At 48.2% G+C, this 72089-nt stretch overlaps 1 long non-coding RNA gene across 1 annotated transcript; it reads right to left on the reverse strand.

Moving 5' to 3' along the window:
• Positions 1–1582: 1582 nt before the first annotated feature.
• On the reverse strand, positions 1583–54499 carry LOC101678958. The gene is made up of 4 exons (XR_199459.3): positions 53378–54499; positions 29926–30103; positions 29705–29841; positions 1583–2448 (listed from the first exon to the last, which is right to left on the reverse strand). It is a non-coding gene; the product is annotated as an uncharacterized LOC101678958 (long non-coding RNA).
• Between the last annotated feature and the right edge of the window lie 17590 nt (positions 54500–72089).

Raw genomic sequence — 72089 nt, forward strand, 5'->3', positions numbered from 1 at the left:
CTATGGGCCGTTTGAAAAGTGCTTTGGCTCCTTCTGGGGCCCCTGGGGGGTTCAGTTGGTGAAGGGTCTGCCTTCCGCTCAGGTCATGATCCCAGCGTCCTGGGATCGAGCCCCACATCGGGCTCCCTGTTGGGCAGGAAGCCTGCTTCTCCCTCTGCCGCTCCCCCTGCTTGTGTTCCCTCTTCCGCTGTGTCTCTCTCTCCGTCAAACAAATAAAATCTTTAAATAAACAAATAAATAAAATCTTAGACGGAAAAAAGGAAAAGTGCTTTGCATTCTCCCCTTTCTGTCCGCCGGAGGAGGCAGCAGGTCGTGCTGAGAGTCTCCAGAAGTGTCCCCGCTGGGGCTCGGGTCCCTGCACACGGGAGGGCAGCCCAGAGCCCAGAGCTACTGTGCGGGGAAGAGTCTCTCCTGCTGTGTCTGAACCACGGCTCCCCCCGGGAGGATTTAACGAGTACAGTAAAATACACTGTCCTAACTGATGCAGTAAAAACGTGTAACATTCCTCAGACGCCTCCCACGTGCCAGGCGTCCCTCTAAGGATGCTTTTCACGTTATTACAGTAACACTTCAGAACGACTTCACGGGGAGTCACCCTCCCGGACTTTGGGCACGGGGGGGGGGGGACTGAGGAACAGGGGGGTTACGTAACTCGTCCCGGGTCACAGGCTCGACGTGACCAGAATGACTCGATAGCCACACCGACAAAAGTAGGCCCGACACAGCGCTCTGTAAAGTCAGTGATACATCTGTGGGTTTAATAGGCGAACATAACACCAAAGTGATCCATTCAGCTCCTGGTGCTACGCTCCTGGCTCTGGTCAGCCTGTTTTGTGATCTCGTCCCCCTGCGCCCGGGGCAGCAGAGCAGACACCAGCGAAGGCTGCGTCCGGCTCTCCTCCTTCAGGCGTTGGTGATAAAGAGGCTTGAAGAACCGGCGAACAAGATGGGGCGGTCAGTTCCTACCATCGCAGGAGTAGTTCAAGCACTACGGTCTACGCTATTTAGTACTAAAATCCATCAAAACTGTCTGAAGCGGCTTGAGATTTCAAAACGATCCAGTTTCTACTGGAGAGATAGACAATGGCATTGAAGAAATTCCCCCAAACAAAAGAATTCACATGAAGATCGGAAGGGCCTTGTCGGTGAAGTGCAGTCCTGCACCGCCCCTGAGGCGATCAGCGATCGAGTCAGGAGGCTCTAACATTCTGGAAGTGCCCACATCCCAGCAAAGGCTCACGGCAGCTACAAAGGAGAGGATGGAGGACTCTCTTGAGCATCCCCCGCGTTTATGGCATAGGATGGGGTGATAGCTTCAGGGTGCGTCCTTTCTTTGCAAACTCCTCCGGCTGTATACACGCCACACGTACAGCTTACTGCATGCTCATGGTATCTCTACAAAGTGGGCTGAAAAAAACTAATGACTTGGTGGTCACGTGGGTGGCTCAGTCGATTAAGTGTCTGTCTTAGACTCGGGTCATGATCCCAGGGTCATGAGATCGAGCCCCGCATGGAGCCCCGCATTGGGTTCCCTGCTCAGCGGAGAGCCCGATTGTTTCTTTCCCTCTGCCGCCCTCTCATGCTCTCTCTCAAATAAATACATAAAATATTTTAAAAAATAAATAAATAAAAATTTAAAAACCCAGTGACTTGGACATTCATTGGCTCCAAAGTATATTATCAAAGGCTCTCCAAGAGAGAGAATGCCATTCCTCCCTAGAGAAAGGGGGGTATCCGGTGACAACCTCCAAGGTCACCGGTAGGTGGTAGGTGACAGCAGGGGAGGTGAGGTCCTCCTAGATTTGTAGCTACACAGGTTTCCAGGGAACAGCCTGAAGCCCCATAAAACCCCGTCAGGCCTTTGAAATGCCAAAGGCTGTCGGGTGATAGTGGAAGAGCATTCGTAACCCTTCTGTGTCCCCACCAGAACGGGCTCTCAACTTCCCACCCCTTCCTTTGGTTGCTGTTATTTAAAAAAGAGGAAGACAAATGGCCAACCACGTAAGTCACGGGGCGCTGCAAAGGTCACACTAACAGAGCTGGGAGCTGCCTTTTAGAACACGTTTGAGGGATTTAAAACCTCCTTACTGTGTCCAGGATTGTAAAAAGCAAATGATAACAGGACTTGCAAGGAGCACAGAAAGCAGGAGGAGCTGACCATGTTCCCGATATCTGAAAAGCATCGGATGCTGACAGCGTGGAGACCAAACGACGCAGCTTTGGGCGGGGGACTGTGGGCACCCCCAGAGAGGAGCCCCTCGTCCCCCACCCTGAGCACAGCTCTGGGAGCAGCCAGGGGTCATGGGAACCTGTCCCGGATGTCAGGACTCAGAGTTTCATCTTGCTAGTGTGCCCACCGACAAGCGAGAAGGGTTTTGTGTTGAAGAAAACACCGAAGTGCATTATATCCCCAGGTTCTCAGGAGCTATTTCTAGAACGTTCTTCTTCCTGCCGCAGACACGAATAAATTCAAATTACTTCATTTGAAGAGATTTCCAATTCTCATTCACCCCCACCTGTTCCATGTCTGCTCGCTCCCCAACCTACCTCCCCGATTTCTGATTCAAGACATTTCTCCTGGCTGCACCAAGGTAGAATTGACGAGTAAGGAGTGTGAAAGTTTAAGGTCTGTGGTGCAATGATTTGACACATATTACATACATGCATACATTACGTACATTGTGAAATGATTACAAGTTTACACATCCAAGACCTCATATAGTTAGTGTGTGTGTGTGTGTGTGTGTGTGTGTTTGCACGCATTCACATGTGGTGAGAAGACTTCAGATCTACTCTCCTGACCAAAAGCAAACACACAAGGCAGTATCAAGTATAGCCATCACATGCACATCCAGTTCCTAGAACTTACTCATCTCATAACTGAAAATTTGCACCTTTGCCAACATTTCAAGGCATTGTCATTACATCCTATTTTTTCTTTTTTTTAAAAAAGTAATCTCTACCCACAATGTGGGCCTTGAACTCAAACGCTGAGATCAAGAGTCGGATGTCTCTACTGACTGAGACAGACATGGAATCCCAAACACAGTCCGTTTTAACCACAGGATAAGAACTAGCTTTGGAAATCTTTTTTTTTTTTTCTTTTATAAGATTTTTTTAAAATTTAATTTAATTTTTGTGTGTCAGTGTTCTGAAAGTCATTGTTTATGCGCCACACCCAGTGCTCGATGCACTACGAGTCCTCCTTCATACCCACCACCAACCCCCCAACCCCCTTCCTTCCAAAACCCTCAGTTTGTTTCTCAGAGTCCACAGTCTCTCACGGTTCATCCACCCCCAAGATTCCCCCATCGCACTTCTCTCCATCTCCCAGTGTCCTCTGTGTTATTCCTTCTGCTCCACAAGTAAGTGAAACCACATGATAATTGACTCTCTCTGCTTGACTTATTTCCCTCAGCTTTATCTCCTCCAGTCCCGTCCATGTTGCTACAAAAGTTGGGTATTCATCCTTTCTGAAGGAGGCATCATACTCCATAGTGCATATGGACCACATCTTCTTTATCCATTTGTCCGTTGAAGTGCATCTTGGTTCTTTCCACAGTTTGGCGACTGTGGCCATTGCTGCTATGAACATTCTTTTCACTACATCTGTATCTTTGGGGTAGATTTTATTTACTTATTTGAGAGAGTAAGTGCGCGAGAGCGTGAGAGTATGCACAAGAGCATGAGCAGGGGAGAAGGGCAGAGAGAGAGGGAGAAGCAGACCCCCACTGAGGAGGGACCCCGATGCAGGGCTTGATCCCAGGACCCTGAGATGATCCCAGGACCCTGAGATCATGACCTGAGCCGAAGGCAGATGCTTAACCAACTGAGCCACGCAAGTGCCCCAGCTTTGAAAATCTTAAGCCTCTTTTCATGCAAAAGAAATGAAAGCCTTATTATAAGTTGCTGTGTTCAATTGTGTTTGCTATTAAAAGGGCTGGTAAGAATCCACGGCTGTCTTCTTGTACACAGCCTGAGAATTTATCCTCTCAGAACAAAACTGAAGAATCCCTTCATTTGAAAGGCTAAGATATGGGAAAACCTGAATTTGCATGAGCAAAAACCACACAAACAAAAAACAAAACCTCAAATTCATCTAACTGTAACAGAATTCAAAATCCGATTTACAAAATGTCATTTATCCATAATTTTTCCAGCATCACTATCTAGGAATAGTTCATGAGATACTGTTGGACACATAAGCAGGAGCTAAAATTAAAAAAAAAAAAAAAATCCGTATATGGTCCAGGCAAATAACAGGAATCCGTGAAGCAGGCTTGGGATCAGTGTGAGAGGACGCCATCCACTGCGGCCAGCGGGAGTGAGTCTGCTTCCACCAGGAGGACAGCCCTGATCAGATGGGCCTAATTGTCGCCAGATGGGAATGCTGACACAGTGCCTGCGAATTTTCAAATTTTTCAAGAAAAACAAGAAATTGAGAATCTTTTTATTTTTCACTATTGGTTAAAAAAAAATCTAATGTTTTCAAGAAATTGAGACTCTCCTATTGAGACTCTCCCAGTTTTTCATTATCGGTAAGAAAAAAAAAAAAATCATCAAATGTTTTCTAAAGCAAACAATGCAGATCTGAAGCTATCTTTGCCTCAAGAATCATCATTTTGTAACCCCTGATTGGGCCATTTTGATTCCACCAGAAAGGCACTGATGCGGCGATTTCATTTTTTCCTATTAGTTTGTTCACTTGCTTAAGTGTAAAAACTTCGGAGCACCCATCTTGGCCTCATTTGCATTACACTCCAGTCCTTATTACAAGTTCCTTCCAGCTCCACGCTCTGCCAGAAACAGGAGGTGGGTTTCACCCCACTTGCATGTCAAAGCGATCTCCACTGGCAGCTGGAGAGAGCTCTCTCTTGAGAAGGAATGCGCGCTCACGGGAAGCAGCACTGGGACTGGTCAGCTACGTCTGCCACGAGCACACGCTAGCGAGGATGGCCACACGCGTGTCTCATCTCTGCCATTCTGGGCTCGCAAATAGAGTCCAAATTCCAACACACATTTCAAAGTTTCTGAAGACCTCACCCATATGTATAGCCTCATATGCTGCCGATACCTTTCTCCCAATGTGTACCTCATACAACCTCCCTCCCTTGCACTCAAGTACAAAAAGATGGATCACATACCACATTCCTACATGCCCCAACTTTTGATACGAGCTTCACTGTCCAAAATGCCATCCTTGCTTAACCTTGTTTGCCTGCTCAGCTCCCACGCAAATTCACCACTGGAGTCAAAGGCACTTCCTTTGTGTATTTTCCCTAGCTCTCTGGTTTTGATTCTTCTATGTCCCACTATGCTTTGTGCCCATGTTTACAGGGAATTTTTTTAAATGGTCTTATGTCTCTCTTAATACAGTGTGAACTATTCAGGGTCACAAATCATGTCTTAATCACCTGTGTATCCTTAGGATCTAGGCAGAAACAGATCCTGTGCTTTTGGATGGACGGGTGGGTGGGTGGGTAGATGGATAGATGGATGGATTGATGAAAGGTGGATGGATGGATGGTTGGATGGATGGTTGGACAGACAGGTGGGTGGGTGGATGGTTGGTTGGATGGATGGATGGATGGATGGATGGATGGTTGGACAGACAGGTGGGTGGATGGATGGATGGATGGATGGTTGGACAGATAAGTGGATGGATGGATGGATGGTTGGATGGATGGATGGTTGGATGGTTGGATGGACAGGTGGATGGATGGATGATTGGATGGATGGATGGACAGGTGGATGGATGGATGATTGGATGGATGGATGGATGGATGGTTGGACAGACAGGTGGGTGGGTGGATGGTTGGTTGGATGGATGGATGGATGGATGGATGGATGGATGGATGGTTGGACAGACAGGTGGGTGGATGGATGGATGGATGGATGGACAAGTGGATGGATGGATGGATGGATGGTTGGACAGATAGATGGGAGGATGGGCGGATGAGTTGATGGGTAGATGGGTGGCTGGACGGATAAAGTGATTACTCCATACCACACAGAAATGCAAGTCAATGACCTCTCTTAATTGGTTATTCGTGTGATTCTGTCACAATTTCGGCCATGTCCACATATTAGAAATCACTCACAATTTTTATGTGACACTGCAAAGAACACAGCCTAGTATGGTGCTCTAAATTTAGAAAGTGAGGAACTCGGCTGCTGCTTCGTGACCCGATCTCTCTCCTTCCATCTGCTGAGATGAAAGGCAATGTTTACGTGCCAAAGTTTGACATCCATGGACACACCTGCCCACATACCTATAATCCCAGCACTCATTTCCCTTAGCCATTGATTTCATGTTGTACTTACACTAATTTCTGACACATATTCAAATACATATTAAATAAAAACACAAGCGTGTCCCTATACCAACAAAATCCACATTACAGACCTCCAGTGGCATATGCACCAGGCTTGGGGAAACAATGATTTAAGTGAGTTGTTCTTGAAAGCACACCATTTGACACATTGCACGGACGAGCCATCCATCATGCTGAAGATGCCGTTGACTTGAGGATATCTTCTTTATGGACAATTAAGCAGAATCCCCAGGAATACAGCACTTCCTCCTTGGAGGAAGATCATGAAGATCGCTCAAACAGATGGTGTGACACACAGTCCTTATATCCTAAATAACAGCCTCTCGCAGCCGATGCAGAGCAGTTTTATTGGAACAAGACTGCAGCCTGCATAATGCTCTTTTATTCCTTTACAAATGGAATTAGTTATCGATTCTCCCTTTTATCACAGAGAAGTACAATTCACAATCACAGTAATCATTTTTAATATATGGACACCCATGCCTAATGGCCCCTGGGCATCCTTGTCGAAGGAGGTCACCAGCACCGCCTACCACAAAGAAGCCGGTTGCCCCACTAAATGCTAGAGTAGGCAAGCAGGCTGGGTGACGTCAAGGCCCAGAATAGCCTGCAGAACACACAGAGATAGAGCCTTCTCCAGGAAAGAGGTTCGGGTGCTTTGTCTGATCTTGTGCACTGAAATCCTGTGTGCCCATCCGAGCGCCGCTTCCTTTGTCCACCAAGAATACATGTCCCTGTTCCAAAAGGAGGCAAAGGAAGCACAGAGCTCCAATTCTGTAGTGTCTCCCTCACTCCACACCTAAATCCCAAGTTGGCTGCCCGACGCTACAATCTCAGCTACTTCGTGTCTTTTTAGCATCCTTTATCTTAGTAATAATTATAATGAAAATAAAAGCAAAATAGCCCCATTGATTAAAACTGAGTTCCTTTCAAGGTGAGTTCATTCAACCATTGTGGTTATTCCTAAACCTCGGCCATTTGTATGCCGTATTCCTGACCATCTCCATATCTGGCACCACCTTTAATACCAGTTTAATGCTTCTTAAGAATTCCCTTTAAATCGACTTGGTTCTCTTTTCTTGAATCAAAGGCTAAAGCCTTATCCGTGAAGGTATATACTGAAAAACCCCACCCAAGTATTATTTTTAAAAAGGATATCGGTTTCTTCCAAACCATTTGACTTCACTTTAGAGAATTACCTCGTTCGACTACCAGTCTTTTGAGGAGTGTGTTAGCTATTAAATTATTTCCCTTCATTGCCAAGCCCCCCCCATATCCTCCGCATTGCAAAAGTGGGTATGGGTCCTTTAGACATGTTTCCACTGCTAGCACGTACAACCATAAGCTTTGTCTAGTGTGACAGGAGGAGCATCGTAGGGGGAATGAGCTCCGCTCCTTGATGGAAACAGAGGCCCTTCTGCATCCCGCCTATGGGGGTCACGGGGCACAGGGAGAAATGAGGCAGACGTGCAGCGTGTTGGGACTCAGAGTCGTTTGTCTCTGGCCCTGGAGTCTCGTGTCTTCTGTAAGCAGTCCTGGAAAACGTGGAAGATAGATTGCTGCAATCTCAGCCCCTCTGTGATTCTGGACGGTGGCATGGAGAGACCCTCCCCAAGGAAATGTGTACAGAGGAAGGTCTTTTGGGGCCTTGTTGGCCTAGAGGGGGAGCTCTGGGCCAACAAGGCACTTGTTTACATTTAAACAAGTAAAGGCCCCAGAACCTGTGGCGACCACATCATTCCCGTCCTGCTGGGTCATTAACCTTTCAACCGGATTATCCCATAATTACTTTTTCTTCCCCCCCCCCCACTTGAGTGTTCCAGTGGATTTTTCTTCCTCAGAAAGAAGAAAGAAACCTCTCAAGGATTTCTTGTCCTCTCCAATCCACATCCTGCCAACTTTCATTTATTTCCAGGACTTTCTTAAGATCTTCTCCCAATTAACATTCCCTAGTGCTTCTCCAGTGGTGACAGGATACAGTCCACCCTTGACTGATGTGACTGTCCCAGTCTGGCCCCTATGCCCTCCCCACCTCACCCCCTGACCTGCCCCCTGTAATCTGTGCACTCCTGCCACGGAGGCAAGATTTTATTAAAGCTATTCCTTGGGGACCCTGGGGATCTCAGTCAGTGAAGCAGCTGCCTTCAGCTCAGGTGAATCTCAGGATCCTGGGATCAAGCCCAGGATCAGGTTCCCTGCTCAGAGGGGACCCCGCTTCTCCTTCGCCCTCTGTCCGCTCCCCACCACCACCACCACTCATGCCCTGTGCTCTCTCAATCTCTCTCTCTCTCAAATAAATAAATCTGTTCCTTCGAGAGGAGACTCTTTTTTCTCTACCTACTTCACGCTCATATAACCATTAAGACCAAATTCAGACTTTGCCCTAAGTCATCAACATAGAGTTTAGTAACAACCAATTCTACGTTTATGCTTCTTCCACTTCCGAATTCTCAAAAAAGTTTCCAGTAACTTAGAGTCAATGCCTTTGTGTCTTAATTTCCCACATCGGTGGCTAAGCTTGGAAACCGCTTCACGTCTGCAACTTGTTTTTCTGGAGCAAAAACCCTTGCAGAAGGGCTCTCATTTTCTGTGACTGCCTGCCAGTGCCTCCACTCTCTGCAGGCCAGGCATGGATCCCCGTGCAGAGCAGCGGGTGCTCGAGCCAGCCCTCGACAGTTCTCCCTGCCAGCAACCGGCCTGGGCTGTAGGCTCGGAGCCCAAGCAGGGTGAGAGCTCTTCCCCAGGAAGCTCAAACTGGAACTGGTACTAAAATGCCTTACTTCATCCTATTCTAAGTCTGCACAAATAAGAACCTCATTGTGCATTTGGCCTCAATATCTTCCTTGTGGAAGAGTTAGTTCGTCTGGGGAAATAAAACTGCTGCATAGAAAAGAAAGAGGAAGAACCCCGACGTGGGTCATCTTCTTCTAACTGTCACCACGAGGACCCCCATGTCTGTTGGCGGATAAATTCTTCCTTACCCAACTGTTCTGGGAGGCTAGGAACCTGGATTCGTTCACTTTTCCTGCTAATCCTGAAGGCTGTTCCGGTGCCCTGCTCTCCCTATCGAGGAGAATCTACATTGTGGGGAATCGGTGTTGGCCCTACAAAGAGGGGAGATTTTGCTTCCGGTCAATGGATTTCCATGTGCACATTGCCCGCACCAGAACCAACGGTGAATGCATTTCATTCATCCCGTCTGTCCCTGTTCTTATGATCATTACAGCCGATCTTTACAGTTAAATCTGGGAACTACAGGGCCCATTAGACTTGACTTTCTGAAATAACTCTGTTAGGGTTTCATGTTTTATTCAGACTAGAAATGGGGTCCTATCGATTGAGCTCCAAATATCGCACTCTTCGATTAGAGTGGCTGTTTACTTTCCTGCGAGCTTTGGGGCTTTGTGAGACAGGCCGCCGTCACTAACGTTCTATAGATTAGTGCAAATTGCTGATTTTTCTTCAGTGGACCAGTGAACAATGCACACAAGTAGATTCCCATTGATCCAAACAAAAAGGATGTCTTCTTTAGCAAGGAGAGGTCCCGGTAGTCTCTGGCCATCTGTTTCCTTTCGGCCAACAGTAAGATGCGATTGCTGTGTGAAGAGAATGACTCTGGTGTACTGGGTGGTCCAAGAAGAAAGTGTTTGCTCTTGCCCAGTCTTTTCCAGGGAGTCAAATTGTCATTTTAAAGCCTGATTAACCACAGCATGCATGGGTACCATATCCTGATTAACCACAGCATGCATGGGTACCATATCCTGATTAACCACAGCATCCGTGGGTACCATATCCTGATTAACCACAGCATCCATGGGTACTATATCCTGATTAACCACAGCATCCGTGGGTACCATATCCTGATTAACCACAGCATGCATGGGTACCATATCCTGATTAACCACAGCATGCATGGGTACCATATCCTGATTAACCACAGCATCCGTGGGTACCATATCCTGATTAACCACAGCATCCATGGGTACTATATCCTGATTAACCACAGCATCCGTGGGTACCATATCCTGATTAACCACAGCATCCATGGGTACCATATCCTGATTAACCACAGCATCCGTGGGTACCATACCCTGATTAACCACAGCATCCATGGGTACCATATCCTGATTAACCACAGCATCCATGGGTACCATATCTTGATTAACCACAGCATCCATGGGTACCATATCCTTCAGCCTTCTGTGGAAAGATGCTGGGTACCTGCCATCATCTCCAAAGCACAAAGAACACAGCCTAACTCCAATGAGAAATCCTTGAAATCCACTAAGTCTTTTATAAATGTTATGGAATGGATCATGGCCTCCACCACACACCCAACAGAGCACATATCCCAGAGTAAGGTAAATCCAAAATCAAGATCCATTTCCATTAGACACGAAGCCGTTCTGAGCCTTCATCTCCTTGTCCAGAAAATCAAGGCAATATTACTCATTATAAATAATTAGTATGACTTTCCCATGAAGCAACCCACCCAGAGTGTCAAGCCCCTGGAAGATATGTGGTAAATCTGAGTCTCTGATCTGTCCTGCTTCAGAATTGGGGGGTGGGGGGTGAGGAAGAGCCGTCTGAAAGAAGGGGGGGGGATTGGAAAATTTTAAACCAATAATTCTTAGTAAGAAGACTGACAGATTCTCATTTAGATTTACCAGCTCTCTGAATATATGATGTGGACCTAGATCTTGGCCACAGGGGAGAGGCAAGGTGTTGGGGGAGGCCCTGCTGTCCAACCGCGGGAAGACACAGTGGCACACAGTTGTAACGGTCGCTCGTTACAAGCCCTGGATGGCACATATTTACTTATACGGGGAGATAAAGCCCCCTTGCATTCCATAGATGGTTAGGGGCCATAAGAATTTTTTCTGCGTGAGGTGGCCGGGCGAGATACTGCCACCACTTTTTGGCAGAAGAGTAAAATGAAGGCAGAGATGCTCGGTGGTTGGCTAACGGCAGGTGGGCGGCACCAATAGAGCAAAGCAGGAGGTGACGCCCTGATCTATCGGGTTTTTCCTATTATCCATCTTTTTATAAAAAAAAAAAGAAAGAAAGAAAGAAATCTGTATGAAAAGAATGTGCAATCATAGGGACGATTATTAACGGTTATTGGTGGCTTACCATTTGGCAGACTCTGTAATAGGTTATTTTTAATACACTTTTGCCATGGTTAATTTCATGTGTCAGCCTGACTGGGCTGAGGGGCGCCCCGACAGCTGGTCAGACATTATTTATGGGTGTGTCTGTGAGGGTGATTCTGGACAAGATTAGCCTTTGAATCCGCAGCATTTCCTGGGCCTCTGGCTTGCACAGGACAGATCGCGGAACTTCTCAGCCTGCATAATTTGATGAATCCATCTCTCATAACAAACCTCTTTCTATCTGTCTGCATATAGTGTATGAGTTCTGTTTGTCCAGAGAAGCTTAATGTAACTGTTTTGTTTAAGGCATCACAAATTTCTGGTGGGGACCCGATACTCCAGGCCGCAGTTCCTTCTGCCCCGGGAAAGGCTGCAGTATTGGGAAGGAGAACTGTAGCCAGCAAATCTGCAATTTCCCATAAGTCCTGTGATCACCAGCACGCGGGGCTGTGGATGGGGGGTACGGGACACGCAAGCCCCACAGTGGGTTCTCAGATAATGGATGTCTAGGATGTTTGTGCACATCAAGAGTGTAACCCACGTGTTCACTGAACGATACACTCAAAGGATGTTAGGCCCTATTTGATTTACTCGCCTCCCCGCGCTGGGTGACATGTCTCCTGGGCCGTGGCAAGGCTGAAACCCCTGGTTAACAAGCAGAGCTGCTGGCCAGAGGAAGTGTTCGAAGTTGACTTTATTCAGAATGTGGGCCAGTGCTTTAAATTGGGGGGGGGGGGAATCACGTAAGGTCGGGACAACAGGGCTTTAGCAAAGGTCCGTAACACAGAGACACCTGATTTGTCACCGCGCTGACTGATCTGGGAGAGGTGACCTTCCAGAAGGCAGACGCACGCCGTGAGCGTGAAGAGGAGTTACGGACGAAGGTGCGTGGTGCCCCCACCAGTGTGGCCCAGCCCCAGCGGCCCAGCTACTTCCATGGTAAATCCAAACAGCAGTTTAGGAGACGTAATTAGAACAGAAGGAATAAAGAAGACGGATGGAAACGATCGTCTTTGCCGGCTGCTTTTCCCACTTGACGATAACTAGAAGAGAAAATCTCTTCCCTGCTTAATGGCTGAGCTGCGTAAATCCAAAATCTCCTCTTGCTGTATCATTTCATGGGGTTCTCAGCTCAGCTATGATTTATGTTTCCTCCGGCTCCTAAAGCCAGAGCTACCTTCTCAGCATCCACATGATCTAAGTGATATGCATCAATAAAAAGCCACTAAGTCACTAAACTCCCTGTATATTCGAGGAGCAATAAGAGAGAGGCGTCCTCTCTCCTCTCTGCCGCAGGCGGTGCAAATGCTTTTTGACAAGGGAAGATTTCAGGATCTTCTCTGCCGGATCTTGTGTGTTCCTTAATTCCGCATCTAAGCCAATATAAACTCAGCTGTTTGCAATGCTTTAGAAAGAAGAGGAGACGTGTCCAGCTCTGACAAACAGTTAACTCAAAACTGTCAGATCGTACTTAAAACAAGTTATTTGGTGGAGAATTCCAGAGCAAGAAAATAAAACAGAAGTGCCCGCGAAAGAAGTGACACCACTCTTCACTCTGGGCTGTACTCTGTGGAAGGCCAGGGTGCCCGCTCACGGGACTGGCGAAACGAACTCGGCAGGCACCAGAGCTCACAGCCGACCTCAGTCCCTTGCCATCTGGGTCCCCTGGGGCACACCATCCACCTTCCTATGCACCGGTTTCCCGAGCCAGGAAAACAGGATTCCCAATAGTATTCTCCCCACAGTGTCGTTGGAAGGCCACATGACTTAGAACACAAGCAGCACGGAGAACAGCACTGGGACATTAGCACACAGGAAGGGTCTGATCAGCACACACCCTCGCGGACACTCTTACGTACACAGGCGGTCCCTGTGGCTGCCTGTGCCCGGCCCGTCACACGATCACAGTCCCCTGCAGTGAGAACCGAGCCAAGAACAGAACTGAAGTCAGTCTAACTCCAAATCCCTGGTCTCCCTCAGGACACGGGGTATCCTTTGGTGGGACAAATATGATTCCCTAATGGGTCACGCTGGACCCCTCGTCTGGTATGGATTCTACTGTCCTGGATTTTGAGCCGGTGCTCTGGAAGGGTGAGTTTCTGGGTCTTGGGAAGGGGTAAGCGTATTTTGCATAGAGGAGGAATATACATCATCTGGGGCCAGAAGGTAGACTGTGGTGAGCTCTTTAAGGTGTGTCCACAAGTCTTCAACACTTCTCCCTCTAACAGGTGGAGAATGACCCCCTCTCACTGAAGGTGGGCTGGATTGAGTAGCTTCTCTTGAATACAGTATGTCAGAAGTCACAGTGTGTGTCCTTGAAATTAAGGCACTGAAGTCTCTGTGAATTCTCACTCCCTCCCTCTCTATGTCTGTCTCTGTCTCTCTCAAATCGCTCACTCTGGGGAATCCAGCTGTCGTGTCTTAAGAACACCTAAGTTGTCCATTTGAAGAGATTCACGGGACGGAGTAACTCCCCAGAGCAGCTAAGCCATTCCCAGATTCCTAACCCACTCGAAGTCTGTGTTAATACATGCATATTTTCCTGAGTAGCTAAGTTGTGGGTGATGTGTTATGTAGTGAGACCTTCCGTCAGTCTTGGGCGGTGTAGAGCATTTCTCCAGTCGTTAGCAGATGGAGATCTGGAGACCCGCCACGGTGCCTGTCCATAGTGGGCTTTCTAGCAGCCCCTGCTGGCTGTGTTCTTCCTAGAGGAAAGGGAACATTCACAGGCACTCTTCCTGGGGAGCTCAATCCATGTCCGTCATTCTCGGCCTGCCCAGAGCGCGTGCCCCTAGTGGCTGTGTTCTGCTGAGCTCTCCTCGTAGTCCCACGTCTGGATACGCAAGCTCAGTCTGGCCGGCTAGCACATTCCAGCTCGTGGCCACGGTGCGGCTGTTTCACACCGAGCCCAAGAGCAAGGGCTTCATGCTGAAATGGCTGGGAACCAAGGCTCTCCTCCCTCTGGACTCAAAGATAACATGACGTAAGCCCTAATACTGTGGGGGTCCCGGCTCAAGTGGAGCCCGACAGCGAATGAGGACAGCGCCGAGGAATCAGGAGGAGGAAACAGAGAGAAAGCAAGCCCTAAGCAAGCCCTGAATCCAGCTTCGCCATAAACCTCACCAGCCCACATCAGCTCCATGATCCAACCAATGTCCTTTTTAAGCGTAACAAAATGCGATTTGAGTTTTCCTCATTTGTACAAAAATAGTCTAGTTAATGTTGGGACCTGTGTGAGAGCTGCCGGATCCTGCCTCCCACACCTGTCTGTGACTTCTCCACCTAAATCTTTAGCAAGGCTTTTGTCTGGGTTCCTGGGGTTCAAAGTGTCCTCTCTAGGGGATCCCATTCAGAAAACACACTCCTGTCATCTTACGCTCTGTCCACCCAGCCTCCAGGAGCTCATTCCTCAGTGTGGGGCCTTAACCCATGGGATGCAGATGCTCTTTCAAAGCCAAAATCTTTCTCCCTTAGAAGCCAGCTTTCTGCACATTGCTGAGCAAAGAGCAGGGACATTTTAATTTTCCATACAACAGCTCATCCATCAGAAGACACTGCTTTAAGCGCTCACAAACCAGACTCAAAAACAAAGGGCTTCCCTGGAGCAGGAAGTCTTAAACACATTAACATCTTCTTATTAGGTCTTTAGCAGCTCATTATTGTCTAGTCCAGCAGAAACCAGAGGCCTGGATGCAACTATGGCCAAGATAAGTTGGTGGGCACTGTCTCTGGGCCAGCACAGAATTTTCTATATTTCTTTTTCAAAAAGGAAATGAGTGAAGGGCCTGCTAATGATGAGTGGTAGGCTTTGGGAGTCCAAGGAGCTCTAATTTAGGCACAGTGTCATTTACTAGCCCATAAAAGCAAAAACCCCTCCCTTCACCAGAAAAAGAGGTGTGAAAAGATCACCACTTTGGAAATGCATGTGTCATCCTTCCTGGGAAGATCTTCAAGGAAACTTGGCAACGAAAAGAAAATGTGTCTTTAAGGTGGTGTGCCTGAAAACCAGAGCATGTTAGAAATGCAGCAAAGCTCACTTTCGGCCCACTGACCCCTCTGATGGGGGAGCGGTGGGGCCGGGTCTCTCACCTTGTCCTCCACAGTCCCAAAGGATGATGGAGGAATCACGCACAGGTTCGGGGTGAGCTTCCTGCTGGGAACTCTGACTCCAGAAGACCTGGGAGAAGTCATTTATCTCCTGAGAGCCTTGGATTCCTCGTCTGTAAAACTGAGCTAGTAGCATTCCTTACCTTAAAGTCCTGCTGGAGGCATAAATGAGCGGACTCGGCTGACGTGCATCTAACGGGGCTTGGCCAACAAGAAAGTCTCACTACTAATACCCTTGTCTACGTCCTGCTACCAAGAGCAGAAAGCATTACACTATGCAGTAGAGGTTCTGTGAAGACGGAGGTTCCGTATTCTCTGGATTACAGGCGCTCCGTGGGGACCAGAGAGAACCTGGATCACGGTATCTAACTACCGAGGTCCAAGCCCCCACCCACCGAAAACCCACTTGACCATCGAGGCTCCATGTTTCTAGGATCACCTCCAGTGAGAAGGAATTCTCAGATGCTCCAGGAAACATCTAGCATGGGACAACTCATGTAGGTGCTCATGTCATCATCGGATCTTTCCGCTTTTCCTTTCCCCTTCCCTTCCTCTTTCCTCCCTCCCCTGTGACCCAATCCTAGAGCCCATGAAGCTTCCATTCGGGTGAGGTAAAAACCTAAGCACATACAAATACCTAGAAGTCCATAGGGCAAGTCAAACATTTGTGAGGTCTTTTTTTACAAACGCAGCCTTCCCTGGTCCTCCCCCAGAAGGGAGCGAATGACTTACACATTTAACACGTGGCCATTCAATTACATGTGCTAAGAATTAAAGAGAGAGAAAAACAAAATCTATCTGGGACTCCTCCTATACCCCCGTAAACTTCCTCGACCCCGTCTGGCCCCTAAGGACCCAAGGAAATAAGCAACAACCAAATGCAAGGAGAATAAAGGGGAATTAACTCTTGCATCTGGAGTCTCAAAGAGCCCAAATCCTTGGGAGTGAAATTTAATTTAAGGAATTTCAGAGCTTCGTTTGATGCTTGGTGGGTCTGCCTTGCATACTCTGATGCAGGGCGAACCTGTGCGTAGGTGGATTCAGCTAGACCACTGTCATGTCCAGGCCACACAAAGGATGTTAAGGCATCAAGATTTAGTGGAACCTGCCAAAGTCTGAAGAGCCACAAAGCCGTGAAGTCACATTTGAAATCACGCCTAAAACTCTGGCCAAAGACTCCATGCCGGGGATGGCTAAACACCTTACATTCCTCACCTGTTTCTCCAGTCATCCTATTCCCTGAGCCCTCAGCACCCCCAAATGCTCTCTGGAAGAGTGTGTTCCCATCGCCCAGTGTCACTTTCATGAGCTGGAATGAGACAGAATCCTGGCGCAGAGGGACAGAGTGAGGTCTGTCATTTTTGCCCACTTTTTAATAGAGACCAGCGTATAAGAATTTTCCACTATTCAGCGATCTGTCCTATTAGAAGTGCGGTGAGAAACGCCCCATGGAGAGGACCCCATGCGGCGGGGGGACACTCAGGTGGGCTGGAGGGTACAGGTGTTGTGTGACGGGGTCAGGTGCTAGGCAGTGATGTTGCCCACCAGGGAGGTGACCCTCGCTTAAGCTTGTCAGAAGCAGAAATCGAGTTTTCTGAAATTGTCCATTTGGGTATGTGGGCTACCAAAGCTTTCTCCAGTGGGAGGCATGGCTGCCTTCGAAGGCCTCCACTGAAGGGTGCCTCAAATAAGGAGGAGATGTCTCCTCCCAGACCTGCTCGAGCCTGGGGAAGCATCCTCAACTGGGCTTCCATGCTCTCCTCACGAGTTGGTGACTGAGCCAAGTACAATGCATCACACAGATGGATTTACCTTTGGTTTTGGCTTGTCGTTTTATTTCTTTAATTAATTAATTTGTTGGTTTATTTTTTTTACTTTTTACATAGCGGAAATCAAGAGTCTGATGCTTAACCAACAGAGCCACCCGGGCGCCCCTACATTTTCACATGTATTACGAAATGTAACGTACACAAAAGTCATGTTTCTGGACTGGCAACTTGCAGTGTCACTAAATTAAGGTGTTTTGGTGGCGGGGGAGGTTGTTTTTGTTTTTGTTTTAAGTCTAAAAGGTGAATTCATTTAAAGAAAAACAAGAAACTATATAAAGGCACAGCATTGTGTGCCATTGGCCCAACCGTGAAGGTGGCATGAACACACACCAGGGAAAACCGTCTCTGGGGACGCTATTTCTGCTCACAAGCAAGGTATTTCTATCACAGGGGAGGGAAGGCTCCCTCCAGAACCCGGGAGCATCCCTGCTGTCAGTCACCCACTCCTCCGCGGGCTCATCCCGGGACGGAAGGAGGAACAATGAAAGGGGGTGAAGGTTAGACGCGTAGATAAGCGGAGACGGACAGCCGCGGACGGATGTGCGGACGGATGTGCGGGGAGGAGGCTCAGGTTTGGAGACCCAGAGGGAGGACAAGGCAGAGACGGGAGCTGGAGGGGCAGTGGGGCCACGGCAGAGAACAGGCCAGTGTAACCTTTGGTCTCCAGCCTCTGCCCTGTCCACCCCCCCCCCCCGGAACTCACCCACACGCGCCCCTGCTTCCTGATAATTCCTTCCCAGCTTATCTCCAGTTCCTCCGCTGCCCCTGCCCTGCACTCCTGCCGGCTCTGCTCTTCTCTAGCACACCCTGTTAATGGCATGCCTTTGTTGTCTGAAGAAATCTCCCCCAGCTTGAGCTGGATTAAAATTTAATAAAACATCGGGTTGCCACAGGACTACCAAGCAAATGACAGCTGTTTAATTAAAGCTTAAAACTTGATTAGATGGCACCACGGAGGGAAAACACTCCAGAGGGAAGGCGTAAAACTGTTAAAAATCGAGCCTGGAGTAAAGACGTTATTTAAATACATCGTGGAAACTGTAAGTCGGCTGGTGCCCAGCGGGGTCCGATGGCTGCTCTGGGGTTGACGTCCGGCCCCCATAAAGGCCTCCTGCCCCCCGGGGCTGCCCTGGGAGCTGTCAAGGTAAAGCAGGTGTCGACGCTAATTCTGTGTGCCAACGTGCAGGGGAGGGCCCGAAACCCAGGGGGCGCCTCAGGACAGAACACAGAACAGCACAGGTCGTCTTCTGTGGACTCATGTCTGAGGTTGAGGGTCCGAACCGGGGGTGTTGGGGGGGGGGGGCAGGGCAAAGCACACTGTCCCCTTCCCCAGCCCACGACCTTCCACAGTGACTCAAGAGCCAGCATCGCAGCAGAGTAGAAACAGTTAAGACCCACCTGGGGAATATCCTGCTGTTTAAAAAAAAAGAGAGAAAAACACTCTGCTCAAGGGAAAATATAAGAGAGAATGTTGATCCGTTCCCTTCATCAAAATCAACTCAACCTGTCTCTTCTGGAGCAGAACAGGGCAAGGAACAAGGTTCTTAGAAACTTAAACTGATGTGAATTGCACGTCACTGGAGGTTATGTTACAAGACTGCTCCTGCCACGTCCTACTCCCCAGAGGGGAGCCTGCGGTGGTTGGTGGAGCCGGAGAGCATGCATGTCCGAAGAACATGAAGGAATTGTTCTATTGCCTCATTTACAAAATAAAAACTTACGAGGACAATTAGGACAAGTATTTTCTTTTTCTGTTTGATCCACAATTAGCGGACTCAGAGGCTCTGCTCAGTTATTGTAATCCCAAGAAATCCCGCCGCGCCCTCTGGCCGCACTCACGTCCTGCTTCGGGACGGGGGGCAGAGGTATGGAAGTGCTTCCCGCAAAAGGCCGTGCTCGGCTTCCCGCATCCCGTCCCATCCAACGGCATCGTGTCTTCGCCTTGCAGCAGACCTTTGTGCAGTGAGACGGCAGTGCTCTATCCTCGGGGCCTAACAGGCAGCGTCGAGCTACTGAGCACTGGCCATGTGGCCAGTGTGACCAAGAAACTGAGTTTTGAAGTGATTTGAATTCAGACCGCCATGCGTGGCCATGATCCTGCCCCACACAGTTGAATATCCATCGATATTTTTCTTAAGACCCCCGTAAAATAACACGGAAAGTATACAGTCCGGTTCCTCTTTAGAAAAACACGAAGATGGTATTTACTGCTTATTGAAAGAAAAACCCAGTCTCTCTCAGCCTTTAACAAGACAGGAGGAAACTGCTCATTTTGGCTTTTTATTGGCCTTTCTGATTTTACAAAGGACTCTTAAAATCCAGAAGGATGGACTGTCCGAGGCAGGCGGCTCGGTTTCTGTTACAGAATCACAGTATTTGGCCCCCTACCAACCGGCAGCAATCTTAAAGGCAGCCCCACTGCTTCCAAGGATCGCCCCTCGATGAGGACGTGTGTCTACTTTTATAAGAGCCCCGGACCATTAATTGAGCAGTGTCCGCTACTACCACTGTCCTAGTCAAAGCTGACAATCACACACTCTTCCCTGAAAGATGCCACCCGCTGGTTGCAGAAGTCAACAGGAACTGAAGGTTTGAAATGCGTTTGCTTCATAACAACCTTGCTCCTTGCTGTGCTCAAGGGGTCCCTCCCTACAGACTTATGCTGGGGCGGATGCCAGCTGTGCCATCCTGGGAATGGAAATGAGAGATGGACAATGAGGGGACCCAGTTAAATGGGCCCAGCTGGAGATTTCCGCTAAGCACGTAGCCCACGGACACCAATTCTTGTAGGTTCCGTCTGAAAGGAGGGCCCCCCGAAGACCATGTCAGTCATTCTCGCTGGAAGCTGGTGCCGTTCCTGGAAGGAAATATCATGCGCATTCCCACTTGACACTGTAGTGTAAGGGCTCGCGTCCGACGCTGGGTGGCCAGGGAAGCACGCGGGAAGGGCAGAGGCCGTTGCCAGATCGGGTGACTCAGAGCGTATGGTGCCCCCGTGCCTCGTTTTCACGCTGCCGCCACTCATGTGGGAGCTGACTGCCCTTAAACAAATGAAACCATCTAGAGGAAGAACAAAGCTGGAGGCTTCCCCTTCCCTGGCCTCCAGCTGTATCACAGTAATAATAACCGAAATGGCATGGCGCGGGCACAAAGCGGACACAGAGCAACAGAAGACAGAAGACAGGCCCCTGAATGAATGGACACACGGTCAACGGATCTTCCCACAAGGCGGCACAAGGTCAGAGGGCTGGGTGGCCTGCGCGTCCAAAGAGCAAAAACAAGCAAACCACCACAACCACCAGCATCGCCCTGGGGAGCCTCTGGACCAGGAGGAAGCAGCCCGGGAAGTGCGGACTCCAAACACAGGACGGAATGGACGTGAGGAAAAGCGGAGGACGCGGCACCCCGTCCCCCAGTCCTCAGGGCCTGAGAGCCATGAGGGTCAAGTGTCGCGGGTCGCTGTGAGGGATTTTGCCATCAGGAAACCCCTCCACACCTGCTCCCCACAGTCTTCACCAATGCTGAGCTGGGCTGCCAGAGTCCCCTGCTGCCCGCCCTCCCCACCTGGAGCTGCTGCCACAATGACACCTGCCCCCCAGGGCCCCAGTGGTTGCTGTACCCTGAGATCTTCAGGCTCAGAACGCCCCAGCCCAGGGCCCTCCGCCAGACCTGAGCCCTCATTGCTCTGCATGTTCCCACCAGGTCCCCATGTCACGGCTCTGTGCATGGCACAAGCTGGGCTGCTAGGTGCCCCACCATCTGGGTCTCAAGTTGGGGCTTCTCTGCACCCCGAACCATGGTCCCCATGAGTGGCTTTAATGGGCTGAGCTGCTGCTGTTGTGTGACCTTGATCTTCACATGTGGTTTGTTTGTTTGTTTGTTTAAGGCCCTTGGCATGCGGGGCCTGTCAGATGGAACTCTGGGCTCTAACCACTCCCCAAGTTGGCAAGATTTTCAAAGAGTGACAGCTCACAGCCAAGGATGGGGAGGAATCTGCATCCTCCATGCTGCTCGCAAGAAAACGAACCTGGCAGAAATTAACAGGAGCCAGGATGCAAACGTTGTGATCCTGCTGCCTGATCTCCAGGTGTGAAAAAATTATCAGCACGAGTAACAGGAAGTTGTGTGAAATACGTGGGTTGTGGCGTCCCTGTTTGGGGAGAACCAAAACCAGACAAAATAGGGGCACCCGGGTGGCTCAGTCGGGTGGGCATCTGCCTTCAGCTCAGGCCATGATCCCGGGGTGCTGGGATCGAGACTCGCATCGGGCTCCCTGCTCCGTGGGGAGCCTGCTTCTCCCTCTGCCTCTGCCTGCTGCTTCCCCTGCTTGTGCTCTCGCTCGCTCGCTCGCTCTGACAAATAAATAAGTAAAATCTTTTTTAAAAAGACAGACAAAATAAAACCCAAACCTGAGAATAGTGTGAGCCTTTGAATAAAATGGAAGGAGGAATAAATTACGTATCCTGGAATGATGACCTATGACAGACAGAAGGCTTCAGGTCCCCTCTGCTGACCTCTAGTGGGAAGTGTTGAGCTGTAAAGACGTGCGTGGAGAATGCACGCCTTGTTGTCAACATATAAAATGAGCCATCGGAAGCAAACAGGGAAGCCCTGTAAATGCGTGTGTGCAGCCTGAAGGCAACTACAGTCAGAGGCTCATAATGCAAGATATGCTGATATAAAACGCTGCAGATATAAAACGCTGGGAGAATAAAAACAAGAAGTGAAAAGAAACAAACCATCTGGTCCACACTCATATTTCAGAGTGGAAACTGAGGCCCAGAGAGAGGGAGGGCTTCTCCTGAGGTCACACAGCAAGTAAGGCCTGAGTCCAGGGCTCAGGGAGCCACGTGGAAGAATACGGCTGGTCGTGCTGGTTGAAAGAGAAGGACGTCCTCCCCCCGCACAGATCGGGAGCGACCCCCCCTTGGGCAGCACACTGGTCCTCAGACCTTCGGAATGCCTCTGCTAGGCCACCTGCCCCTTCCCGAGACAAGAGCTCTCACCTCCAGCAGGGGTCCACCACGGTGCTGGAGCAGCTGAACTTTTTTTTTTTTAAGATTTTATTTATTTGAGAGAGAGCAAGGGAGGGAGCGGAGAAGCAGACCCCCCACGGAGCAGGGAGCCCCCACTGCGGGACTCCGTCCCAGGACTCTGGGATCATGACTTGAGCTAAAGGCAGATGCTTCACTGACTGAGCCCCCCAGGCTCCCTAAATAAAAGTATTCTAACGTTTCCTGTTACCTAGCTGGAAAATGCCAGCATCCCTTGTCACCCACAGACTGAAACTTGAAAATGACACGGCGAGAGAAACCCAGTCTATCACCTGCAGGTGGGGCCTGCGGCTGCGAGACGCTGAGGCTGAAAGGCATGGCCGGGTTTAGAAAGAAGGATCGTCAGGAAGCCGCGCCTCCTGGGTTGGACTGACCGCCGAGGAAGGCTGGGCAACAGGGCGGTGAGGGAACTCCGCACTGTCCACCCGGTTTTTCCACTACCCTAAAATTGGTCTCTGAGTCGAAATCTATTTGCGGGGGAGAGGGACTGAGCAATGACCACCTCCCAGTGATCTTACTTATGACGCCACCCATCACCCTGTCACAGTGCTTTCGGTCCCCACAGAAACCTCAAAGCTCCTGCAGACGCAGCATACTCGGTTCCGCCCGCAGCACACTGGCGGCGGCACAAGTGCCCCCCGTTTGTAAGCCCGCCCTGTGCGCCGCCCCCCCCCCCGTGTGAACTGTCCAGACCCAGCCCCCATCGCTGCCACTTGCTCCACCGTGAATATAAACACTTTCCAGTTTCCCAAATGCAGCAGACACGCCCCCACCTCAGGGCCTTTGCACTTCTCTTCCCTGTCCTGGGAAGGGGTCTGTTCCGGATGAAGACCTCCTCCTTCCTTCATTGCCTCCAGCTCTCTGCTTGGACACCACTCGCCCGCCAGGCTCTCCGTGACCATACCCCAGAGCAGCCCCCTCAGCCCGACCCACTCGCCCTTGCCCCCTGCTTGATCTTGACTTAAAACAAACACATCCTGTCATTGCGTGTTTTTCCTTCTGGGTCTTTCTAGTTTTCATCTCCCCACTTGAAGGACTATTGATCTGAAGACACTGGGGAATCCAGAGATGGATTTCATGATCTTGGGTCCAATAAGAATGGGGTTTTTATGTTCACAAACTTCTAATGTAAATTTTAACATTTCCCTTGCAGGATTCTATTAAAAATATAAGCAACAAACCATAGTGGTAGTTTTAGCAGTATCGGCGACTTCATCACCAGTGGGAAGTACAGATATTTTCCTATCATCTTATAGTCACAGCAGATGTTTCAAAACGTCAATCACACCCAGCACTACTGCAAAATTACAGGAGCCGTTGGACCTGCCACTCGATCTTGTTACTAATTCAGTAATAGAGAAGTGCCTGTGCTCCTATTTCACGGAGTTTGGTAACTACATCTCCGCGTCATCCATGGCCTTCACAATGCTATGTATTTTCAGTACGCATTTAAGCACACGAACGTGAGCCAAGTCGACAGGATGGCCCCTCCCCCACTGCCAACAGGAGCTGCAGATGAAGGGGCAACCTCACTGGGTCTTTACCCCAAAGATACAGAAGGGGCCAAAAGAAGGGGCACCTGCGCCCCAATGTTCCTAGCAGCAGTGTCCACAGTCGCCAAACTGTGGGTAGAGCTGGGATGCCCTTCAACGGACGAATGGATACGGAAGATGTGGTCCATATGTACACTATGGAGTATTACTCAGATAACCAGAAACCTACACTCAACTTCTGCATCGACACGGGTGGAACCGGAGGGGATGCTGCTGAGTGGAACAAGCCACGCAGAGAAAGACAATCATCGTATGGTTTCATTCGTGGGTGGAAGATAAGGAAGAGTACGGAGGACATTCGGAGAAGGAAGGGGGACATGGACAGGGGGACACTGGAAGGAGAGACAGGTCATGAGACACTGTGGACTCTGAGAAACACACTGAGGTTTTCAGAGGGGATGGGGGTGGGGGATGGGCCGCCCGGGGACGGGTACCAAGAACGGCACGGATGGCATGGAGCCCTGGGTGTTATACGCGAGCAATGAGTCACCGATACTGCATCAAAAACTGATGATGTGCTGTATGACGTACTGTACGAACATAACAGAATAAAAAATAAATAAAAAGAACTAAAAGTACGACCGCACTCACGATGCTATAAATTCCACGTGGTGTTTGCTGCCTACTCCTCTGCCTAGAACCGTGCCTGGCATAGCCTCAGAATCTACAATGATTTCACTGCGCCAAGTTCCCAAGTGACTTGGTGCACGAGGAAATGGAAGTTAGCTTGAAGAATGTGGACAAGCTCACCAGGGTCCCAGAGCTGGCAGGAGGGGAGAGCCAGGATTCTCTCGGCCCCACAGTGCAGGGTCCCCCAGCCCAGATGGCTCCTCCGGCAACAGGATGGGTCCTCCTTGTAATCTGCAGGGGTGGGAAAAACTTCCCTTCTTCTCTCCTAGGTTCTCTGGCCAGATAATCCTCTAGCTTATCTATCTCTAGATGAGATCATTCTCTTCTAGGTTCTCTGGTCTAATAACCACATTGACATGAGGAAGACTAACACAAGGAAAACAGATTTCATTTTGTAAGTATGGGAGCTCCCCCAAGATAGGAGACTCAGGGCCAGTGGGGCGGCTGGGGCTTATGTGCCGTCCTGAGCAGAGGAAGGGGAGAGGGCATGGGGCTGCAGAGGCGAGGAGACTGGCTCCCGGGACCAGGGGCTGGGGAAGTGTCAGGTGATTAGGAGTCGGCCACGCGGATCAGTCTTTCAGAGAAAAAGCTGTCTCTGGGACTAACTCTTGATCTAAATTCTTATAGGTAGTCAAGGCGGAGGTAAAAGTTGTTCTTGAGTCTGCTAGGTCTTAATCGCTTCAGCTCAGAAGTAATCCACGTGGCAAAGTGGCACATTTGGGGGTCCTTTACTCTGCTCCCCTCAGATGGAACAGAAACTTCCACAGAACCACACTCTGAAACAGCAGGACAGAGAAGCTACTCTGTGTGTGCCCGAAGACCCCAGTTTAGAAGTCACTGGGCTGAGATGAGATGAGACCCCACCCCCTCCAGCCCCTCCTGCCACAGCTCTGGACGACCAAACAGATCTCAAGATCCACAGAGAGATCTCAAGATCCGCAGAGTGACCTACAGAGAGATCTCAAGGGGTCTCCCTGGCCGTGGGCTTGGCCTCCTGCCCCCCCGTCCAGGGCTCTCCGCAGCAGATCACGGTGCCAACAACATCTCCAGCATCTAGTGTGGACTGGGCTCGCTGCCTCTTGTGAAGAGGTCACCCACTCTCACTGCGTCCCCTCCAGCTGTGACAGGCTGGCCAGTCAGAGCACCGAGCTCCAGCAGACCCGCCACGCACAGTCAAGGGGCTGTGTTTTCCAGTCACTCCCACATGGGAGGCCCCCCTCTGGCCCTCCATGCTTCTGACTGATTTGTGCTGGAGACACCCCTACGAGACGGTGAATCCAACAGGGCAGAGGAGACACCCTGCTGTAAAAAAAATAAAATAAAATAATTAATTAAAAAAATAAAAATCCCTTGCATAGCAGGGCTTCAAACAGCAAAGGCTGATTTCCCCCTCACGTATGTGTCCATCGCAGGTTAGCTAAAGGCTGTCTTACACGGACACGCAGACACACTGGGTCCATGTGCCGGGCCGCAGGCTGACAGAAGCCCCTCCATGGGACAGTGACATGCCCATGCAAGGATCTCTCGGGGCTTTCTCGTGATGGCAATAACGCATCCAGCCCACAAGCCACATGGTTGATTTCTGGTCACACATCAACCTTCAGTTGCACTGCCCTACGTCATAGGACCCCTGTGCCCTAAACCTGGAAAGATCTGTGAACAGCACTAAGGACTACGTAGGGGAGGGAAAACAACTTCCCCTCTGCCCTTCCACGTTCTCGGCTGAGATCCCTGGGCACTAACAGGTTAACAGGAGAAAAACAAACAGGTTTAAGAACATGCTACCTCCTGTACTGGGAGAGACCCAGGAAAACAGCACTCCCCAAAATGGCCCAAGCCATCCCTTTAAACACCATCTCAGGCTAAAGACGAAAGAAGTTGGGCTCAGGGGAGGAGCCAGGGTTGGGGAGTTAGTGGGAGAGCCCACTGAGCGAGGTTAGGGGCTGCTGTCCACTCTGCACTGACAGGCGTTTCTAGAGACTCGGCGTCCTCCCCCTCGTCCTGGCATAGACAGGAGCACGCCCATACAGAGATCTGTCTTATAAACATCTCCCCAGAAAGGGTACTGGTGCTGGGGAGAGGTAAGCCCAGACTAGGACAGTGTCGCACCCCACACAGAACTTATAAGGCAAAATTCCACACCTACTTGTGTTTTGTCATTAATAAGGGGATTCCAGGGGACGGCCTCAGGTAAGCCCCCAACACACAGCACACAGCGTGGGTGAGACCCATTTTGAAAGGAAAATGCTGCAAAGCAGCCACACAAAGTTCTCATCAGGCATCCCCACAGTCCCTGGACCACAAGCTTTCCTGGTCGATCTCTGGCCCGTGAGACCGGTCCTGGGGAATACAAATCGATCTAAACATACTCATTGGCTGACTTGGGTCTAGAGAAGGCACTCATCCCCCCACTTGAAGAACAAATAAGCAAACACATATGAAATCATTAAAGACAGCTTCACATTGATCCCAAAGGCATTGTGAGGTGAAAGCACAGACACAGAGCATCATGACTGTCCACTAAAGACTTCCCTCCCTTGGCAGGGGTTCAGACTGACCGAGTTGTAACTCGGCGCTACTCGATGGGCTGATATGAGTTGGCTCAGAGCGTTGGCTCTATGGCCCCTTGAGTTCCTTCCTCTTCCAACCTGTCACAGGGGGAAGGGCACTCGAGAAGGAACCACTGTAGCCTCTCTGGGAAGATGACAGCTGAGCTGAGACCTGAATGAGACATGGGCTTACTAGGAAAACGCCTTAGGGAGCAGGCTCTCCCGGGAACCCTAGTGCAACAGCCGAAGTGAGTCAAGCCGGGTGCTCACCACAGAAGAGCAGAAAGCCCTCAGCAGGGGACAAGGAGGTTGTCTCAATGTAACACTGAAGTGGGAGGCAGGGGACCACTCCCAATGGGCTGTGCGGACTAGGGAAAGTGGGCTGCGCTCCGAGCATGATGGAACACAAGACGGCACTGTAAGTGGGACAGTGCGTGAGGCCCATGACCGTGGGGACACTAACCACTCCTCCCTTTGTGGATTAGCACACGCCTTTTGTCTATTAAAGGCTCTGAGTAGTTCATCAGTAACGAACCTGTTTAAGTGCATGCAATAAACACAATAATGTTCCCCAGGATGCCCGCATCCGAGTCCTCAGAACCTGTGACTATGTCGCCCAATGTAATCATGAGGGTCCTTATAAGTGAAAGAGGGGAACAGGAATGTCAGCGTCATAAGTAGCTTGAGAAGGCCTTGACCAGTCCGGCCAGTTCAAAGATGGAAGGCGCCCCCGGCCAAGGGATGCGGGCAGCCTCTGGACACTGGGAAAGGTCTGCCCTACAGACCCCAGGGGGAACACAGCCTTGCCCACACCTTCACTAGAGCCCCAGGGGGCCCATGTAAGACTTCGGATACACTGAGCTGTAAGATAATAAATTTGCTTTAAGCCACTGCCTGTAGTTAATTGGTTATAGCAGCAAGAGGAGGTAGATATGGCTCGTCCCTTCAGGAGTCGTCCAGCTTTGCTGGACCCCAGGACACCTTCTAAAAAGCTGAGAGGAACAGCACAGTCCTAAAATGTCTGAATGAGGATCCAGCTATCAGCTTCGTCAGGTGCTGGGAAGAAGTGTCGCCATTTCTTCCCCTAGGCACCTCACAGGTGAGAATCACATCAGAGGGTGTGTAACAGAGCACTTGGGAAGGAGGGACCCCTGTAATAACGCAGACGGTCATTGTCACCTGGCCGCCTGTACCGCTTTGCCTGAGGTCAAAAGCTTCCTCTTCAGCTCTGCCCTTGTGATGAACATCACCGCCGAACACCAAACAGAATTGTCCAGAAGGAATTCAAACAAAGGACAGAATTAGAAAGCTCTGAGCTAAATGGAAGCATTGGCCTTTTCAGTTCCAGAACAAGGGCTGAAATTGATGTCACTCGCGGGAAGTCAGGTGTTGCTTATCAAGACGTCTGCACACTTGAGGCAATTTGGAGAGAAATCCATCCTTCCAAGAGCGCACACCACACGATGGCCACGTACTCAGGTGACTATCTTGTGCCTCCACCTGCTACAAGCCCATTGGCTCAGAGTCGCCAGATCTCCAAATCTCAAGTCAAAAATCTCAACATTGGGTAAGATTCCTAACCTCCAGTCTTGAAAATGAATGCGCAAGATGTAATATGTTGGATGGTCAAACCCAGCATGCCCGCAGGCCACCTCTGCCGAGAACCCGAAATGCACAGCACAAAGACTGAGGCGGGCACGAAACTCAGCGCTGCGAGGTCCACAACACAGTTCCTCCACAACTGACCTTCTGCGCTGAGCATCAGGCATTCTGCTGAGCCCTCTGAGCCGAGCTGCACCATCCCCATAACCAGCTGGGAAGACTGAGGCTCAGGGAATCTGCCTGGTGCTCACAGCCCACAGGGGACAAAGCAGAGATCCGAGTGTAGATTTTCCTGGATCTGGGTACAAGTCTCTGAACTGCAGTGCTTCCCACTTCTTCCACTTCTCCTCCAGCTGTACCAACTTGTCAAGCCCTCCTGCTCAGAGACAGATGACAGCCAAAGTGGCGACAGGACCAGATGACACTGTGGCGTCTGCAGCAGACCCTGGCAGGGGGACCTGCTCCTAACCTCCCACCCTCTGCCAGGAGCAAGCGTCCAGAACAGCCCGTCACAGGATGACCAAGCCCCAGCAGCTTGCGCTGGCGTGGCACCTGCTACGTGTTAAGTAAAAGCTGTCGCTTTCCTGACAAATGTCTCTGTTTGGATTTGTATACATCCAGGTGCTACAGACAGAAATCGTATTTAATGAAACATGGTGAGATGGTTCAGAGCGTCCTGACCGTCAGCGAGGTGTCATCTCCCACCCTCTCCCGCCTTCCTGCTGGAGCTTCCCAGAAAGGCACTGACCCGTGTGGCCTGTCCTGTCCGTGGAGGCAAGGGTGTCTTCTCTCTCTGTTTCATCTCTCCTTCCTCCACCAACAGGACAGGAAGCAGCAGAGGCATCACTGGCCCTGCTAATCTCTCCATAAACGCTCGTCTCTTATTACTTACCTGGAGTTACAGATTTTCCATGAAAAAGCCCAGCATGCTGTCTTCCTCACAGGTGACGGTCAGTGGTCATGCATGGGGATTGTCTTGCTGAGTGCCTGCCACCCAGAAATGTGGCTTTTGATCACCTTCAGAGTCACCTGTAGGGAAGACTAAAAAGTGATCGGGGCCTTTCCCCCAAAGCAGGAGACTCGGGTTGGTTAAAAACCGAAATCAACACTCACGGGGCCACTGTAGGCACATTGATCAGGGTGGCTACAATATCTCGGGGCCTCAGCGTCCCTGAAGCAGAATGTCTCAACCTCGGTCTCACAGACACGTGGGTCCAGATGCTTCCCTGCTGTGAAGGGGCAGATGTCTCTGTCTCCCGGCAGCAGGATCTCCCAGGCTGAGGACGACTGCCTAAGGACAGACATGGATCAGAATGAGCAACCACAGGGCTTCACGGTGGGAGCAATCACCCTGGCCCACTGTCGGGGAAGACAATTCTCCCGAAACTGCCGAGCCGTCTCGGGATCCTTGGTTCCTCTCCTGATTTCCCTGCAAGTCTCCTCCAGCACTGGCTCCCCTGACACCCCAGGGCCTTGTCACACCACCTCAGATTCAGAGACTCTTCCCTGCCCACCTTCCAGCCCATGGTGGGGCCGCTCAGACCCCATATGGACAAGTGGGTCAGGGAGGGTGGTTTATGGCTGGGCCGTGGGACGCAGCACCAGGTGAACAGGTGGGATAGGTGGACACAGTCCCTTGAAGTCCCTCCCTTGCACTGGGCACTCTGCCAACTGTGCGGAGGAAAACCCATCAGGTACTGTCCATGCTCTTTGCTGACCTTCCATAGCTTGCCAATGTGGGTACTGTTTCTTTCAATCAATATTTAAAATAAGTAAATTAAAAAATATATATATAGTCAGTTGTGAGAGGAGCAAGATGGCAGAGGAGAAGGAAACCTAAATATCATAGGTCCCAGCAGTTCAGCTAGTTAGTTATCAAACCATCCCAAACAACTACAAACTCAACAGGAGATCGAAGAGAAGAAGACCAGCAGTTCTAGGAACAGAGAATTGACCACTTTCTGGAAGGCGGGACATGCAGAGAAGTGAATCCAAGGCGACTTACGGGAAGAGAGACAGTGGGGGGAGGGGCCAGCTCCCAGCAAACGGCGGAGCAGCAGAGCACAAAATCAGAACTTTAGAAGTTGGCTCCACGGAGGGATATCACTCCAGAGGCTAAGCAGGGGTGCAGCCCTCTCGAGGACAGTATGGTTTCAGGTCCCTGGGGTCACAGAAAGACAAAGGGTGACTGAGTGGCAGAGCCCCCAGGTATCAGAGTGGGTAAGCCGACTGCAGACACGGAGCCGAAGGAGGGCTCTCAGCTTGAGGTTACCTTCAACTGTGATCCAAGACACAGTCGGGACACTGCTTTTCCAGCAGGGACCCCACAAGTGGCAGATCCAGGGAGACTAACCTTCCTTCTTCAGGAAGAGTGGCACGGGACTGCTGGGTTTGGAGGCTCCAAACAGGGCCATGCGCCAGAGATAGAAACGCTCCATCACAGGCTGGGTGAACATGGAGTGCAGTCAGAGACCAGAGAGATGGGAGGGACAGACTGCTTTTCTCTGAGGACACACTGAGGAGCAGGCCCCGGAGCTCTCGGATCCTACATGGTCAGAGATTGGGAGGCCCCCATTTTCACTGCCGTCCTACAAAGCAATATGGAAAGCGTTCAGGGAACAAAAGTTCCTGAGAGCAAACCTGAGCAGATGACTTAGCCCGGACCCTGGCAAGGGCTGTCCAGTTCTGCCTTGGGAAAAGACATTTGAGAATCACTGCAGTAGGTTCTTCCCCCAGAAGATCAGCAAGAACATCCAGCCAAGACCAATGGCTTTAGTCAATGACTGATCAATGAGAACTGTGGAACTCCAGTGCTAGGGGAATACAGCACATAGAATTCATGGTCTTTTTCCCCATGATCCTTTAGTCTTTCAAAGTTAAATTTAAAATTTTTTTCTTATTCTTTTTTATTAGTTTTCCTCTTTCCTATTTTAACCTTTTTTAACTGTTTTATCTTATCAATACCTTTTAAAAAAAATCTTTTTAAATTTTCATTGTTATAGCCATAGTCTATCCCTCCATTGTATTTAACCTTATTTTTGCATACATATAGGTTTTTCTTTCTTTAAAATTTTGGGATACAGTTTCTTCTAACAGATCAAAATATACCCTAAATCTAGCACATGGCTTGTTCTAGTCTCCAGCTTGATCACATTCTTTCCTCTTTTTTTTCTTTTTTCAACCAACTTCTCATCTTAGCAATTCCTTTTTTAAAATATTTTTTATATTTTCATCTTTACAGTCATATTCCATCCCTTCACTGTGTTTACCCTTATTTTGTGTATATATATATATATATATATATATATATATAAGTTTTTCTTTCTTTAAAATTTTGAGTGGCTCTGTTCAATTCACCAGTCTGATCTAACATCTATCTATCTATCTATCTATCTATATATATATATCTACACACATATGTGTATATATATATGTATATATGTATACATATATATATTTTTTCCCCTCCTTTCTTCTCCCCCTGGTTTCAGGTCTCTTCCAATTTGGTTAGTTAGACTATATTTTTCTGGGGCTGTTGCTACCTTTTTACTATTTTGTTCTGTCATTCATCTATTCTAATCTGGATAAAATGATAAGGTGGAAAACTCACCTCAAAAAAAAAAAAAAAGAACAAGAGGCAGTACTGGTGGCTAGAGACTTAATCAATATGGATATTAGTAAGATGTGAGAACTAGAGTTCAGAATGACAATTATCAAGATGCTAGCTGGGCTCCAAAAAAGCATAGAAAACACTACAGAATCCCTTTATGGAGAATAAAAGAACTAAAATCCAAGTTGAAATTAAAAAAAAAAAACTGTTAATGAGGTGCAATAAAAAATGGAGACTCTTACTGGATAAATGAGGCAGGATTAATGGGGCAGAAGAGAGAATTAGTGATATAGAAGACCAAATGATGGAGATTAAAGAAGCTTAGAAAAAGAAAGATAAACAACTACTGGCTCATGAGGGGAGAATTTGAGAGATAAGTGATACCAAAAGAAAGCTGGGGTAGCAATCCTTATATCAGATAAATTAGATTTTAAGCCAAAGACTATAATAAGAGATGAGGAAGGACACTATTTTGCACTTAAAGGGTCTGTCCAACAAGATGATCTAACAACTTTAAATATCTACACCCCTAACATGGGAGTAGCCAATTATATAAACCAATTAATAACAATATCAAAGAAACACATCAACAATAATACAATAATGGTAGGAGACTTTAATTCCCCCCTCACTGAAATGGACAGATCATCTAAGCAAAAGATCAACAAGGAAATAAAGCTTTAAATCACACAGTGGACCAAATGGACATCAGAGATATATTCAGAACATTCTATCCCAAAGCAACAGAATACACATTCGCCTCTAGTGCACATGGAACATTCTCCAGAATAGATCACATCCTGGGTCACAAATCAGGTCTCAGCCAGTACCAAATAAATGGGATCATTCCCTGCATCATTTCCCCCTAAGGTCAGACCACAATTCTTTGAAACTAGAACTCAACCACAAGAGGAAAGTTGGAAAGAACTCAAATACATGGAGGCTAGAAAGCATCCTACTAAAGAATGAATGAATGGGTCAACAAGGATATTAAAGAGGAATTCAAAAAATTCATGGAAGCAAATGAAATGAAAACACAACTGTTCAAAATCTTGGAGACACAGCAAAGGTGGTCCTGAGAGGAAAGTATATAGCAATACAAGCCTTTCTGAAGAAACAAGAAAGGTCTCAATACACACCTTAACCCTACACCTAAAGGAGCTGGAGAAAGAACAACAAAGAAAACCTAATCCTAGCAGGAGAAGAGAAATCATAAAAATCAGAGCAGAAATTGATGAAATAAAAACTGAAAGAACACTAGAACAAGTCAACCATACTAAGTGCTGGTTCTTTGAAAGAATTAATAAGATTGATAAACCCTGGCCAGACTTATCAAAAAGAAAAGAGAAAGGACCCAAATTAATAAAATCATGAAAGAAAGAGGAGAGATCACAACCAACACCAAAGAAATACAAAGAATTATAGGAACATATTATGAGTAACTATACACCAGTAAATTTGATAATCTGGAAGAAATGGATGCATTCCTAGAGACATATAATCTACCTAAACTGAACCAGGAAGAAATACAAATCCTGAACAGGCACACAACCAGTAAGGAGATTGAAGCAGTCATCAAAAATCTCCCAACAAACAAGAGCCAAGGGCGAGACAGCTTCTCAGGGAAAATCTACCAAACATTTAAAGAAGAATTAATACCTATTCTCCTGAAACTGTTCCAAAAAATAAAAATGGAAGGGAAACTTCCAAATTCATTTTATGAGGCCAACATGAACTTGATCCCAAAGCCAGGCAAAGACCCGATCAAAAAGGATAATTACAGATCAATATCCTTGATGAACACAGATGCAAAAATTCTCACCAAAATACTACCCAGTAGGATCCAAGGGTACATTAAAAGGATGATTCACCACGACCAAGTGGGATTTATTCCTGAGCTGCAAGGATGGTTCAACAACCACAAATCAATCAATGTGATACAACACATTAATAAAAGAAAGAACAAGAACCATATGATACTCTCAATAGATGCTGAAAAAGCATTTGACAAAGTACAGCATCCTTTCTTGATCAAAACTCTTCACAGTGTAGGGATAGAGGGTACATACCTCAATATTATCAAAGCCATCTATGAAAAACCCACAGCAAACATCATTCTCAATGGAGAACAACTGAGAGCTTTCCCCCTAAGGTCAGGAACATAGCAGGGCTGTCCACTATCACCACTGCTATTCAACATAGTACTAGAGGTCCTAGCCTCAGCAATCAGACAACAAAAAGAAAAAAAAAAAAAAGCATCTGAATTGGCAAAGAAGAAGTCAAACTCTCACTCTTTGCAGATGATATGATACTTTATGTGGAAAACCCAAAAGACTCCACTCTGAAACTGCTAGAAATCATATAGGAATTCAATAAAGTGTCAGGATATAAAATCAATGCACAGAAATAAGTTGCATTTCTATACACCAACAGCAATATGGAAGAAAAAGAAATTAAGGAGTTTATCCCATTTACAGTTGCACCCAAAACCATAAGATACCTAGGAATAAACCTAACCAAAGAGGCAAAGAATCTGTACTAAAAAAACTATAAAGTTCTCAGAAAGACACTGAGAAAGACACAAAGAAATGAAAAATGTTCCATGCTCATGGATTGGAAGAACAAATATTGTGAAGATGTCTATGTTACTTAAAGCAATCTACATAGGTAATACAATCCTTATCAAAATACCATCAATTTTTTTCTCAAAGAAATGGAACAAATAATTTTAAAATTTATATGGAACCAAAAAAGACCCTGAGTAGCCAGAGGAATGTTGAAAAAGAAATCCAATTCCACACTTCAAGCTCTATTACAAAACTGTAATCATCAAGACAGACACACAGATGAACAGAACAGAATAGAGAGCCCAGAAATGGACCTCCAACACTATGGTCAACTAATCTTTGACAAAGCAGGAAAGAATGTCCAATGGAAAAAATACAGTCTCTTCAACAAATGGTGCTAGGGAAATTGGACAGCCACATGCAGAAAAATGAAACTGGACCATTTCCTTACACAACACACCAAAAATAGACTCAAAATGGATGAAGGACCTCAATGTGAGACAGGAATCCATCAAAATCCTTGAGGAGAACACAGGCAGCAACATCTTTGAGCTCAGCTGCAGCAACTTCTTCCTAGAAACATCACCAAAGGCAAGGGCAAAAATGAACTATTGGGACTTCATCAAGATCAAAAGCTTTTGCACAGGAAAAGAAACAGTCAACCAACAGAATGGGAGAAGATATTTGCAAATGACATATCAGATAAAGGGCTAGTATAAAGAACTTATCAAACTCAACACCCAGAGAACAAATAATCCAATCAAGAAATGGGCAGAAAACATGAACAGACATTCCTGCAAGGAAGACACCCAAATGGCCAACAGACACATGAAAAAGTGTTCAACATCCCTCAGCATCAGGGAAATACAAATCAAAAGCACAGTAAGATACCACCTTACCCTGGCCAGAATGGCTAAAATTAACAAGTCAGGAAATGACAGATGTTGGCAAGGATGTGGAGAAAGGGGAACCTTCCTACACTGTTGGTGGGAATGCAAGCTGATGCAACCACTCTGGAAAACAGTATGGCGGTTCCTCAGAAAGTTGAAAATTGAGCTACCCTATGACCCAGCAATCGCACAACCAGGTATTTACCCTAAAGGTACAAATGTAGTGATCCGAAAGGGCATGTGCACCCCAATGTTTATAGCAGCAATGTCCACAATAGCCAAAGTATGGAAAGAACCTAGATGTCCATCAACAGATGAATGGATATAGAGGAAGTGGTATATATATACAACAGAATACTATGCAGCCATCAAAAAACACAAAATCTTGCCATTTGCAATGATGTAGATGGAACTAGAGGGTATCATCCTAAGGGAAATAAGTCAATCAGAGAAATACAATTATTATATGATCTCTCTTATATGAGGGATTTGATAGGTGGGGCAGAGGTTCATGGCGGGGAAGGGAGGGGAAAAATGAAACAAAATGGGACCAGGGAAGGAGACAAACCATAAGGGACTCTTAATCTTGGAAACAAAGTGAGGGTGGCTGGGTGGCAGACACTGGGGAGAGTATGTGCTATGGTGAGTGCTATGAATTGTGTAAGACGGATGATTCCCAGAACTGTACCCCTGAAGCAAATAATATATTATAAGTTAATTTTAAAAATAGCCAGTTTTTGTGTTTGAAATAGCCAGGGTTTGTGTTCTGGAGGTTCTGGCCTTCCTCGACTCCCCTTCCCTCGCGGAGGTAATCAGCTGGACTGGGTCCCTGTGCCTCTTTTATTTAAATAAGCACATGTTCTCTGGTCTGTCCGTCTCTGCTCTTCCCTAATTTCCCCTCACACCCCAACACGTTCTGTCATCTACGGGACACACCTGCTTCTCGGAAACTATATTTTAAGACTGTTGGACAGATGATGTCCAAAGCCCTGTGCTGAGCCCCATGATTCACAAACACAGGAGGATGGCCATGCCCTCAGGAGCTGAAACAATCCCCACAGAAGTCAGCAGTCATAGCAGGCAGGGGTCCTCCCTGGGTGAGTTTTCTTGCCCCCACACAGTTTGGAAGTTCACACTGGTACATTCCCCCTGGAGATCCTCTGTCTTCTGAGTCAGTAGCAGTTTCCTTTTAGCGTAGACATGCCACGACTCCAAGCAGGGTTTTGCCAGCACATAGAGACATAGCCTGGTGCAGCCACTCTTGGGGAGCAGTGCTCTGGAACCCTGTTTCCTTAAAACTTGGCAGGGAAAGAAAGAAAAGAAAGAGAGGGAGGGGGGGAGGAAGAGAAGAAGGATGATAGGGAGGGAGGGAGGAAGGAATGAAGAAAAGTCAAAGCCAGCTTGATTTGGGCAACAAGGAAAGCCTTCTTATACTGTGTGCAGATCCACCCAGAAGAAATGATGCCAGCTATGTAGAGCTAATCCGAAGAAGCTCACAAGTGAGATTCACAGGGAATCTGGGATACGGCCATCATAGTGTGCAGGCATGACCCCTCTGAGATTAGACTGTGCTCTGTCCCATTAGGTCTTCTACAGCCTGGGCAGCTTATTACCTGACCTAATTTACTGCCTCAATCTGTGAACTCTCCTCCCTGCTTGGAGAGAAAGCAGGACCTTATCATCAATCATCGCTTAGAATGACTCATTTTATCATCCAAGAGTGAAAATTTTCCCGAGCCAGAGAGAGTTCAGGAGACAGTGGGGAGGTTGACAAGGCGGCCTGATCCCACGGTAGCCTTTTTCTCCATGTCCTGGGAGTGCCCCTACTCCAGGTGCCATCCATTATAAAAGCTCGAAGAAAACAGGGGCAAGGTGGGACCCCCCAAATGGTAAAAGACAGTTATGTGAAACCCCGGTAAACCTCCCAGGCAACGATCAAAGACTTCATCATTGTTTTCCCCTCAAATCTGAAATAAGGCAAGGACATAAACTCTTCCTACCTTTGTTCAAAATTTTTCTGGAAATCGCAGAGCTCTAAGAAAGATAAAATTGGATTGGAATGGAATGGAATGGAATGGAATGGAATGGAATAGAATAAAATAGAACAGAATAGAACAGAAAGCATAATATCAAATAAGAAAAATAGGTCTGGAGGTCAGAAGATAATTGTTCTATTTACACGTGAGAAAATCTCAGGGAATCTACAAAACAGTTACTAAAACTTTTTTTGCACGATTTTTGCTGGGTTATGGATATAAACATTTAAAATACTCAGTTGGAAAAAATAAAAATAAAAAAATAAAGTAAAATACGCAGTTGGATTTACAAACAGCAGCCAATTGGAAAATGGAATCTTGAAAAAGTTACAGTGGATCCAAAATATAAAATATAAATACTCTAAGATAAATTTAACAGAAACATTCAAGGTTTAGACACTACAAAACATAGCTGAGAGAAGTAAAATTTACCTAAGTAAAAAGGTATACCATGTTCACAGATAGAAAACCTCAGAATGATTACAACGTTAATTCTCACTGTCTCCATCTGAGCTCAATGTAGCTCACATCAAAACAGCAGCAGACTTGGGTAGAAATTGACATGGTGGTCCAACAGTTTGTGTGGAAATTCAAACAACCTAGAATAACTAAAGTATTTTTTTAAAACAAAGATGTAGGACTTAACATATCTGATTTCCAGATTTACTCTAAAGTTTTAAAACAGACATGTTTGCAGAAGGTAGACACAATCATCAATAGCATGGGATATTTAGAAGTAGATTTCATAATTTCATAAAAAAGTCATTTCATAATTATGTATGTGCGGTCTTGATGCTTGACAACCATGACAAGATAATTCAATTGGGGAAAGAAAAACTTTTTCAACAAATGGTAGTGGGTCATCTGGATATCCCTATCTCATACCATACATAAAAACTAACACAGGCTGTACCATATCGCTAAATATAATCTTATAAAATTACAAAATTTCTGTAAGTAAATATATGACAAATTTTTAGCAATCTTGACTATGGTAAATGTTTCTTAGACAAAACACTAAAAGTATGAATCACAGAGTATGACGCATCAGACTTCATTGAAATGTACAACTTGGGATCTTGAAAAGCACCATTAAGAAAACAAGAGGGCTAACCACACGCTTAGAATATTCACAACACATACACCAGATGGAGATGCCCTACAAAGAGGTCTTGTAATTTCACAACAAAACAAACAACCCAACATTAAAATGGACAAAGAATCTGAAAAGACACTTTACAGAAAAGGAAACATGAACCGTTAGTGAGGACAGAAAGAATACTTGAAATCATTAGACAATAGAGAAATGCAAATTAGTATCAAAATAAGAGAATGTGGCAAACCCATTACAGTGGCTAAATTTAAAGTGAACAGACAAACTGACCCTAGCAAATGCTGGCAGAGACGAAGCAGCGAGCTGTTCTCAGACACTGGGGACGAAATAATAGAAGGCAAAGTACTTTCGGAAAACAGGTAGGCATGTTTCTAATGTTAAGCACATACCCAGCATACGACCAGCCTTTCCTCTTGTAGCTATTTTACCTAAGAGCAAAACAACTTCGACATGCTCACAAAGGCTTGTGCATGGATGTTGAGCAGCTTTGTTTTTAAAACCAAAAACTAGAAACAGCTCCAATGTCAACGGACAGGTGATTTAAAAAACAAGTTTTGATATGTCCCCATAGGGAGCATCATCCGCAAGAAAGGACACCAGGGATGAACCCCGAGGTCACTACAGTGAGTGAAAGGAAGCTGAGATCCCTGGGTCCCACTCTTGATTTTGGCTCATGATCTCAGGGTCCTGGATCGAGCCCCGTGTTGGGCTCCGTGCTCCACGGAGAGTCTGTTTCAGAGTCTCCTTTCCCTCGGCCCCTCTCCCTCCCTGTGTGCACTCACTCTCTCTTTTTTTCTCTCTCTCTCTCTAATAAATATACACATTTTTTAAAAAGGCTTGCAAGTAAGATTTCATAATGCCCGTCTGTATAAAATTCTGGAAAAAGCTAACTGATCTCTAGAACGTATATATGCATGCGCGTGTTCACGTATGCATGTGTTCGTGTGTATACATACACGTGTGTGTATACATCCATAGTGCCTATGTTCGCACACACAGAGAGAACACATACATACATATATACACACGCGCGCGCACTGTGTTTTAGAATATCTATACTATATTCCAGGATGACCAAATTCAGCAGAAGAGCTCTCCCTGGGGAGGGACAGACCGGGATGCAGTTAGGGAACTGGTACTTCAGGCTTTGAGTGCTTCTGTTATGTCTTAAACACAACAGTTTTGAACATGGGGTGTTAAAAAAACTACAGGATATTGGGGGAAACATTAAGATTTGATAAACAGAATGATAGGTGCCTGGCTGTTTGCCACACTGCAGTGTGTGGTTGTGGGTAAACAGGAAACAGGGTACTTAAAAATAGAATGCTGTCATGGTGGTTCTCATTGTTTTGTGGATGGTGCTTGGCTGTGTGAGTCTCGAAGACACACCTCATCAGAAATGCTCCAAGCAATCCCCCGACTCCATTCCTCTCATAATAGCTACCCCGAGCCCCTGCCCCTGCATCACAACCACAGGAAAATTATTTTCAGTTCTTTCTGTTTTTCCTCTCCTTTAGTCTATTAAAGCACAATCTACCTTGCGGTTTGGTTCGGGTGACCTTATTTTTGCTTAGCTCACACTTCTCTAGCGCCCAAAACAATAACTCTTGATAATGAGCAAATGTGCGGCTGCTTCAGTTTCCTTGGCTGCCAAACCCACAGCCATTTCTCACACTAACAGCCCGTGCTAACTTCCGGGCTCCCTAGATTTTGCAGAAATCACTGTGACAGGCCTGGGTACAGTTAAGACGGTTGACCCAGTTGCATATTTTTTTTTTTTTTCCATCTTGGTCTTTGGCAACATCCCAAAAGCCTTCCAGGAAAGGGAGGTGCAGAAATCATCTTACACGGATTCTCTAAATGCCGCCTGTAGGTGTTGCCCGTCTCTCCGATTTCCCCATTAATGTCCTGAATGAAGGCTCTTATCATGCATAATAATTTAGATATCCCTTGGAAGCATAGCTATTTCTGAGTCTACTAACGTGGAATGTGAAATCTGAGCTTACTGACTTAAGAAAGAATGTGATAGACCCTGACAGAGTTTGCAACAAATGGGTGTCAGTCTGTAATCTCTTTGTCCCTGGGGTGGATGCTTTGGGTTTGCCCAAGCCAGGAACTGGGGAATCGGCCTTAGAGTTTGTTTAATTTAGTGATACTTTGAATTAAAATTTCCAAGGGCATACAGCAGTAATACAGTGAAGACGCTGTCTCCCATGGCTGTCCCCCGGTTCCCCCACACCCCTGCTTTAGGCCAGAAGTGCTGTGTTTCTTAAGCCAGCAAAGATAAGGCAATGCACCTACAATGAGTAAGTGGGCATGGTCCTTCTCATCCTGTTTCTGCACAAAGGGTATCCACCATGCAGAGCCCTAATACTCAGTCTGGCCCAAAGGGAGAAGGAACTGTGGTGGTTCTCCAGTAGCCAAGGAAAGCCCTGACCCGGGGGTGACGCATGACATGTCTGCTACGGCGTCACTGGCCAGAGCGGCTGCAAGTCCCATCTGTCCTTAGCAGCTCACACGGCACCATCAGTAGCCCGCAGTTAGTTCTACCCAGGAAATACTTATAAAAGCCGACTAGTACAGGCCACAGAATGGGTGGAACATTCTGCATGTCACATACCTGGTAAGGAGCTCTTCACTCACAAGACCCCTTCTAAGTGAGATCTTCCTGATGGCTTCACCTAAAATCGCCTTCCCTGGGTTGGTACTACCTACTCCCCCACCCCAGGTCTACGCCTGCTTTGTTTCCGCTGCAGAGAGGTTACCATCTAACATCCCAGATATTTTACTCCCTTATTATGTCTATCGTGTGCCGGGTGGAAGGTTTCATGGGGACAGGTATTTTCTCTACCGTGTTGGCTGCTGTTCCCCTACTCGTGGCTGACCCAGAGTGGGCACTCCATAACTATATCAAGAATAAGTAAGTGAATGAAGAATGAAGAAGGAACGAATGAGGAGTGAAGGCTCCGCAGTGAGCATCCGAGGAAACTCACTTCCCTGTGTTAAATCCCTTGGTCTTACTGTCAGTTCAAATTTCCAGCCACCGCCTGGGGGCCCACCACTGCCCACACCCCTGTCCTCGTCTTGGGTCTGTGTCCACCAGCTTCTCCCCACACTCCCCTGTTCAGGCTCTTGGGGCACGGGGATCCAGGCTGCTGGGGCAGTGACCTTTCCCTGGAGCATTTACTAAGCACCCAGCCCCAGCACAAAGGAAGACTGTAGGACCTGGAATCAACTTCCTCTCCGGGGCATGAAGTCTGGATGCACTGACGTCTCGGGGCCTGCGGAGGCCATGTGTTCAACCTCCTGAAAGCAAAGACCAGCTCAAGTTTGTTGCTAAATCCCCTGCGATGCTGTGAGGCAATTAATGCTCCATAAATATCTGTTACTCTCAAAAGGTAGGGGAATCACCTAAGGTAAGTATATGGGAAGAATATCATAGCAGAAAGAAGGGTGACTTAATGTCCACCAGCAAAGCAAGCGATTCAATTCTCATGTTGCGAAGGCAGGCCTTGTTAGAACTGACTCAATGCTGAGAAGGGGAATCAAAATGACAATTCCCAGGGGGATCAAAAGGGGCAGACGTAGTCAGCTTTCTCCTGGCACAGCAGAAATCCCAGGAACCACCGGTGATCATTTAAATGTCACTAGAACAAAGAAATTACACACCAGACTAAGATGCATGTGTGTGCCTGTGTGTGTGTATATACATGCATGTACACATGTGTGCACGTGTACACACACACGTACATATGCATGTAGATTCAGGAAAGCAAGCACAAAGGAACTACTCAAAAACTGTAATTCAAAGAAAGGATGCGTCCTGCACATCCCCTGAGTGCAAGGACACTGGGGCTACAGAGAAAGACCTCAATGGTGCCTCCAGTTCCAGGAAGCTTGAGGATTTAGGGAGAGAGTTAGGATGAGCCCACAAGTGGAGTGGCGTTCTGAACGCCATTTGAGTAAAAAATCAAATCAGAATTCTTATAATGTTCAATTAACCTGGGGTCTCTCCAGCACTTCTCATCTGGGCAGAAATTCAATGGAAGGGATTTGCTGGCTCTTGTAAACCCAAAGTGTGTAAATAGTCCTAAGTGATGAGCTCTCCTTCAGAAGAAATGAAATACTCTGTCTCCAATTAATGAAAATCCAATAATTCGGTCACATCTCCTCCTGGGTTCATTGTGTTAATTACAAAAGCCTCAAACTCATTTTTAGAGGACAGGGTTTCTCAACCTGGGCACTACTGATATGATAGGCCAGATAATTATTTTTGGTAAGACGCGAGGCGGGTGCTGCCCTGGGCTCTGTAGGATGTTCAGCACTCCTCGGGATTCTACCCACTAGATGCCAGTCACATCCCAGCGTGACAACCAGCAGTGTGTCTACACATCGCCCAATGACCTCCTGGGGACAAAATGGCCCCAGTGCAAACCACCGGCCAAGGATAATTATTCTAAAGTAATTCAGTCTAACCAGGCAGGTAGAAAGATGATGTGTCTGTGACTCTCCTTTGCTGATTGGATCCATTCCAGCTCTCCCAAAATATTCTATGTGGAAATGTGCCCATAGCCCTACCGGCAATAGCTCAATGAGAAAGAATTCATTTGTTCCGACTGAGTAATTAGGAGTGAAATGCATGTAGCACGCGATGACACATGGTGATCAAAGTGGTTTGCTTCCCTCTTGTCACGGAAAACCAAACTGGTTTGGAGTGAGAAATGGCCTCTGCGCTCATTACTTGGGGAACTGTTTTCCTGGGTTCCAGAGAGGGGAGAACTGAGTCCACTCAGTGATCGGGAACGCACTGGCAGAGCTCGAGAGGGGGTTTTCGGGGACAGCCTCAGTAGCGTATTTTCCGACATGACAGAGATGCCAGGTAGTGACAAAGTCTGGATGGGAGTTGGTGTCAGGCCAGACCTGGAGGACGAAGGCCACTAATGAGCCCCAGAATGAAAGGTGACGTCCCGTCTCCTGGCTGAGCTGGCCCGGCGCCATCCTCTCTGCACTAATGAGGGGCTGTGGGCCATTCAGTGGCCATGGGGGAGCCTGACCTTTGCCCTCAGGAGCACGCTCCCCTCTCCCGGCCACTCGCCACCACGGGGGAGGGTCGAGAGCACACTGGCATATAAATGGAGCCAGCATCTCAACAAAGAGTGAATTTCTACTTCAGCTGGCAAGAGTCAAGGTCAGTGCCCTGGGAGCTAGTATCTTTAAAAACTCTATTGAGTCCCAGAGCAAAAATGTGTCCTCTCTTTGATGCAGGCTGACTGACTTGCACCAAAGAAGGGGGCCAGAGTGCAGAGACCAGGCACTCTAGATATAGATAATCCAATCACGTAGTCTTTTAGGTGTTGCCTTGTTAAAGGAGCAGAACATCTGAAGTTAGGGTGGTCCGAGAAACTCCAGGTCAGCACCTCTATGATGAGACATGACTCCGAGGACCCCCAGTTGCCACTGCTGGTCCCACGCGAGCACACGCCTCGGACAGACTGGCATCCCAGACAGGCGGTCAAGGGTGGTGACCGAGGCAAGAGTGGTCCCTGCTCCTTGAGTGGGAGGAGGTAATTCATAGGCAGGTGCCTGACCATCCTGAGTGCTCCTCCCCAGACACCTCCAGTTCCCCGCCTTGCTGGCACAGTGTACTTCCTGGCCCCCGTGGCTGGTGAGCCCTATGGAAGCTCTCCAACTACTCTGTGAACAGCAGCGACATGTCTCACTCACACGCATCGCATTAAAGACCCTCCGAGGCCCAGCAGCATTCAACTCGGCGCCTGTTCCTTGAGCCTCGTCCCTTGGCCAACTCTGGTGATCAGAGCCACCCAGCTGGCCCGAGAGGACCCCATGGTCTGAGGGAGAAATAAACCCGTGTTATTTACAGTCACTGACACTTCAAAGTGGCTGGACCTCAGCCACTGGTCTACGAGGCCGACTCCGAGATCATGCAAACACAAAGATGTGAAGGAGGAGATAATGACTCAGAAGAAGTAGAATTCCACGCAGGGAAGCTTTTCTGAGGGTATGACATCTGAGTTGAAATCTTGGGGCTTGAGACACGGGAACAGCAAGAGCAAAGGCCCTGAGGTAGCAACAGCACATCATGTCTGAGCAATCTACACACACACGCACACACGCACACGCACACTCTTAACACAAGGGTGTAGGTAGGAAGAGACAAGTAGGAGGCTGAAGAGGAGGAAGGGCTGCGCTGTGGAGCCCCTGCAGACACACCCAGTGTGCTCACCAAGCCTCATGTGGACCCAATACAGTCAGAATGGAAGCTCCCAGAGCATGGAGACGGGACTCAGAGTCAAGCAGCCCATGCCCACCATGTGTTTGCTGCCACAGGGACAAGGACCCTCCTGAGGGCACCTCCTACCCCTCAGGGGAGTCAGGCCTCCGAAGCCAGAATCCGTCTGAACTCAAGGGGACCCTGAATGCTGCCCTCAGAGCCCTCCTGCCCAGGACCAGCCCAGCTGCGGTTTGCGTCACCCGCGTACAGATGGCCTCATCTCCGCTACTTAGGTGCCAGGGAGTCACACCCACATTTTGGTAACACTTGCCGATAACCATACCCTGAGCCTGATGAGACGCCACTGGCCAAGAATGGCTATCATGCTTAACAGACTGATTAGCGAGAAAGGGGGGCGGCGAACTCCATGCAGGGTGAATGAGACGTTTTATTTTACACTAGCTGATCTATCATCATTTTGTTTTTAGTGCCGTGGCTTGTTACCCATATGACTAATAATGCTCAACAGTGAAACGTCAAGCTTCAATTCTTAATAGCCTCATTTGAATTACATTTGTATTTATTGTCCCTCTAATTATTTTCTCAGCCGTTTGAGACAACACGTCCCTACACCACAGGGCAGGCCAGCTCCCTGCCACAGGAGATCGTTAACATACCCGGGCCCTTGTGAAGTCAAAATGATGGCAGGAGGGATCTTGGCAAGCCTGCATTTTCCTTTCTTTCCAAGATCACATTTTGAAAACGCTTTCAGAAACTGCAAGCTAGTCACCGACGGGTTAAATGGTCATGAAGCCACATTTTTTAATTACAAGCGCAACTTCCAAATGGACAGCATCATGGACGGCTTCTCCTTCTGAGGCCTCTGTCCAGATTCGCACAATAAAACTCGCCGCTGTGATCTACCTAGGAAACTCCCTAGAATCTCTGCTTGGGCTCATTCACAGTAAGCAAACAGTTCCTGAGCACCTGGAGCCAAATGTTTCCAGCCTGGAGGCTGGTACCAGCCGTGAAATCGCTCTACACAAAAGTGTACCCACTCACAAACCACGGCTCAGGCACACGGGCTGGATATGTGAGCTGGTCCCGACGGCTTCTCATCCCAGTCCCCTCCCCCGCTTCCACACAGTGTGGGTAGGGTTGTCCCTGCTCCCCAAGTGCAGAAGGGGGTACGGGGCCTTCGCCCTGCCCATCAGATCATTCTATCCACGTGGGTGGAGATGCCCACAGACTGCTTAGGGCAGGGAGTTGCAGGCAGGAGGTTAAGAAATAAAAAACATACGGAAGTTGTAGGTGAAGAGCATCTCTCTGTTCTAGGATTTAGAGCTATGGGGAGGTGAGCCAGGGGCTTCCAGCTGTCGGTATACAAAGAAAGTCTGCTGGAGGGGGGCCGAGAGGGGCCTGGGGGGCTCAGTCAGTTAAGCATCTGCCTTCAGCTCAAGTCATGATCCCAGGGTCCTGGGATCAAGTCCCATTTTAGGCTCCCTGCTCAGGGAGGAGCCAGCTTCTCTCTCTGCCTGCCGTTCCTCCTGTTTGTGCTGGCTCTCTATCTCTCTGATGAATAAGTAAATTAAAAATTTTTTAAAAAGGAAGGAAGGAAGGAGGGAAGAAAGAAAGAAAGAAAAGGAAAGAAAGTCTGCTGGAGATGGAGCTGACACAGGAAGTCAGCCAAAAGATGGTCAAAAAGCTGGTACGGACGGGGACATTTAGACCCTGGGTCCAGTTATGCTTCCGTTTTAAAGACTTTATTTAAAAGGAAAAAGATTTATTTTAGAGAGAGACAGAGATGGCAGAGGGGAGGGAGAAAGAATCTCAAGCAGACGACTCCCTGGTGAGCAGAGCCCCACACGGAACTTGATCCCACGACCCTGAGATGATGACCTGAGTGGAAACCAAGAGCTGAACATTTAACCGACTGACCACCCAGGGGCCCCTCATAGACTTGAATTTTAGAGAAGGTTGAGGTTCACCACAAAAGAGAGCAGCAAGTACAGAGCTTTCCCATGTCCTGCCCCCGCCCCCACGCAGACAGAGCCCATCACCAACACCCTCAGCAGAGTGGGACACTTGCTATACTCGATGAACCTATAGTGACACACGATGGTCACCAAACAAGGCTCACTCTCACATGTTTTAGGAGTTTTGGAAGATGGGTAATGACATGCATCTACCATTAGAACGTCACGCAGACGAGTTTCACTGCCCCCCAAGTCCCCGGTGCCCCATCAGCGCTGACAATCATGGCTCCTTTGGCTGTCTCCAGAGCCTTGCCTGTTCCTGAATGTCCCAGAGTTGGAATCCTACAGTCAGTAGCCTTTTCAGACTGGCTTCTTTCGCTCTGTAATATGCACGTGAGGTTTCTGTCTTTTCCTGGCTTGCTAGCTCATTCCTTGGCATCCAGGAATAACAGTCCGTTGTCTGGACGGGCTACAGTCTGTTTATCCATCCACCTACCTGGTTGCTTCCAAGTTTTGGCAGTTGCGAGCAAAGCTGCGATAAACATCCAGGTGCAGGTTTTTGTGGGGACAGAAGTTTTCAGCTCCTTCGGTGCCTGGGCTTTGTAGTTCCGTGAGCCTCTTTATTAAGCAAGCCATTAGGAGCTGGGTTTGCTGTCATTTGTAATCACGGGAGTCGCGGTTACGCTAATTCCTGGGTTATGCACAGTTGGAAACGACCTGTGTGGCCTCAGGTGAGTTGCTAAATTTCACTCGGCTGGTTTTGTCCTGTACAGGGAGGGATAAGAATAGACTGGGTCGGAACATCACAGGGTCGCTGCCCGTGGTGACCGGAGGACAGTGTCAGCACGTGAGGTTCTCACGGCAGGCAGTGCTCCAGAGGTCACCCAAGTCCCCCTGTCTGCATCCCAACCCTCAGCCAGGACTGCACACGGGCAGGGACCCCTCTCTGTCACTCCCAGCACCACCTGAAGGGCCCAGGGGTCTGGACCGAGCCCTTTCACGCTGCTTCAGGATGGTAACCGGACGTCACCACCAGGTGGTGATACCAGACCAGCCTAAAACCATTTGGGCGTGGGGGGCAGGCCAGAGTGTGGTGAGTGAAGTCCCCTCTGGCCAAAGCTTCCTAAGCCAGTGGCTGTCATATTGAATAGCACGGACCCAGGCCATTACCATCACGGCAGAACGTTCTAGCAGTCAGGCCTGCTCTGGAGACTCATGGACTGAGACACTGGCTGAGCTTCTCTTGCTGTGGCTGCTGCACACCTGGGGGCGTACAGCTGTGGCTCGCTTCAGTTGCTGGATTTAGGCTAGCACCTGTCGTTAACGGCACGCTGTCATCGCCCTGCACCTGCGGTAACTATATCCCGATGGGTGCTTGCGCCCACTGGGGAGAAGAAAATGACACTGCACGGCGTACGGAGGGGGCAAAACATGATGATGTGAGGCGTAAAGAATGAAACAGAAGATTCTCTCAAGGAGTGAGGAGACGGTCCGCTCCCGCCAACAGGCCCACGGCAAGCAGGAGTGCCTACCCCTGGGAACCAGGCTCTGTTGCACACTCGGCTCCATGGGGCTGTAACTCCACGCAGCATAACTTCACAGATGACGCTGAGACCCCGCGGGGGACACCGCAAGGCCCGTCTCCTGCATCACACGGGCTGGTGCACGCGGGTGGGTGGGGCTCCCTGCACGGGCGGTGTCGTAGGCGGCCCACAACAGTGCTGGACAGCCCGCCACGGAAACGGGGCTCTGGCTCTGATCAACAACTGATGGTTAGAACCGGCCTTCCTCCCCTCACCCCTGCCCAGATGGCAAATGTCTTCACAGCCCCGGGCTTTACCCACCACGTGTGCAGCTGCTCTAGCTGTAGTCTTAATTTACATTTCCTAATGCCCCATGCTGTGGATGTTTCTCATTGTTTGAAGCAGGAGGGTAGACTGGACCCAGTTTTACATCTACGTATGAACAGTTCCTCATCTATAGACCCGTTGCCCTAGAGATTCTCTCCTCCTTGGAGGAAGCCTGTAGATGTGGTAAAAAGCATGAACTTTGGAGTAAGATGTGGTTTTGAACCCTGCGTCCATCACCCAGTCCATGGATAGCCCTAAGTGACCACATCTGGAACTGGACCTCAGCATTGCCGACCTCAGCAGTTTGTGAGGATTAAATGGGATCACGTCCGGGGGCAAAATGCAGACCAGAGAGCACACGCTCTGTAAGTTCCACAGGTAGCCTTCTCCCCTGTGGGCACATTTCTCAACACACGTGACCCGCTGCGTGTGTAACTACAAGATCGGCCATGGGACCTTCCAGCCGAGCCCCATGGTACATTCCTAGCGGGAAGAGTTCAGATGATTTTCACCCAAAGTGAAGTTTACGCTATAGCTTAAGGGAAGAGTTTCATAGTGCAGGCCTGCTCAGGAAGCTGCCCCAAATGTGACGTAAGGGATATTGCTCCTCTGAGGACTGCCGTCTGCAGGATGCACCACGCCCCAGCACGCACGGAGCAGAGTATCTGAATTACAGTGATGCCATGAAGCAGAAAAGGCAGAGGCAGTTAGAATTCTAAGATCCTCCTCAAGCCTTGTAGCAAAGAGAAGGCATCTGAACACTTATTGCTGAAATGACATAGGTAGGTCTATGCTCTTGCCCTTGAACTGGTTAACTGGAAGGTATCGTTTGGTTGAGACAAAGAGTCCATGACAGCTCTCGCAACTATAGACGGGCAAGGCCAAAATCAGCCTGGGACAGTCACACTCGATTCTCCGTAGAACCGACTCCATCCTGGTTCACGTCGGAGGGCCGCAGCAGCCAGGCTGACTCTCGGGATGGGCAGAATGCCACAGCTGCCTCCCCAGAGCCATCGCATCTCAGAAAGTTCCCCAAATTCAGAAGACCTGGGGAGACGAGAAGAGGGCTGATGGAGAACTTACTGTCACTTGTAGACAATGGTGTCACTCAATCTCAACCCCGGGGAAGCAACCAGAAAGATGTCCCATGGCCCCGCCATGCAGGAGGTCACCAGCCAGGCAGTGGGATATATGGAGGGCAAGAAAGTGCCTCCCCCGGATTCATTGTGCCTGCGAAGGAGCACTTAGAGAAATTAACCATAATGGTAGGAGAAACTGACTTACAGAAAGGAAAAAAAAAAAAAGAGAGAGAGATTCTCAGAGAGAAAGGTAAACTTAAAAGCTGTCAAAGGATACACAGCATTTTGTATTTCTGCCTTATTAATATTTATTAGCTCCGGGGAGAAGCAAAGCCCCCGAAGGCGACCCAGCCACCGCCCCCGTCTCAGCTACAAAATGACATCACCTGTGATCTCCTGTTTACAACTGCTCTGCTCTGCAAACCTCAGCAACAATTACAGATGTCCTTAAGATAGAGCTCATAGAGTGCCCTGGTAGCTCCTGTCCAGAGAATAAGAGGAAACCAAGAAACTCGCATTTAGATCCATTTACACGATCTGTTACACAGGACTGCCACGGGGCGGCCCTAGCTCTAACCAACAAATTGGGATTTTAAACTTGTGCCTGCCTTCCAGAAATGGTGACTGAAAGAGAAAATAAATTGTGCTTTAATGCCAGGGACTTAGGAAACGATCCTTGTTTTGGCTGCTTGGTACTGCTGGAAAATGTTTCCCAGAGCAAATGTGGCCTCACGGACGGTGGAGAAAATCTCATGGGAAACACGGATCGGAGCTCACAGCTGGAAGGCGTGGAAGATGATACTCAGTTCTTGATACCAGCACAATGGCACACGATTCCCGAAGTAAAAGAAAGAACCATGAGCCTTTTCCCTCTGCCCAAGCTCCTCAATTTCTAGACAGCCATTTCATTCAAGATTTGCGGTTGGAGTATTTTCACTGAAAAATGGCCTGAAATGAAACCAGCCCAGAGGATCTTATCATTTCGATGGGGAAATAGAGTAGAGACAAAACAGGGACAGCTGCTTTGGTGAGGCCTTGCCCCGACTCAGGGGGACTCGTGCAAGTCACGAGGTGTCCCTGTGGCTTCTCCTGGAAAGCCTCTGTCCTCCCACTCTGGTTGGCAGAATACTGTCCTTCTGAAATACCCCCGCCGTGGTCCCTGGAACTATGAAGATGCCAGGCTACATGGCAAAGCAGAAGGAAGACTGCCGATGGTATTACAGTTACTAAGGAGATGACCTTGAGAGGGAGACATGAGCCTGGATCACCCTGGGGGTCCCAGTGTAACCAGAAGGCCCTTAAATGCAGGAGAGGCAGAAGAGCCAGGCCTATGACACGGGCTTTGGAGATGGAAACCATGAGGGGTGTGGACGCCCTCCAGAAGGTGCAAGGGCAGGGAAATGAGCATCCTTACAGAGTGTCCCTTTGGGATGAGCAAGACGCAGAACTATGAAAAGGGCTTCCTAAAATAAGAAGACCTTCAAGAGGGAAACACTAAAGATACCCAGAGGTGCTTCAGCCAATGGTGGATTAGCTCTTGGTATCCTACTAGAGTAGGACCTGAGGAATCGATCTGGAATGTCAATCGATGGAATTTGTTCTTGGGATCCTAGAGGGGGACCTGGGGAATGTCAATCTGGAATGTCAGTCCATGGAATCTGCCCTCAGAATCCTAGAGGGGGACCTGGGGAACCAATCTGGAATGTGAAGGGCCACTCCATTCTCCCTCTCTCAAGGGTTCTGGCTTTTGCTGCCTGAGATTTAGTCAAATATCCATCTCTATTTTCCTACCTGCTATGTATTTATTTAACTGGACAGTGGAGAGAATCACTTAAGAACATGGATTCAAGCCCCAGGACTCGAAGTAACTTCAACTTTCTGTGCCTCAAGTGTCCCCACCTGTAAATGGGAACACTACTACTCTCTATGTCATCAGAGTGCTGTGCAGGTCAAAAAACCCAACCTAGCAGGAGGCACCAGCTTAGCGCATGGCAAACCCTAAATACGTGCTTTGAAGCTCCCAAAATTAAAGGGAGAAAAAAAACCCAGGAACTAGCTTCCAAATAGCCACAGTTACACACTTCAACTTAACAAAATGATTAAATCAAATCATTCTTGAATCAAAAAGCTAATTTGAAAATTTAATTATTTTGAAGGACAGGTCCCCCGTGGCTTACTTATTCCATGATGCTGGAGTAGGAGAAAAAGTTAATAGCTTTCTAATTATATCAACTTTTCTGTTTTAAAAACCTGGTTCTCATTTATTAGTCTGTCAAGGGATTATCAAGCAGGTTGCTTTATGCTCTTAATTCACAAAGCAGAAATAAATTAGTGCAAGTGTATTAGATCATGGTCCTTTAAATCCCTCCTTTTTAAGTTGAAGCGATTAAACTCATTCATTTTTATGGAAATTGTTAATAAACCCATTTATCAGAAATTTGACTTTATTAAGTTAGCCTGTCGTGTTCATGAAATAACTCAAGGAAGATTCTACAGCCCCTGCCTCTTATCTGCACACCTGACTTTGCATCAATGGCAAAACCGATGACAAGAAAACAACATGGAGCTCATCCAAGAGGTTGACTTTCTTATGGCTGAACAATTCCACCAACACGCGAAGCCTAAACAGACCTAACCCGCAGAAACAGGGAATGGATTAGTTGTTGCCAGAGGTAATGGGGGGAGGGCGGCGGGGGGGGGGGAGAGGGGGGAAGGGATGGGTGAAGGGGGTCAAAGGACACCCTTCCGGTTATAGGATGGAATGCGTGCGGGGGGTAAGACATTCAGCACGGTGACTACAGTTCACAATACTTTCCTGCGTATCTGAAAGTTGCTAATAGAGTAGATTTTTAAAATTTTCAGTACACACACACACACACACACACACACAAAACTTATAATGATATAGATGATGAATATGTTGATAACCTAATTGTGGTCATCATGGTGCAATACAGTGGACCCCCTTCTCGGTGCGGGATCCGTTCCAAGACCCCCAGCGGATGCCTGAATCATGAGCAGTACCAAACTTACCGTTCATACATGCTTTTTCCTACGTATACAGACGTGCAATAAGATTTAGTTTCTACATCAAGCACAGTAGGAGTTTAACAACAGGAACGAAGAATGAAATCCAACAATGATAGCAACATACTGAAACGAAAGTTATGTGCATGAGCTCTCTGTCTCTCAGAGTAGCTTCCGGACTCACCCTTCTTCCTACAATGATGGTGTGCATGACAAAATGCCCACGTGATGAGAAGTGAGGTGAATGACATGGCCGTGTGACGCTGCGTTCGGCTGCGAGTGACCCCACGGAGCCCCAGAAGGAGCATCACCAGCTTCCAGACTCCGGTGGATCGTAGGCGACCGACACCATGGAAAGCGAAACTGCAGATAAAGAGGGAAAGACTAGGGCATGTACGGATATAAAATCTATATGTTTTATTCCTGAAACGTACACAATACGACAGGTCAACTCTATCTCAATAAAGCTATAAAAAGAAGAAGAAAAAAATCTGAATGTAATAGCTACCTATGAGGTATCACTTGAAATTACGGTTCTAAATTCTTTTTCCCATTCACACTTTCCCACATGGGCCCCTGAGCACATTGTGGTGAAATGTCATGGGGCAAGATGACAAGACCCATTCGTCCAGTAACAGCCTCTGGCTCTAGATCTTGGAGATAAAAACCTTGAAGACAATACTTCCCTGCTCTTATGGACATTGTCTTGTTGTGAGTGTGACCTAAATCCAGGTGTCTACAGGTATGGAAGTGACCAATGCCAGGAGGAAGGAAGAGGGTGAGTAGCTAGACAGCCATGGCACCTGGACAGCCAAGGTGAGAGGGGACGCACCTCGCGGACTCCCACGTGCAAGGTTCCACACTCTCTCACACGTTCTTCCAGATACCAGGCAGGCAGAGGCGTGGCTGAACCAGCGGACGGAGCCACTGTGGGTCCCTACGGCACCAGCGCTGTTTCATGAACACGGACTAGCCAAGAGAGGGGCCCCTCAGCTGACAACAGGGTCTGTGGGGACCAGAGTCTAAGGTCTGCACTTTTCATATTCAGAACTGACAAAACCACAGGTAAATCACATCCCTTAAATTCCACCCATTTCCTTGGCAATCCCTAGTTCTTAGGAGAATTAAGAGACTGGGATCTACAAGAAGGTCTGACTGGAAGAATTTTCTCATTCTTTTGTCTGTTGGCTAAACACACTGGGTACCTGGGATGGGTTGGGTGTAGGCAGATAAGTCATGATGGAAATGGAGCCCCGGAAACTGGGCTTAAAAATAATGAGGGCACCTGGGCAGCTCAGTCAGTTAAGCATCTACCTTTGGCTCAGGTCATGACCTGTGGGTTCTGGGATTGAGCTCCACACCAGGATCCCTGCTCCACATGGAGCCTGCTTCTCCCTCTGCCTCTACCTCTCTCTCTGTCTCTCACGAATAAAGAAATGAAATCTTCAAAAAAAAAAAAAATAGGTGTGCGCAAGCACACGCACACACGCACGTGTGTGTATGCATTTAGTTCAGGAATGTAGAAATCACTGAATTTCATTGCTTGATGTCCCTCTAAGAGCTCAATGAACTTTTACCCCAGGTTCTGTATTCATTATTCCCTCCTCCTGGAATGTTCTTCCAAATGTCTTTTTGCTTTTCCTTCCAAAATTTGTAAGGGTGACTCCTAATTGTTCAAGCTTCTGCAAATACATTGGCATCTTCAGAAGGCTTCCCCCGGCCATCCACCTTGAAGCGGGAACTCCCCAGTATTTTTCAACCAAATCCCCCAAATTCATTTGCCTCATAAACTTTACAGGGGGCTTGTTGTATCTTGGGCCTATATTCTGCTTTCTCTCTCTAGATTATAAAAATAAGCTCCTGCACATCAGGAGTCTGGTCTAGCCCTATTTTTGCTGCTGTAATCCTAGTGCCTAGAAGAGAGCCCAGAGCACGCCTTTTACATCTGTTGAATCAGTAAAAGAACTTAGTTACATCCTAGATGAGTAGACGGGGGTCTACAAATGTTAAATATCTTGACCAGACCACGAAGGTCACAGGTGGCAGGGCTGGGAAACAAATGTGTGACCCGGGATAGTTAACGTACTTGAGCTTGTGCACTCCTGAGGGAGAAAACCCTCACATTTGGATTTTTTTTTTCCTTTTACATTCGGATCCTTGATGCTTGTAATGACTTGAATACTGATGATGTGGAGACGCAGAGAGATGTCAAAAATGCATTTTTTTTCGCACCATCAAGTCTTGCCGCCCGGGAAGAAATTAACATTGAGGATTTTCTGAATCACTAACATTTCACCTCCACAAGAGGTTTTAGGAACTCTCCTCTCCCACAAACGACATTAGCAATTTAGAAAATGATTTAAAATAAAAGGGCATTTCCGAATATTGCCAATAACAGTTAGCAAATCTCATTAATGAGATACTCTGATGTGGAAATCACTACAATTCTTTTTCACAGCAAAATACTGTAATTAAGCCATTGTGTGTCTGTGTTATTTAGCAAATGAATAATCACACTAAGCCCTTGAGGCTTCCTGCTCCTTTGGAGCATCAGGCTAATACCCTTGCAGTCTTGTCTGGAACTCAATTTAATGAGCAATCTATTCTGAGCCGTGCTCAAGGCAATTGACTGCTTTCTACAAGGAGGTATTAGAGCAACACCAAAATTACCCAGTGAACTGCAGGCCATAAAACAGGAAGGACAACGGGTACCCACTTCGACCGCATCGGCTTCTGGAACACAGAACGGCTTCTGGGGCCCCAACGACGGCCACAGCATATTTGCATGTGCCAGGCTCCGTGTGGGACAGCAGGAAGGTTCCCTGCTCCGGGAAGTGCACGGCCTGTGGCATTTACAAAAAGCACAACATCCACTCGGAACAACAGGGACAACAGCAGCATCTGGACGGCATCCAACATCCGCTAGAGGCCCGCGGGGATGTTAAAGAGGTGCGCGCTGGGCCGAAGACCCGGGTGACATCCGGACCCCCGCCCGAACAGCACAGACTGAGCTGCGCTCATCCACTCGCGGGTGGGCTTTTTTCGATAAATACAGTGCAGTCCTGTCAAAGTATTTTCTCCCCCTTATTAATGTCTTCTTTTTCCCTACCTTACTTTATTATAAGAATACACTACGTGATACATACAATGGGCATAATCTGGGCTGATCCACTGCTTCTGTGAGTGGGATGCACTCCGGTGAACTGTGGGCTGTTAGTAGTTAAGATTCTGGAAAGTCCAAGGTGGTACTCACATTTTCAACCATGCAGCCCCCCTCCATGTCCGAAGGCCAGTGGTAATGGAGTCCTGTTAGGGGCTAGCCTCACACAGACACAACACCAAGCAAGGCAGAGGACAGTACAAAGAACGAAGGAGCAGCCCACCCCCAAGACTGGCCTGAACTGGTCCTAAGAAAGGGACCATAACAAGGCTTGTGTTCAGTATCCATCTATGTAGTCAGTCCCAGGGACCGGAGACTGACAAGCAAAAGAGATGACCGTGAGGTGACAGTTCCATGCAAGATGTCTGTCCAGGTGCAGCTTGGAGAGGATTGCATTTGGGGAAGCCCCTCGCAGACTGAGACCTTCCTGAAGCTTCAAGCGGTGGCCAGCGCCCAGGAGGACAGAGGACAGGGAGGGGAGGCTTCGAGGAGCTCCTGTCTGAGTCAGAGCTGCCCTGTGGGGGGAGGCAGTATGAGAGCAGGCCACCTGCCACCAGCGCTCAGCCCCACAGGGAGGGGAAGCAGAAACGAAAGGATTGGAAGACCCCAGAGAACCCCCCCGGCACAGTCTGGAATGGCCCTTCACACAGCCACTGGAGGCTCAGCTCCTTACAGGAAACGAGCCAACAAGTCAACCACATCTGTGTGATGTTTCCCGCCTCCTAAAACATGTTGCGAAGCCATAATGACAAAATGTACATCTGTGACGAAGCTAGACGTGAGATCAATAGATATTGGCACCACAATGTACCCATTTTAGTATGTTCGAAGTAACTCAAAATTTACAGAATAAAATCAAAACCAAATTTCAGCTGAGGAGAAAGCCTTTTGCTTCGAAGACAATGCAGGGCACAAAGATGAACCCGTGGTGGGGCCGGAAGTAACCACCTTTTTTTTTTTTTTTTCCCAGGTTGTCTCTGATATTGCTTTGTGTCTTAGCAGTGACAGTTTGCCTGGCCTTCCTGGCTCACTAAGGGTGGCACCTGTCCAGGACTGGATCTGTGGCTTGTCTCCATCACCATGAAGTCTCCCATTTCCTATCGACTAGGTCCCCACCGCCAGAGACCTAGAGCTCCCACACACATCAGGTCCTGTCAAACAGCATTGCCTCCTGGAATCTTCAAAATAGGTTAAGTTCTTAGAAAGCCTTACTAAAGGCGAATGCAGTTGAATATTACAGCAGAGTTGAGTGTTCATAAGGTTAAAAAAAAAAAGCATAAGGTAAAAAAAAAAGTAAAAAATTAACATAAGGTTTAAAGAAAAGGTAAAAAAAAAAGTAAAAGGTTAAAAAAGAAAGAAAGAAAATGAGTCACTTAAAAAAAAAAAATCAACTCTGAATATGCCTTAAGCCAGACACAAAGCACCTAAGCCATAGCTCTTGGGAGGGAAGGACCACAGTCCCTCCAGACCCTGAGACCCCAGCGTCGCACATGTGGGAGGTGCCTGGGCCCTGAGCATCTGAGCAAACTGCGACTCACCCAGGAGAGCCCCTTTGCCTCGCCCGTGCTCCGGCTCCCCACAGCAGATGCCTCAGAGTGAACAGCTGGTGGAATTATATTTAAACTATTATTTCGGTCTCCCCCTTTTGCACAAGTGCCTACAAGTAAATGTGTGTGTGTAGCCTAGGACTCTGTGTGCCTTGTCAGCCAGACTAACAGAGTCCCCAAAGTTCCAGGACTGGGGGCACCCCCACCCCGCACTCCAAGAGTGACAGAGCCCTCCAGACAACAGCCTCGGGGGGGGGGGGCAGAAAGAGCATGACCCTTCTCCCAGTGAGCTGATCGGGGACATCTGGGGACCTAGAGGTTCGGGAGGAGCCGAGCCCCATGCACAAGGCCTCCGTGTCCGGTGGGTGGAAGGTAGGGCAGAGGAAGAGAGAGGAGAGAGCCCTCGCGCACAAGGGAAGAAGACTGGGATTTACTGAGGGCCTCCCACAGGACTTCCCTGGATGGACACACTTGGCCTTCACAAGACATCAGAGCTGGGCGGCCTTGGCATTCTAAGTGCGGCCCCACGGCATGGAATGGGCCGCAGGGAAAGTCTAGGCTCGGGGCACTTGCCCTTCCTTCCTCCTCCCACGGCAGGAAATGCTTCCAAATCTTTGCACATCCTGCTGCTTCTCAGCCTCAGTGTTAAACTTTGCACCAGCGCTGCTGCCAAAAGTCACACCCTCCCAGGGGGTGACCGGGGCCTCTCCAGGTGACCCTCCCCCCAGGTTCCACACCCAGTCTGGCATCCCAATCTCTGTGCTCCCGCTGTGCAGAACGCCATGGGCCTCCAGCTAATAGACAACCCTTGCTTCTGCTCCAACGCCAGAAGGGTTTCTGGATGCAGAAACCCCTGCGAACAGAGACTGCAGGAAGATGGGTTTCCAAAGAAGATAGCAGCGTGCGGTTTTCTGCTTCCTCGTATCTTGAGCTGGGATTAGAATAGAACCCAGTGGGTGGGATCTTTAAAAAAATGTATCTTAGGGCTCTGCTATTCTTCCAGAATCTAGAAGCACACACTCTCCTTCCTGGGGACGACCGCTGGGTTTTTCACTCAGTGCCCGTTCCAATGGGGAGGTCGAGGCAGGCTCCGTAGATGATTTCTGGCCATACAAGGTGACGCCATTCATTTCCTCTGAGGATTGCTACCCAATAGCACAGACAGAAATCATGCAAGAAACAGCCTCCTGTCCATGCTATCTGGTGGCACGGGACAAGGAGGGAGACAGGATACTGAAATGCAACTTGTCTCATACTGATGTTACTTGGGTTAAAGGTTTTTGTTTGTCTCCTCCTAAAACCTTCTGTCCCATCTAAAGAAAATAAAGAACTCATGCTCACAAACCAAAATGACCACGATCTGTAGTATCCTTTCTTTTTGAAAAACATTTATCGCTCACTCAGCCCTAGAGTCCAACAAACTATGCATTTTCTTTTTCTCTTATTTTACAAGGATTTATTCTGTGTGGGGACGGGGTGGGGGGTACATACAGAGATGTTATCCCAACATTATTGCCCCCAGCAGCAAATTATGAAACAAGGTAACCAAAAGAGAATTATGGGGTTTTATAGGGTAACTTTTATACCGTGGAGAGATTTTCTTCCATGGTTAAAACGAGATGCACGAGAATGACACCGAGCCGTGTGTTGGGGTGATGTCTGGAGGCTCTGCAGCCACACTGAGATCATGAGGGAGTCAGTTTACTGGTGTGCTGGAATGCAAAGACCAAGGAAAGCCTCCGGGTGTCATCATTTTGCTGCAGAATTCAGCAGCCCTGGAACTACCTCTGGCTTCCTCCTTTAAGAGATAACAGCAGTCCCTGGCCTTTCAGCCACCGTGAACCAGTGAAAGCAAGCTACAGAATTCTGGGCGCTTTCCCACGTATTTTTCACTTGAGTTCTGAACGTGCTCAGCAGCAGACACTGGACAGCGTACACATGAGGTGGCAGCCTTACTGTCTCTTCCTGCAGCTGGTCTGGATATAGATCTCGAAACTGGCATCAGGTTGCTTGGTCACTTTCTTCTCTTTGAGGTAACACTTGAAAAGGAGGCAGAAGACAGTTCTGCACGAAGTCTGGCTCATCTAGTCTCCCAGCAAGGTAGCACCCTGTTCCCCTCACCAGTAAGGGCAAGCTCAGCGCGGGGTTCTTGATTCACCCGCTCATTCATTCGCACAGTCATTGATTACGCGTCACCTTCCTTCCACGCTGTGAACTTCAAGGTTCTTATTGTTAGAGAAGAACAGGAAACAGATTGGAACTGACCCCAAACATAATGCACTGCGGGTCCTGAATGTTTTGAGCGCAGGGGAGGGCCTTGCCCGCAGTGGCTCATTGGCAGGATGGTGTTTGCAGCCCCCAGAAGATGCGTGCTCAATAAATGGGGTAGGCGTGCCTGGGTGGCTAAGGGACTTGAGCATCCAACTCTTGGTTTCAGCTCAGGTCATGATCTCAGAGTCATGAGATCGAGCCCTGCATCAGGATCTGAGCTGAGCCTGGAGCCTACTTAAGATTCTCTCCCCTCCCTCTGCCCCACCTACCCCCACCACTCTCTCACTCTCTAAAATAAGTAAATAAATCTTTAAAAATGAATAACCAGGGTAGACAGAAATCCCAGAGGATTCCGTGGATGGCTTTCATGACGAAGGTAACAACTTATCTTGCCTGTTGAATACTGTGAGGCAAAGCTCCAATGACTTTTTTCTGCTTCTGGGTTTCACCCAGAATTGACCCCCATAAACTCCAAGAATGATGCTTAAGAGAGAGAAGAAAGCACACAAACTAGAAATGCAAAGCTCATCTGACTTACCTTTCTGAAGGCCTGAGATACCTTTGGTCTTAGCAAAGGTCCCATGCCTGGTGTTCCACCTGTGACATAGACACGTCTCAGCACAAAGGGCCAATTACTGCACGGCCAGCGCCCCACCCCCACTTTGCACGTGACATATACATCTCACTCCTGTTTCATTAATCCTTTCTGTTTTCTCCATTCCGGTCTTCAAATCTGTACTGAAAAACATAATCACAGTAATCGTAAATTTGAAAAACATTAGCAAAATCTTCTTGACAACAAACATGAGTTCAAGTCACTTCTGCCACCTTCAAGAGCCTTAGGTCATTTGTGGATAAAAGGCAGGAAGGACAAAAGCCTACCCTCGCAGCCCAGCGCCGTCATGGAGCCATCGGGAAGCCCAGGGCCTGAGCAGGACTGATGAGCCGTAGGAACCCGTTACCTGTTGAGTTGAAAGGCACCATTTCACAAGTGCGCAACTCGTACTCTGCTGGCGGGTCCTGTGGGCGTCTCCTCCTGTGGGTGACCTGGCGCTCACCTGCCTCAGGGTGACGGGGTGGTGGCCTGTGCAGATAACGATGTCTAAATGCTATCTTCTGTTTCCCCTGGGACTTCCCACTGGGCTTCGTAGTTGATGTTCACTGCCATGTTCTCTACTCCAGCGACTGCCTTCATGATGGCTAATTGGATAAATTATCCATAAAATCATTTTGTTTCTAAAAAGGTGCTTTTAGATGAGAGCTGGTCGCTGGTGAGAAGCAATCTTGCCATGTCCCCTCTCCTCTGGGGTAGATGGAGTGAATGACTTCGCCTTGGAAAACTAAGCCACTCTTGCTTTTACAAGTTCCCTGAAGCAGGAGCCCCAGCGTTTTGCCAAGCACGTTAGTTTTCTGTTTCCTCAACGTGCTGGGAGCCAGATCACTGTCTGCCCCGAGGTGAGGCAGGGGTGTCTGGGCAGGGGTGGATGGGGTCTGCTCAGCCTGCTGTTCACCTGGAGGCGGGGAGGAGTCCCCATGAGGTGGAGGGAGCACGCACAGCTGGGGAAGCCCAGGGGACCGAGGAGGAAGGGGTGGCCCTGAGCACACAGGGAGAGGGAAGGATGGGGCACGCCGCCCTCAGGAGAACTAGACACAACCCACCACCCCTTGGAGTAAGGCGTTCAATGCTCATTTCCTGAAAAAGACTCCAAGAAGTCAGATATCCCAACCGTTTGGAAAAGACACTCGGCTGTCCTCTCGCTTCTTCCCCTGCTCTGAAAACAATCTTCACATTGCTGATTTTTATTGTTATTTTTAAATTTATGATTATTTTTGTCATTATTAGCACTCTGCCACAGGACATCTCCCCGCAACCCACAGTAAGTCAGCATGACTTCATCACCAATGACGCACCCGTGCAAAAATCAAACAAGTTCATGTCTGTGTTGTCTAAGCAAGTCAAGGGCATGGGGCATGGGGCTCCACCATCGTTCAGGCCATAGGTGACGAGCAGTCTCAAGCCTGACGGTCCAGTGCCCCACTGGTGACTTTGGCCTGTGAATTCCATCAACCCTTGTGTTGTCTAGGGCCCCGTCCCTGGTCCTCAAGCACTAGGATGTCCAGGGAGTCTTGAGCTTGCCCGTGATGGAGAGAGGGTGCTGCACAGGCCCAGAGCCCAGACAGGAGTCCCTCTTAGCTGGACCAGGGGCAGGCAGCATCCTGCTGCTGGGGATGGCTGCATTCTCTAGACTCGACCAAAGACCATCAAGGGACCGTTTCAGAGTCCTCTGGCTCCCTGGTGATGGTGACAAGGGCCAAGGCAGAGACTGACCCCCACCACTCTTTTTCCAGCTCATGAGCAAAACCCGTCCCTCCCTGAGTGGTTTGATCTTTCTCCTTTATACTTATAACTGGAGTGCAAAAAGTGTCTGGAGCCTTTGTGTTTTATCTGGTGACTCAGGAGCCGAGCCAAGCCTCTCAGGAAAGGGACCTCAGGAAAGGGACGATGGGAAGAAGCACGCCAAGCAGAAGTCTGAGACAGCCGGTATTGGAAAGGTTATTCTGATTCTGCTGAGGTTTTCATTCTTCCAGCTCTCAACAGGGTCTTACTTCCCGTCTGCTACTGTCCATAAGGCACCCCAAAATAGGAAGATGTACTCTTGATCAAACAGAAGGTTCTTTCTAGAACGTGTCTGTTTTGATCACTGTTCATTTTCCAAGGCTCACCTTGCCATGAGTACAGCAGATAAAAAGCTGAGTGATGAACGCTAAAGAGAAGACAAATAAGGAAACCAATGAGCAGGGGCGTCTGGGTGGCTCCGTCATTGGGTGTCTGCCTTCGGCTCAGGTCATGATCCCAGAGCCCTGGGACTGAGCCCCGCATCGGGCTCCCTGCTCAGCGGGACGCCTGCTGCTCCCTTCCCCACTCCCCCGCTTGCGTTCCCTCTCTTGATGTGTCTCTCTGTCATATACAAAAATTAAATTTTACAAAAAGAAATCAAAGAACGATGTGTTAGACTGTCCATGAGGACCCTCTCTACCCGACTACCCAATAGAGGGAAAGCAGTCAACATGGCCAACGACTATGGACTTGCCCCCAGCCAAGTCAGCATGTCTCTGCCCTCCGCAGTGCCTTCCGTGTATAATGGCATCCTGGTCCCACCTGAAAATAAAAGCACTAGATTTCATTGAGTACTTTTCACATGTAAAGCACGGTTCTAAACATTCTACTTCTCCTTTCTCATTCAATCCTCCCCAGGTCTCCGTGGTAGAGATGACATTACGATCCCCATTTGCCAGAGAAGGAAACCCATCTGAAATGTCCCCACAGAAGGAAACTGGATGGTGGTGATGACCAGGGGAGAAGAAGGTTGTACCTGCTTTAGCAAGGGGATGGTAGACGAGTTCTTCTTTGAATAGTAATAGACATTCTCCAGAAGTTAGTTACTGAAAATATACTGGCTGAAGTACACAGATGTAGTGACCAAATATACCATTTAATCCCAGACAGTCGACTTCGCAGAAACCTAATAAAGTTCACTATCCTGATGAGCTGGCATTAGGAAAAAATAGTTTAGGCTTGGCGGTATTCACAGCAGTTGCCACACAAAATAAAATAAGCCAGAACTGCATGAAACTTGTCCGTGACCTCCCTACGCACAGATACACTACATCTTACACTCTACATTTCTGCAGGATATTCCTTGTCCACGTGTTTGCTGAGTGACCCTCTCAAGTATGAAATGACATAACAATGGGAAAGTCTTCGGTGTAAGAAAATACCCATTGTTGAACTCCTGGTTAAGAAATTGATCCGTGGGAACGAACAATCACATCAATATCTTCTTTAAAAAATTGTTTTGTTTAAATTCAGTAGAGTTAACATAGAGTGTATCACTAGTTTCAGGGGTAGAATTCAGTGATTCATCCAGGGCTTATGACACCCAGCGCTCATTACGTCATGTCCCTTCCTTCATGCCCAGCACCCGGGCACCCAATCCCCCAACCCCCGTCCCCTCCAGCAACCCTCAGTTTGTTTCCTATGATTAAGAGTCTCTTATGGTTTGCCTCCTTCTCTGTTTTCATTTTATTTTATTTTTCCGTTCCCTGCCCTACGTTCGTCGGATTTGTTTCTTCAATTCCACATAGGAGCGAGATCACGTGGTGTCTGTCTCTGATGCCTTCGTGGGCAGACTCCAGCCAGCTGTCGGACACGAACGGGGGGAAACAACAACGATGTGACTCTCCTACCTTTCACAGTTTCCCAAGACATGCCCAGGGGGGAGTGGAGAACTCCCCGCGTCCAAGCAAAGCTATAGGCCACGAGGATCCGGCAGGACCCAACCCTCCGCACATCAAGCGTTGACAGTTATCAACAGAAGGAGAGAAGAGCCAGCAAAGGTGATTCGTGGGCCCCAAAACGACAATTCAAACCCAGCACACACAGCGGCCCGGGCAGGTGCTCTGGGACAACAGCGACGTTCTGAGCTATGGGAACAGGAGCCCTTCCCTGCTGCACTTGGGCCGGGCCCCCACTGGCCACACAGTTCTCTCTGTCCACACTCTCCTTCTGAAAATGGTCATTTCATTCCCTTCACTCCATTCACTTGGGTTCATCCTCTAACAGTCCGTCCAGGAAGCCTTCCATGGGTCCCCACAACTCTGGTCCCCCTTTCTTGGGCCAGCAAGCACTTAACAGCAAACAGTAGTTCTGCACCTCATCTGCTAATTGACTATTTCATACCCCTTCCCTCAAGATGCCGTGATTCCTCTAACACTGAGAACCGTGTTCGTCATGGTCGTGACTGCAGTTCCAAGCCCTTAACACTGCCGGGCAGGAGGAGCTCTGTGGCCAGTCAGGCTCCGCTGGATTTGCCAGTGAATGAGCCCCAGAGGCAGAAGGGAAAGCTAATGCTCATTTTTCCGGGTACCCAGTGTGAAAGAGCCCTCAGCAATGACACACAACCAGGGAGGGGCTGGGGCTTCTGGAATTGCTTGATGGTAAAAGAGACAAGCATCCCTGGTTTTTGGCTCCTTCCACACTGTGTCCTGCCTTGAATATGGCTGTGATGCTTGGAATTAGGCAACCATCCTGTGACCATGAGGGAAAGTCAGAGCCAATCAAATGGCATGCAGGCCTAATGTTTCTGAAAAACCAAACAGATGCCAACAGCGGCCGAGATCCAGACATCTTGCTAAGTAAGCAAAACAAAACACTGTCTCAAGTGGGTTCAGTTACCAGAGTTCTCTGCTCCTTGCAGTGGAAGCATTTCTGACAGTAGTAGTAGTAGGTATTGGGCGGAAATACCTCAACAGCCTGAGATCTCATCATCTGAAATTAAAAAGATCGGGTATCTCTTACACTCAGTAGATCAGATATCTGTTACACTCACTGAAACTGATTCTAAGGCAATCCACAATCTGGTAACTGGTGGAGGGAGAAGGAAGAGATTTAAACACACAGTTACAAAGAAGGGGTTCTAGTTTTTACCCTGGTCTCACTAAGAGGGAGGCTCTCGCTCATCTCTTCCTCCGACATTACCACGAGTAGTTCACCCACAACAAACACATAGTTGTTACCAACAAAGGGCACAGAGTGTGATGCATAGTTTTTAAAGGAGCTGCTCGCCCCTCCTTCGTCCCAATACTACTTATGTAACTAGTTATGTAACCTATCGACAGCCACATACTTGAATCCTGATCTTTTGATTTCATTGTGTCAGTTCATTTCCTTTAGAATTAAAAAAAAAGCAAAGAACAATGTTTCTCTAATCTATGACTAGCTATAATTACCTCCGAAAATATCTGTCCTTCAGCCACGGAGTACTTTTTATAGTTGTTGGAGGCGTCGCTGGTAAAGTACACATTGACATTGCATTCTAAGAGCTATTAATAAGGCAAGACTTGGATGTTTTTTTCTCCACTGAGTTCATTCCCCACCTCCCAGCCTTGGAGTGACTGCTGTATTTTTAGCCAGCCAAGCTTAACCGCTCTGATCACAGAGTCAGGATCTGCCATTGAATTTCTTAAAGAAATCAAGAATGAGCTGGAGTTTTCCCATGCGCATATACAAACAGGCTGTCTTTTTTTATATCTGAGCTCAAATATCATACTGTATTCTGTTCTATCTAATTGCGCTAAAATTTCTGACACAATATCCATTACATATGAAATTTACAGGCAAATGACAAATAAATAGAATCTTGCTGCTGCTCCCTGGTCCGTGGTTCTTACGGTCAGCAAATCCCATTAGGGGCTTTATTAGCCAGCTCCGTGATGGAAATGCTTTATCTGATCCTATGACTTCAGCTGTGCAAGCCGGCCCGGCTGCACTGTAAAATGGAATCTAACTCCTATGGCTGTTCTTCCCTCTAACAGGAAACCACCAAAATTGAGTTATTGAATTGACGCTGTCAGTAGCATTAGGAATATCTGCACAATCTCATTTCTCATTAAGCCACAAATGTTCTCCTTTTCCCTCCATTCCAGCACAGAATTATAACTGACGAGTGAGCACAAAGGTATACAAGCTGACCCTTTCAAACCTGCAACCACTGCAAAATGAGGTAAGACTAGGCCAGAGGAAGGGGACAGGTGGGTCTGGAGGAGAAGCTGCTCTCGGAAGCCTTACAAGACTATCTCACAGAACTTCCCTTAATGACAGAGGCTACCTCTGTCCCACCTTCAGGTTGAACCCTGGGAAGAAACCGCTCAGATTCACTGAACTGACAAATCACAAAGCATTCTTGATTTACTGTGAGCTTTCGGACCAACTGCTCTCTGTTTCTAGACAAGGAAAGAAAAAAACCTATTTTGAGATGAGCTGAACTCAGGTGTACACCACACAAACCCTAAAAATAAGCCAAATAGTGGAGAATCCCTGTGTGTCTCACTGGAATTTAAGTTTAAAAAGTAATTGAAGATTTTTTTTGACAATTAAAAAAGAACTCATTAAAAAGTAACAATAATAAGCCCATGCGATACCAACATAAATGACATATTTATGAAAAATAACTATTTAAAAAAATCCATGAGAGGAGGGACACAGTTTGGATTTTTGCAAATCTCTGAATGTCTGACTTAAGACAACTGGACTTTCACATCAGTTTCTGCATCCAATCTCTTGCAACACCTCAGACGATGCAGCTTCCGGGAAATCCCGCCACATGCACATGACGAATAAAAGTGGGAAAGCTAATGACAACACGCTGCTGATGATGGTGATGGTGATGATTGGAGTGCTAGGAACCCCAGGGGTCCCTGGAACCTACCCTGAGAACCACAGCATTTTGCAGGTGAACAGCCTCCTCTGTGTGTAACGGGCCAGTTATCAGCACTCTGATGTCCTGGTGTTGGAAAGCTGTTCCCAAGAGGCTCTGCTTGGCTCGGGTTCACACCTCCTACCACATACCCTTCCTTCCTTCATCCAGCCCCCTCGGAACTCTACCAAAACAAGCAAGTGGCCCATTTTTTGTGTCTCTAAATTGGTTCCACCAACCCTTGGTATAGGAAGATGTAGAAACGGAGGCCCAAAGAAATCGTGTTATGTCCCAAATCTAAGCCCTGGTGAGTGGAACCAGAAGATGGCTTTCAAGTCATGGAAGAGAGTCATGGACCAGTCCCCAGCCCTCAGCCACCATGGCGATGGTTTGGCTGAACTAGGTCTAAGGCTCATATGTTAATCTGCGTCATCTTCCCTGCTGGACTGAAGGATCCTGGGATTTCAGAGTCTGTGGAAGAAGACAGGCCAGAGAGATGAACTCCCAGGAGTTAGAGTCTTCCATTGCTAACCATTTCTTCTGCATTGGTCCTAAAGGAAAGTCTCTAACAAGGAGATCCACGTCCACAGCAAGATCTCCCATGTCATCCACCTGCTAAGAGAGGCACTAACAAATCAGTCCATCCCACAGCTAACACCTTCCCTCCTGAAATCTTCACATGAGTGATGAATAAGTGTGAAAAACGGGAGTCCCGCAGGTGGGACAAGGAATGGGGGTTCTGACTCGCAACCCCTCAAACGCGGCAGGATTGGTCAAATCGCGCATTACTACTTTCTATCACAAAGCTGAAGGGGTGTTTGTCCCACAGATATTTATATATTAAACCCTGCTCTTAGCCCTGGGGAAAGGTGAGGAATTCAGGTGCCGTCCCTGCCTGCACAAAGCTCACATTCTAATGGGCATCACTGATGCTAAATAAGCAAGAAATCAAACCACCCCAGGGAGTGATGAATGCAGGGGAAAAAATGAAGCTGGGTCATGGGAGAGCCTGTTTCAGATGGGACCTCCTTGGGATGGAAGAGAAGGCTCTTTAGAGAGGATGCTGGGGCGTGGACCTCTCTGAGGGGGAGAAACCAGCTCTGCAGAGATCCACGGAATCAGCATTCGGGCGGAGGGAAGAAGAATCACAAACCGTCATGAACAAGCCTGGGGATTCACGGAGCCCCAGAGGGTCCAGGAGGCTGCGAGAGGAGGCCAGAGAGGGTGGTGAGGTTTTAGAGAAGTTCCTGAGTTTGAGTTTCCTCACCATCTTCCATGACTCATCTGTTCAAAATCAAATCCTTCTCAAATCTACAGAGAAAGAAATTGGCCTTTCTACTTTATGTCCAAGCCAAATTTCCAGCACTCAGATCAACATTAAATCAGAGCTCAAGCAATCCAAATGGTCACTTTGCTGGCTCAGTGAAACCCTTTCCTCCAGTGAAACAGCTCCTACCATTGATCCTGGTGCCCTAAGCCCGAGGGCAGGCAGAAAGTCCCTTAAGCTAAACTAGTGGAGCCCGAGGACTGTATAGAAGATTTTATTCCCATTTAGAAGGAAAGCTGCAATGAATGTATTAAGTATGACTGCAAGTATATAGCCATGATAAGAACAAAAAATCACTGCGAAGGACCCTGCAGTTTGGTGGCAGATTTTTAATTCAGTATTTCAAATTTAAATCTATTCAACAAATATTTAATGAGCCCTAACAAGCCGCCAGTCCTGTGTTGGGGTGCAGAAACAACACGTCTGCGACACTGTGACAAGCACATAATCAGAATGACAGACGCAAATACGGATAATCAGCTCTGGTGCTGGGAATGAAAGGTAAAGAGAGCAAAGAAGAGGGTGGGATAAATATTAGCAAAAAGCCTTATGGAGCTGGACCGTGTGGATCAAAAAAAAAAAAAAAACCACGCACGTCTGCATAATTAAAATATCTCAGTCTCTAATTACGGATTATAAAGTATAATGGTATGTAATACATTATCTTCTTCCTTTCTCTCGTTAATTGATCTCCGAAGTCATCGGTCTAGATGACAGCGGGTGGTAGTCGACCTAAAACAGGACAGAAGCATTTTTAAAACAGAATTACCAGAGAGAAAGAGCTCCAAGGGTAGTGTCACCAAATGACACCCCTCCAGGTGGGACGCAATCACAAACTGCACCCTGGATGCCTGATTAGGGCTGACCCTTTGCGTTTTTTAAGAGCTGTTTACTGCGCAAGGTCGCTGCAAAGAAACTACAAGACTATAACATGTGCAGCAGGTCACCTGAGCCAGCTACCTACCAATGAATTCAGTGAGAAACATCTAACAGATCTACTGGGCAGAAACTAGTGTTGCACTGTTACTGAAGTTAAAAACAAAAACAAAAAACTCTAAAGTGAGCAGAAAAAGCATTTCTTGGAAATTCATGTGGAGAACTGATAAATCCTCTCGGAGCGTCAGGAAAGAGCTGGAGCTGTTTCTGCGTCTCCCCAGGGTCAGGCTTCTTTTGGCATTTACAACACAAGAAAACGAATTCATGTTAGACACGCGGCCCCGTGCAACTTGGTCACGTACCGGAGGCAAGGTTCCTGGGCGACTTCCTGTGCTCTGAGGCTCCTTCAGAGTCCCCTCCTCACACAGCTGGCCCGAGCTGGGCTCGACCTCAGGGCCTTTACACATCCTGGCATCTTCCACCTGTAATCTCTCCCTCGGCTCTCCATGGCTGGCTCCTTACCCTTGTTCAGGTGTCTCAGCGAAGCTTTCCTTCCCAGAGCACGGTTTTTGGCCAGCTCTCCTCAATCCCCAAGCCCTGCTGATAATTCTGGTGTTTATCACCCCTTATCACCTTCTTCCCTGTGCTCGCGTCCTGACTGTCTACAGTGTAAACCCCTTGGGACTTGTCAGCCCTGGTTCCCTGTACCCGCGCAGCCTAGAAGGGAGCCTTACACGGAGGAAGGCCTGGGGCTCTGCACGCAGCAGGAGAAGAAATGGAGGCTGCAAAGTCAGAGATTCGGAAAAGCTGGAGAGCTAGGGAGTGTCGTGCTGGGACTCCGACCCAGGTGGTCCTAAGTAGCGGGCCACACTGCCCCTCACTCACACCCTTGTGGACAGCAGCTCACAGAGGAGCCGGACTGCCAGCCTCACTGTGCCAGGGTGGCTGTTTTCTGCCCCCTCTGGGAGAGAGGAGGGAAATACACCTGGTGTGTGAGCAGCGGGCTCCCATGACCACAGGGAAGAATCCACCAAGGGTGGATTGCAGGCCCTTGAATGTCCACTCCTACCCTAGCCATCCACCCCGCTTCACATGCTGACCAGAAGGAACCCCGCAGATGCAGTGAAGGTTAGGGACTGAAGACGGGCAGCTTATTCTGGGCCATCCCCGTGGGACCCAACCACATGAACCCTTAACAGTGGAAGAACAAGGCAAGAGAGTCAGCCAGAGAGACGTCAAGGCAGAAGCAGAAGAGGCTGGAAGCCTGGCGGGGACTGCACCTGCCATGGCCACTTTGAGATGGAGGAAGGGGACCGTGAGCCCAGGAATGAGGGCTTCCTGGACAAAGCCCTCAGTGGAAAGCCGGCAAGAAAACTGATGTCACCCCAGGGAAGGGAGCTGCTCGCCTTTCCTGGAGGCTCTGGGCTCACAGCACACTCATCCAGCTGGGAGCCCAGCATGGTGAGCAGGTGGAGGGATGAGTTCTGACTCAGAGGCAGTTGCCATAGTAACCGAGACCAAAGGGAAGGCTGAGCTGAACTTCGGGAGGGAGAAGGAGCTTGAACATCACTTTGGAGTATTCCCGCTCTGTGGATCTTCCCACTGCTCGTGAAAGAGCTCCTTATTTCTTTCTGGGAAACCACCCTGTTTTGGTTTACTCTGTGTGGTTTGAATGGAGCCCAAATATTCTAGGGGTGGACTTGTGACCCCGCTTAGAATAGACGAACATGTGACCAGGCAGAGGCAATCAGAGCATTCCATCCTTTCAGTGAAAGTCACTGGCTCAAATCAGACCAATGAGAGGCAGGCCTGGGATCTCTCCGGTAACCTCAGTGCTTAGGACAGCAATGGGCATATAGTAGGTGCTCAATAAATAGCATTTAATTAATTAATGTGTGCTGTTATTTAGTTGCAAGCAAATCAAACTTTGCAAATACATATATGTATTTTGACAATGGCTTAAGTAATGTTCCTAATTATTACCTCTGTCACTTTGCTTACTTGTTTTCTGGAAAAGGGGGGATGTCTCCCTTGTCAGAGGGAATGTTTCCACTGGGACAAGCCTTACATTTCTGCTGCATGCTTCTGGAGCCCCAGTGACCAGGACGAGACCCCGAACACTGCAGGCACACAGGAAATGTCCGTGGAAGAATAGTACGCTCTACCCCCAGCCTCAGTATGGCTTCTCCTCCTGGATTTTATGCTCGGAGTTACCTGGGAATTCAGCTCAAACACTGATTCTTCGAACTGAGAAGGGTGAACACACTCAGTCTAATTTAGCCAGAAACAGGGGCCAACAACAGACCTCACTCTACTTGGCCTCTAAGAAAGCCTCATTCCAGCAGTAGGGGCCACTAACACAAGATTTGGTTCCGTGGGCCAAAGGAACATGACGTCACGTGTGTTCCACACTAAGCTGGGCCAAAGCAGGTGTTCGTTCATCTCTATCTCCGATCACA

Source organism: Mustela putorius, unplaced genomic scaffold (assembly GCF_011764305.1).
Source record: "Mustela putorius furo isolate JIRA1106 unplaced genomic scaffold, ASM1176430v1.1 tig00537248_pilon_pilon_pilon, whole genome shotgun sequence".
NCBI classification, from domain to species: domain Eukaryota; kingdom Metazoa; phylum Chordata; class Mammalia; order Carnivora; family Mustelidae; genus Mustela; species Mustela putorius.